The sequence below is a fragment of the Patella vulgata genome, chromosome 3 (assembly GCF_932274485.2).
Source record: "Patella vulgata chromosome 3, xgPatVulg1.2, whole genome shotgun sequence".
Lineage (NCBI taxonomy): Eukaryota > Metazoa > Mollusca > Gastropoda > Patellidae > Patella > Patella vulgata.
The window spans coordinates 85,402,466-85,474,554 of NC_065881.2; the positions used below are offsets into that span (position 1 = coordinate 85,402,466).

General features: G+C 36.8%; 3 protein-coding genes across 3 annotated transcripts; all 3 read right to left on the reverse strand.

The window, feature by feature from the left end:
- Positions 1 to 310: 310 nt before the first annotated feature.
- Positions 311 to 8,749, reverse strand: LOC126816465 (uncharacterized). Its single transcript, XM_056099564.1, has 2 exons — positions 4,572 to 8,749; positions 311 to 3,920 (listed from the first exon to the last, which is right to left on the reverse strand). The coding sequence occupies exon 1, from the start codon at positions 8,057 to 8,059 to the stop codon at positions 6,824 to 6,826; it is 1,236 nt and encodes a 411-aa protein (XP_055955539.1). The 5' UTR covers positions 8,060 to 8,749; the 3' UTR covers positions 311 to 3,920; positions 4,572 to 6,823.
- Positions 8,750 to 21,706: 12,957 nt separating this feature from the next.
- On the reverse strand, positions 21,707 to 55,085 carry LOC130012173 (deoxynucleoside triphosphate triphosphohydrolase SAMHD1-like; the record flags this gene model as incomplete). Its single annotated transcript, XM_056099565.1, has 14 exons — positions 21,707 to 21,859; positions 23,650 to 23,691; positions 23,944 to 24,078; positions 24,542 to 24,670; positions 26,533 to 26,613; positions 29,409 to 29,601; positions 30,379 to 30,441; positions 30,972 to 31,063; positions 36,331 to 36,498; positions 37,108 to 37,146; positions 43,202 to 43,342; positions 54,054 to 54,124; positions 54,399 to 54,514; positions 54,922 to 55,085. Coding segments are annotated over 14 exons (1,437 nt in total), but the record flags the coding sequence as incomplete, so codon positions are not given.
- Positions 55,086 to 59,999: 4,914 nt separating this feature from the next.
- LOC126815013 (uncharacterized) lies at positions 60,000 to 66,565 on the reverse strand (the record flags this gene model as incomplete). The annotated part of the gene is given in 8 exon segments (XM_056099461.1): positions 60,000 to 60,662; positions 60,664 to 60,907; positions 62,647 to 62,901; positions 62,904 to 63,297; positions 63,299 to 63,375; positions 65,536 to 65,800; positions 65,803 to 65,856; positions 65,858 to 66,565. Coding segments are annotated over 8 exon segments (2,376 nt in total), but the record flags the coding sequence as incomplete, so codon positions are not given.
- Positions 66,566 to 72,089: the final 5,524 nt, after the last annotated feature.

Here is a 72,089-nt window from a genome sequence, read left to right on the forward strand (position 1 = left end):
GACAATGGCCATCTCATCTTTTGTATAGATACGACCCAGATACCCTGTAATGGATTAATATCTCAGAGTTGATAATTGTATAAACTATTCGAGTTCTACTGTGACAAGACATTTGAATTCTCAGTGTTGGTGTCAGCCATATTGTCATGGCCGGTCTATGGCCACCGTGATTCACCACCTTTAAACTCTAATTAAGACCACATACAAGCTGTTGAAGTGTTTTATTGACAATGAGTTACATAAAATCGACAAAGATGACAATTAACCCTAATGGGGAGATGAGTGTAACAAAGCGTATAATTATCGACAATACTGTTGAACTGATTCCCGACGATGATAACCCCTCCACTGGTATTGCCTCAGTAGACATATTATATTTCCTACAAGCTAAGGATTTTGACATCAGCAATATAAAATGTCTCCAAAATGTAGGTAAGGGCAAGTTTTGCCTAACTCTTAAGGATATACTTGCCAAGGAGTTATTTCTTGAGAATCTCAAGACCTTCTCAGTGAAGAATTGCAATTATACAGTAGAGTCGGCTGGAAACATCACATGGGACTACCCTGTTGATTCAATTCCTGTTGTGGTCTTCGGCCTACCATTCGAAATGGACAATAATTATCTGGTTAACAAATTGACGAACTATTGTGAATTGGTTAAATGTGACAGATCCTGCTTCAAACCATTTCCAACGGTCGAAAGCGGTGTTAGAATTGTTTATGTAAAAAAAATGTTTAAACCTATTCCATCGCACATTTATATAAAAGGGATACATGTATCAATTAAATATGAGGGCCTAACTAGGGGCAAAATTTGTTACAACTGCGGCCTGCATGGGCATCTTGGCCGTGAATGTACAAAACCAGACAAAAGATATAGTCTGCCAACCAACCCCAATGCACCAAATCCTGATGATCAAATGGAATTTCCTGCCCTTCAACCCCAAACTAGTCCAAACAGTGCTATAGTATCTGCTGATATAGCCACTGAACCCACCCATAATATTGATAATATATTTATGAACCTAATCATGAGCAACTAAATATCAATAACCATGTCTTAGGTTATGACCCTAGTGAAGACAATAACCCTGGTGTCAATAATATTATCCCCTCAAAAAATAATACGACAAAAACAAATGTCTATAATTCTGGTCAAGTCAAACCCGCAAACCCAGGAAGTCTAAACCAGGACTTAGCTACTCTAGACTCCATAAAAACAACAGTAGTCAACAATGACATTCCTATCACTACCGATACAACAAATGTTATCCTCAGCCCTGATAGCCATTTTATCAATGATGTTAATAAGTCTATTATTGATACATCTAGTGGTCATGTTTCTTCCACCCCCATTAACACAGGATTGTCAGTGGGTCAAAGTTATTTAGAGGATAACAGTATCATTGACAACTCATCCCATGATATCCCTGAAACATCGCAGTCAAATCTTAACTATGACGCTGATGTCTCATTGTTAAATAACTCTACAGTCACTAAGTGTGACACAGTAAGTAAAAGGGAAAGAACCATTGATAGTTTATCCGAAACAGAAATAGATGATAAAAGGGCGCGAGCGGAATCCCCGCTTACCGAAACAGAAGTTTAGAGATCAAACAAATTAAGACGTTATAAGTTCTTGAAACCATATTAGTTAACAATGAAGCCTTCTATCCCTATTATTTACCTAATTATTATGTTAATTTACTCCATAAACGCTCTACAAGGAAATCTTCAAAGGATTAAACAAATTAGCAATATATTTAACAAACTAGATATTGTTTGTATACAAGAAATTCTAAAATCCAATGTCCATCAAATAAAAAATGTTGAAAACGAAACTGGCTATAACTTATACACTGCATATAATGAAACAAAGATTGGCATTGCCCTATTATTAAGCCCAAACATTATACATAAACTCTACAATACACCTGATGAATTAGCAGGTAGGCTCCAACATCTGGAGGTAAATGCAAATAATGAAACTATTCAAATATTCAATATATATGGTCCCTGCAAGAGAGAATTGAAAACTTATTACTACAAGAGACTTCTTGAATATGTCAAAACTATTCATAATCCACTACATTCTTATATTATTACTGGTGATTTTAACCTTATTGAAAACAGTAAAGATAACAAACATGGCAACATGAATAACCATCCAAAAGATGCTATAAGATATCTACTTGATATACAAAATCTACTTAATATAAGTGATGGTTACAGAATTATCTCCCCTGACACTCCCCTTTTTACCTATCACAACTCACAAGGACATGCTAGCAGATTAGACCGCATTTACATAAGTAATAAATATGCAACTTACATCAAATCAATTAAACATATACCACTTCATTTCACTGACCATAAAGCAGTGGAACTAAATATCAACCTTAACAATCTTAAATGGGGTAAAGGATATTGGAAACTTAACAATTCTATTCAAGATGATAAAAACTACCAAAATCAAATTAAAACATTCTGGTCAAGCTGGCAAAACAAAAAATACCAAATCATTGACAACATACAATGGTGGGAAAAAGGTAAAGCCGCTATTAGAAATATTACACAAAATTACTGTCAAGCCTTAGCAGTTGAGAACAAACATATCCTCAGTAACCTTTATCAACGACTGGAATCCCTAGAAAATGAAATATCTTGTAAGAATAACTCTATAAACGAGATTAAATCAAAAATTGAGCTTATAGAATATAATACCAAACAAGGCTACGTTATACGTTCAAAATTAGAAATACCCCAAATTGATGTATCTACTAATTCTAAAATATATAAATTAGCAGAAGTTAAAAAGGGTGCAAAAAAACAAATTAAACAACTGATCAATCAAAATAATACAATCTGTGACAATAAACAAGATATATCAGACACAATTCACCAATTCTACCAACAACTATATACTTCTCAAAATATTAATGATAACTTAATGAAGTCCTATATCGAAAACAGTGACATAAACACACTAACAAACACGGAAAGAGATTCAATATCACATTTTATATCTAGAGATGAAGTCCTTAAGGCGTTACAAAAATTTAGAACAAACCGTAGCCCGGGTATAGATGGTATTCCAGGAGATTTCTACATAAAATTCTTTGACATTATAGGAAACGATTTAACAGAAGTATTAAACAACATCTATCTACAGGGGGAATTATCTAACACAATGAGAACTGGTATCATAACAATTAACTACAAGAATAAAGGCGACCATCGATTACTCAAGAACTATAGACCGATAAGCCTGTTATGTGTGGACTATAAAATCATAACAAAAATTCTAAGCACAAGAATAAATTCTGTTATTAACAAATTAATCTCTAATACACAAACAGGAGCTGGACCAAAAAAAAGCATTTTTGATAACCTATATTCAATAGATACAATACTAAATTATATAAACACAAATGAGTCCAGTGCCCATATATTATCATTTGACCAAGAAAAAGCCTTCGATCGCATTGAACACAACTATATCATAAATCTACTTAAACATATTAATTTCCCAAATTACATCCTTAACTGGGTTACAATATTGTTTAAAAACTTGATTAGTAAAGTCCAAGTAAATGGATCCTTTTCCCAAAATATTAAAATTAACCGATCGATTCGTCAAGGATGTCCACTATCCATGATTCTATACTCATTGTGTATCAACCCCCTTGCTTCATACATAAACAAAAACATCCTCATAAAAGGCATCAGGATCCCTAACCACCCTTCAGAGATTAAGTTATTTCAGCATGCAGATGACTGTTCTGCTATAATATCTAGACTTTCTTCATACAGCACCCTCCTCGAACAATTCAAAACATTTGGCTCTATATCTGGCTCCAAACTAAACCATGATAAAACTGAAATCCTTTCTGTTGGAAAACCATCACACTACTCCTATCCTGTAAATATAAATATTAATATTAAAACAGACGCTATAAAATTACTAGGCATTTGGTTTGGCTCAAATAAAATGGAAAAGAACTGGCTACCCCTTGTTCAAATAATCAATTCAACCATCCAGATATGGGAAAAAGACTCTCTTTCATATAAAGAAAAAGTATGCATCTTAAACACCTATATACTCAGCAAACTATGGTTTGTTGCTAGGATAGTTCCTCCCTCAAACTCAATTATTAAAAACATAAATAAAATAATCTACAATTTCATCTGGGAAAATAAAAGTGAAACAATTAATCGAAACACCTTGAACCTAGAGCATAAAAATGGTGGCCTTAAAGTGCCAAACATTCGACTAAAAATCCAGGCAATGCAACAACAACTTATAGTAAAAGCAATCAAAGACAACAACAGTCCCTGGTTAGGCCTATACATATACTGGCTAGGATTTACTACAAGGGATACTCTGCCAAGATATGCATCAAATAATTATACCCACTCGGAAAAACTCCCCCAATCATATATAGATATAAAAGAAACTTACAATAGCCTCAAATCATCCATCAAATATACATACAATACAAAACTTAAAGACATATACTGGTCCCTAATTGACTTATTACAGACACAACCAAAAATAAATAAACAATTACCTCATGTTGACTTTTCAAAAGTCTGGACAAACCTCTATAAATGCTCCTCCTTATCTGAAAAAGAAAAGGATTTCATGTATACAATCATCAATAATGCAGTACTAACAAAAGATATTATGCTATACAGAAATATATATATACTATCAACTATAAATGCCACTATTGTAACCAAGCAACTGAATCTTACCATCATTTATTTCTGAATTGCCCCAAACTATTCGAGTTCTACTGTGACAAGACATTTGAATTCTCAGTGTTGGTGTCAGCCATATTGTCATGGCCGGTCTATGGCCACCGTGATTCACCACCTTTAAACTCTAATTAAGACCACGTACAAGCTGTTGAAGTGTTTTATTGACAATGAGTTACATAAAATCGACAAAGATGACAATTAACCCTAATGGGGAGATGAGTGTAATCTCAAGACCTTCTCAGTGAAGAATTGCAATTATACAGTAGAGTCGGCTGGAAACATCACATGGGACTACCCTGTTGATTCAATTCCTGTTGCGGTCTTCGGCCTACCATTCGAAATGGACAATAATTATCTGGTTAACAAATTGACGAACTATTGTGAATTGGTTAAATGTGACAGATCCTGCTTCAAACCATTTCCAACGGTCGAAAGCGGTGTTAGAATTGTTTATGTAAAAAAAATGTTTAAACCTATTCCATCGCACATTTATATAAAAGGGATACATGTATCCATTAAATATGAGGGCCAAACTAGGGGCAAAATTTGTTACAACTGCGGCCTGCATGGGCATCTTGGCCGTGATGGAACAAAACCAGACAAAAGATATAGTCTGCCAACCAACCCCAATGCACCAAATCCTGATGATCAAATGGAATTTCCTGCCCTTCAACCCCAAACTAGTCCAAACAGTGCTATAGTACATGTATCTGCTGATATAGCCACTGAACCCACCCATAATATTGATAATATATTTATGAACCTAATCATGAGCACCTAAATATCAATAACCATGTCTTAGGTTATGACCCTAGTGAAGACAATAACCCTGGTGTCAATAATATTATCCCCTCAAAAAATAATACGACAAAAACAAATGTCTATAATTCTGGTCAAGTCAAACCCACAAACCCAGGAAGTCTAAGCCAGGACTTAGCTACTCTAGACTCCATAAAAACAACAGTAGTCAACAATGACATTCCTATCACTACCGATACAACAAATGTTATCCTCAGCCCTGATAGCCATTTTATCAATGATGTTAATAAGTCTATTATTGATACATCTAGTGGTCATGTTTCTTCCACCCCCATTAACACAGGATCCTCAGTGGGTCAAAGTTATTTAGAGGATAACAGTATCATTGACAACTCATCCCATGATATCCCTGAAACATCGCAGTCAAATCTTAACTATGACGCTGATGTCTCATTGTTAAATAACTCTACAGTCACTAAGTGTGACACAGTAAGTAAAAGGGAAAGAAGCCTTGATAGTTTATCCGAAACAGAAATAGATGATAAAAGGGCGCGAGCGGAATCCCCGCTTACCGAAACAGATGTTTAGAGATCAAACAAATTAAGACGTTATAAGTTCTTGAAACCATATTAGTTAACAATGAAGCCTTCTATCCCTATTATTTACCTAATTATTATGTTAATTTACTCCATAAACGCTCTACAAGGAAATCTTCAAAAGATTAAACAAATTAGCAATATATTTAACAAACTAGATATTGTTTGTATACAAGAAATTCTAAAATCCAATGTCCATCAAATAAAAAATGTTGAAAACGAAACTGGCTATAACTTATACACTGCATATAATGAAACAAAGATTGGCATTGCCCTATTATTAAGCCCAAACATTATACATAAACTCTACAATACACCTGATGAATTAGCAGGTAGGCTCCAACATCTGGGGGTAAATGCAAATAATGAAACTATTCAAATATAGTCTTTTAACAGCATCTGATGTATCACTTAAAGTTAAAGCGGAAAACTTGCGACAGTTTAACAAACTATGTGATGTTGAAGGGCCACAGAATAAACATGGTGACTTCCTTGCTAAAGCAGTTGTCACTTGAATACTGGAATCATAAACCTTTCGTGCTGCAGGCTGTTTATTTTGACTATTATTCTGACTGTAAGAAGAAATTGGTCTACTCTGATATCCAAGTCCACTCACACGTGGGTCGTTTTCACTTCTAGATATAAAGCCCACAAAGCTTTCAAAGTCAGATAGATTAGGTGACCGACTCTGGGTTTCACGTAATTTACCAACTTGTGAAATTCACTTCTGTTGAAGAGCTGTTGGTAATTTTGAACAAAAAAGATCTAATAAAGTCAAAATCGTCCATACAATTCATATCACTATTATTTTCTTTAGAGTTAACACAGTGGTTAAGAAAAATAGAAAATTTTCTTAGTCCTGCTTTATCACCGGAACTAATTCGAGGCCACTGTTCAATTTGTTTCATAAATGCTGCTGCTATTATTGGGGGGTCACCGTAGTCGCGAATAAGCAAGGTCTTTGCACGTTCACAGGCCTTTTGTGGGGGATCGATTAAAGGACAATATTGAATTAAATCGTGCGCTTCCCCTCTCGTATATTTCAGCAGAAATTCAAGTCTTCTAGTTGGATCCTTCGTATTTCGTTCCACAACTAACTCAAAGTTTCTTTTAAAGGTTTGAAATAATAAAATGTCAGACCCATCGAAATATTTAATTTCATGATTGGGTAACACTTGATCACGTTGATTTTCTACAAGTCTATTGAAAACAGACATTACATCAGTATTGTTACACGTAAATGATTGTGTTTCTTTCACGTCAGGACCTGTCAATGTCACTGGAGGTACGAATGCTTTAGATGAATTAGTTTCTTTCGCGACAGGACTTGCTGATGTCACTGGAGGTTTAAATGTTACTTCCGGGTCTGATTCTTCTTCTAAAACCCGATTCATTTCACGCACTGCATGTAGTTTTGCACGTAACGACACTTCCTTCTGTTTTCTCTGCAGTTCTTCAGTGCGCCTTTGTAGTTTAAGTTTTTCTTCTTCAATTTCGTTGATTTCATGTAAGGCTTCTACATGTAGCTCAAGTTTTAATTCTATTTCTTTCTGCTTATTTTTAAGTCTTATACTTGAAGTCGTTGAACGGTTCGAAACATGAGACACACTATCCTCTGGGTTCACTGTCGGCTCATTGTTCACACTGTTTTCGGACGCCTCGGGTAAATTCTCATTCTCCTCTAAATTCACTATTGGTTCATTATTCACATTGTTCACATTATCTGTATTCACATTGTCGTTGACATTGTCATTAACCACATCTCCGGCCCCGTATGGGTTGCCATTTTCAAGTTCTGACATATTTGTATCATGTATTGTATTTGCTAATAACGTTAAATGTACATCACGTGTTATCTGGGTAATACATTTTGACCACTGTGTAAAGCTTGTCAACAAAAGGAACAAAACAAGAGTCAAAAAATGACTTACTATTTTCATAGCTTGAAATATTTTCACAGTGTCTATAAACTGTTCACATAGTTTCAGTGTCTCTAATTTTCAGTGTTCACTGTTCACTCATAATACGTTTTTCACTAGAGAATGTTGTGAGTGAGAGAAGATGCTGACCCTCTCCACGCGACGTGCCGTACGGGGTGGGCTGGCAAACTAAGTTGACAAGACAATGGTCAACACTTGAATCTAGGGACAACACTTGAAATGATAAGGCCTTGCAATGTTAATGAATATTTATGTAAATAAATATCATATACCGAAAAAAATAGTTACAGCACAAAACATTTATGTAAACAAGCTGACAGTTTTCCTTGTTGACACACAGAGTTCATGATTCACAGAGTTCATGGTTCACAGAGTTCACTGTTCACAAAGTTCATGGTTCACAGAGTTCATGGGTCACAGAGTTCACGGATGAGAGTTCACGGTTCACGGAGATCCGCCATGTTTAAGAACATGCGGTTTCACGATAAGAAAGTTCACCTTCCCGGAGGAATTACAAAATCAGTCACGGTTGTCACCCCATGATACGAACATATATAGTTTCTATGTTCATTCACACACAGTTCACCATTCTTTGGTCGTATATAACAATCGTCCTAAACATAGTTACCAAACTCCCACCGCGATGCGGTGAAAAACGGTATCAACACACGCCATCACTCACAACCTCATAACGAGGCCAGAGGAAGTTAAACAGTCAAGATCACAAAGTCTCTTTCACACAAACGAATAACAACACTACAGACACGATCAACCAGTCACTTAACACTAAAGGGCAAACGACTTAACACACACAACATATAAACAATATTTTGGACATTACAATCTTTCACCAAATATGTACTCTTACAAAATAGAATTTTTGATGATATATATTGCTGTTCGTATAATCTATTAGATCTATGTTATTATGGCTCAGTATTTATTATATATTTATAGCACTAGGCCTAGCTAGGCCTAGCACTCGACGATAACTCGTATCGTATTCGTAGCGACATAGACTGAGTACTTTTTCTTCAGAAATGCTGATTTTTTTTTTAATCCCTCAATAGTCCCTAAAATTAAAACACCCGGCATAGGACCTACTCTTGGTACCATATCCACCACTCGGATGTTTACATTTTCTTCTGTTCAACTGCGAAACGTCTTCTTTAGCCGCCATGTTGAGTGACATTACAAACAAACCCCAAGATACTTTTTATGCAAATTAAGCAGTCGCCACTCTGTGTATTTTTACTCTGTGCGGATAAGCAGTTTTGACGTTCACGTCCACACGACTAAATATTTTGAGCTGATATTTTGGGACAAGGTAAATACACCACTCTTCTATATTTTGCTGCTTAAATTTCATACGTACTCGAATTTTTATTTTTTGAGACTCTGTTCAAATCGGGATAGTCCCTTTAAACTTAATCCCCACACGTTCCTTATAAAGAGGGTTCGTGCATGAGTCATGTACGTCCCCCGGGAAATTGGCCAGGCGCTTCCTTTGTCTAATTGGGCAGTTGCACAGAAGCTACCTTGGATTTGAACACGATGGTCTATTATGGGCACCAAGGAGGAGAAGCGGCGGATGACGGGTGTCCACTTTTCTAAAGCGTGAAATTCAGTATTTGGATAAGTGTTTATTTAACCGTATGTTTATAAAAAAAATGAGCTAATTTGTACTCCAGAGACCTCCGATCTGATGTCTTATCATAACGTCAATTTAGCACCTCAAGATAAATGGTGGCGGTGTTTAACCATGGACCGTGTATAGATGGACAGACAACGCCCACGAAGTCTTTAGAATTCTGTGCCGCGGCAAAAGAGGGACCTGACAATCGTGACTAAAATAAAATTACCTCCCCTCGCGCAATTACCAGTATTATGTTTAATAAGCAAAGAAACAGAAACCAAGTCATAATATTTCTTATTAATCTTGCCACTCTTTTTTTTAAACCCATACATAGATAGACTACTAACTGATGATTGGGGTGTAAATGTATCAAAACATCGTCTTTGTTTACTTCGGACGCGCCCATGTGAATCCGATAAAAAACATGACGAGTTTTCGTTAAAAACAAACCTACTAAAACACTATTTTAATTTTTACTTCTGCATAATTAATCACCGTTCCGGACAGCATTATACCTGAACTTTATTTTCATAATTTTAAAATCTTTCATACATACGGGAATTTGGAGTATTAAGCAAAACCAAAATGCTTACAAAAACTACGAAAATATTGAAATCGATAATTTCAAAATTTTCAACTGCTGCATTTGGACATTTCAAAGTTTCAAACTGGACAAATTCGTCACTACCGGATAGGAATACTTATCGGGTTGAAAAACTACCGTGTAACTATAAGAATGCCGTAAATTCCAAGGAGGAGTTCGAGAAATTAATCTGTATAAAATCCCTCAATGTCAAAATTCACTTCGCTTGATTTGCCGTTGACATTGAGATCTCGCCGTGTCTCGCGCGAGCGGCAGAGAATCCAACCAACGGGACTCGTTGCCTGTCCATCTATACACGGTCCATGGTTTAACCGCTTCAATATATTAAAGGGCCAATCCCGATAATATTTTGGAGAATAAAACTGCTTAATTTTGTGTTAAAACTCCTTAATATCCCGTACCTAAGGGCCGACCAACTAATTCAATATTTGTGATATGTTTTCAAACAACTTACACCCGTCAGTCTTCATCTGGAAATGGAGACCGGTGTCTCAAGCTGTATTATTATAGGGTGACCCATGTACTCACAGAAATACAGTCCACCGCTGATAGTTCGAGACTACCACTGAAGCGTGCACATTCGCCGTGCAGAGACCAACTTTCTGACAGTATGATACTATAAATAGCCATGGCACGTGCAATCCTCTACAAATCTATCAACTATTACAGCCGTAAAAAATCTATTGTTGACGATTTTGAATAGCAGTAAAATTAAGCTTCTTGGTTATTACAGCAGATTTAGAAATTACGTTCGTTTCATTTTTTAAATCGCTTTATCATTAACTGTACCGTTAAGAGCGGCATCTTTTGGTTTAGTACAAATAATATCTCTGAATCACTCGGGTTAGACAGGAACATGATACTAGCAGTAGTTTCATTTTACTTTTACAAGCTTCTTAAAACGATTGTTGAGCTACCTAACGTGCTTATTTCTAAATTCAATTTCTTGTTCTAGCTTTCTGTTATGTTTCGTAAAAAAGTAGTCTTGATTATCCCGACCTGTCAATCAGACGTAGAATGGTCGATAGACTGGTTACGCGAGACTAATTTCAAAACAAGGGCACGTAACCTATCTTTTACTCAAAAGTGTCTGGATGTTATGGTCGACTCTTGGAACCAGTTTTCAGTCTATTATTTATACATGATTAATGGTCATAGCTTATTAAGTACAACATGATCGTTTATTTAGTGACTATAATTGTGTGAAACTGATTTGAGGCTTGGCATATATATAAATATTGTGGCGTGATTGTCGAGATATATGGAGATATTTATTTATGGTGGGTCACCCTAATTATTAAGCCATGTCTGGATAAAACCAGACTTTTATTTTATAAAAACAATGTGTAGGTGAAATTTACCTTTCGTTATCCAGTAAGGCACATGGGTCATTCACTGTATAGACCTCTAAAGGAACGGCGATAGATTATCAGGTCACCCAACGAAAAAATTGACCCGAAATCTTAAAAGTGTCCGGATAAGCATTTTTGACGTTAACGTCCAAACAACTCAATATTTTGAGCTGAAATTTCGAGGAAGGGTAAATACGCCATTCCTCTATATTTTGGCGCTTAAATTTCATACGAACTCGGACTTTTATTTTTGAGACTCTGTTCAAATCGGGATAGTTCTTTTAAACAAAACTGAACTTTAGTGTATACAGTATTACACGAGCTTGTGTAACATATCCAATTATAAGTTGCCCAAAATTGACTTATGAATACCAGTTGATTTGCAGTGGGGTAATACAGTTCAGAATCTATAATAATTAAAAAGACAGTATAATCAAATACTATAAAGTTGTATAAATAGAAGTAAAAATAACCCTATAGCCTATAGATCAAAAGCTTGTCAAAAAAACAATGTGATTTACAACTCGATAAAGAGGTAGATCTTCTGAGGGCAAATGGAAGCTTATTCCATACTTTTAAGGCCTGTACTATAAATGATCGTTCACCGTAAGTTTTCAGTCTAGCTGTGTTGCAGACACTTGATCAGTGATCATTCGATGACCTCAATGTACGGATAGGGATATAAGTATCTACAGGAGATGATGTATAACGGTGCCATATGATTTATACATTTAACAGTTAAAAAAATGAATTCTAAAAACAATAGGTAACCAGTGATGGTGTATTAAAGCATGTGTGATATAATCATGATATTTACCTCCGGTAAAGAGTCGCACAGCCGCGTTGTGAACCTTTTGTAATGTTTCCATTAGACGAGATGGTAAACTAATGGGTAATGAATTACAGTTGTCTAATCGTGATGTGACATACCCCTGAACAACAGTTTTACCAATTTTCCCAAATTGAAAATACCAGGATCTGCAGATATTGCTAAATTGTTTCTCCATGGATGGTGCACAGTCACACATAACACCAATGTTATAGGGTGAAGATGTGGGTATCATTTCATTCTCACCGACTAAGATTGAAACACTTTTATCACGTTTGGACACTAAACTTTCCAAAAAGAACATATTTCGTCTTTTCCTTGTTCAATTTGAGAAAATTGAGTTTCATCCATGTATGGATGTCACTAATACACCTTAGTGTATAAACGACAGATACAATTAAGTGTCACCCGTGTAAAGTTGGAACTGTAGACCATGTTTCTCAAATATTTTGGACAATGGGGCGGTGTAGATGGTAAATAAAATTGGGCCTAAAACTGAGACTTGGGGCACAAAGAAGTTCAAATCTTTTTGTCAGATTGTTTGTCATCATAATGACAGACAGCTAAACCCGTTAACCCAAATTCACATTGTGGTCAACAGTATCAAATACTGCTGGGAGTTCTAAAAGCAACAGTAACACACAGCTTTGATTACCAATGAACTAAAGAATGCCATCTTGTACTTTTATCAATGCAGTTTCTGTACTGTGATATTGGCGTTGCCGAGAAGGCTTAATTCAGATATATAACGAATCAATTCTTTTTCGATGCATCTCACTAGAACTTTAAAAACCAAACTTAGATTGAATACTGGTCTATAGTTCTTGACATGGTTTGGATCAAGCGAGGGTTTCTTACTGAGAGGGAAAACATTGGCATGTTTGTAAACATCCGGGAATTTTCCGGATCTAAACGAAGAGTTTATAATGTCACAAAGCATCGGGAGCTGATCATTCAAGGCACATGATTTTGTTGCCATCGATTTGATGACCCAAGAAATGTCGTCCTGGAACAATGATTCAAATCTGCCCAGACTACTCGAAGTGTTACTTTCATAGCCATGAACGGCATCATTATCAGTAAAATTATTCCTAATATTAAGAATGTTACTTTCAAAATATTCAGGGAATGGAGTTGGCAAGTTCAAAGTATTAAAATGTGATCAAGAAGAGAATTAACAACCTAACAACCCTGTAATGTTCTTTAGAATTATTGCTAGTTTCTATGGATACATACGAAGATTTTGAGAGTTTTCAATAAGGCGCGTAACACAAATTTATTAATCGGTGAATTGAAACTTGAAATTTTGGAACCAAATAAAAGAATTAAACTGACCAGGGCATCAGAGCAATAAAAGATATTTTAACTAAATTCTGGCAAACACTTTATGAGGGACGCTCCTTGAGAAAAGACGCCAAAATTCATTTCATTTTATAGAAACAGACTAAATCCCATATTATTGATAGCCAGTCTTCTTTTGATGAACTTGTGTGATGCAGAAGCCATGAACAGACAATTAATTTATAAGCGTTATTTCTTCTCAACGTTGCAAAATGAGAGAAGGATACCCTTCAAGCAGCTAAACAAAACTTCCATTCAGTTGACAAAGAAGAATTATTGGGTGTATTCGATGTAAAGTTTCCCCAAATTAAATAAATAATTATTCGAATATTATGATCATCTGATGTGTGTTATTGTGATAAATGCTAGATAACATAAATGTGTGAAGTATCAACAGCGGTTGGCAGGCAAGATACGCCCACATCTTGCAACCTCTCGAAATTGACACCAGGAAGTATAAAGTAAATTCGGCTGTGATCGTAAAAAGGTTGGACCATTCAGGAGGGCATCTTAAGCCATGGTATGACCACCTGTGAAGTTTTGCAGGCTCCGGCAGCAACGTCGTGAGCGCTTGCAAATCTTTGGCATGTCAAAAATTTGCCGAAAGACCTTCATAAGGCCATCGCGAGGGCTTCGCGTACTCTTGTTGCCCTCATAAGTCGATCGGGCAGGTTCTCATTTACTTCGTATTGTGTTCGTATGGAGAACAAGCGGTTGCCATTTAAGAAACGCCAACATTTTGCAAATAATGGACAGACAATAACCTGATCCGTTATGGTCGGAAATGTGCGAATATCGAAATATCGACAGGGACTGAGATTTTTGGGATATAAAGATATATTTTAAGTTCCATCAATTGCGTACAAGGAGCAGCCATTTTGTTTATATTCGAATGGGTTTTTTAATCGGGGCACACGCTAAAAAAGCAATCTTTCGTTCAACCAGGGACCATAATCCAGGAAGTTACGGTCCGATATGCACGAATATCGAATGGAACCGCGATCTTTGGGTTATAAACATATATTTCATGTTTTATCTAAATCGAATAAACATTGTGACCTTTAGAGTGTCTACAAGCTAAGAACATGATTTTTCGTACAATCAGGGGCCATAATCCAGGAAGTTACGATTCAATATGTGCCAATATCGAAAGTAACCGAGATCTTTGAGAGATAACCTATATTTCCACATTCGTCAAAATCGGATAATAATTGTGACGTGTAGAGTGTCTACAAACAAATTGTGGACGGACATCCAGGGGCGATGACAATATACGTCCACATGGAAATATTATCTTATTGTGTAAGAAGGTGGGCCATTGTAGGTCTTCAATTCCACTAGTCTTAGTACCATTCTCCTAATTAAAGATGAGATAATTCCCACACCGATACCAACATCTTCACACACTCCACAGTTTGTAATGATATGGATGGTGGGATTTGTGCAAAACAACAAAAATATATAATAATATTATGGTTTTGATTAATTGTTCTCCATGGTCAAAATATTAGCTATGTTATGAGTTTGTTTGCAACACGTGATAGAAAAGTTACCATTCCATATTTGGCATGAGTGACCAATCACATGATTAATTACATCATAATTAGCCAATAGAATAATTAATGGTGTGAATCTGAGAGTATATAATTAATAGAATATGCGCTCTGGGGTTGACACCAGGCAGATTGTAAGAGGAATATGCGCTCTGGGGTTGACACCAGGCAGATTCTAAGAGAGTGGAGACCACTGAGGTTCAGGGACACCATCAGATTTCAGAATGCCACGTTAAGTCGTGGGAGAACCATAATATAATATGATGTTTTTGGGATCCGCCAGTAAACATGTTCTACGGAATGGTGTGGTTGAGAGAGTATAATATATGCTTGTAACATATGTATCCGGCTTGTTCTAAAACTGTAGAAACCGTACTTTTGTTCATGTCATCTTGTTTGTTAATCATACGATATTGTAGGACAGATAACGTGGGATGTTAGAATGACATTTAAAAATACACAACGTAAGTCATAAGAGGTGCATTACAAATACAACCAGAAACAATATTAGACGAGTAAGTGTCATACGCCGGATGTGGCGATCGCTCTACATGTCTGACAGACGACCCATGGTGCTACAATTTTCACAACCATCACCACCCCTCGAATCCCCATCAACACACTCCAAAATCCACATCTGCACCACCATCAACACACACTAAACCACCCACATCGTCAACACCACTAACACACACTACACCACCCACATCGTCACCACTATTAACACACATTACACCACCACTACACCACCCACATCATCACCACCCACATCGTCACCACTACTAACACACATTACACTATCCACATCGTCACCACTACTAACACACATTACACCACCACTACACCACCCACATCATCACCACCCACATCGTCACCACTACTAACACACATTACACTATCCACATCATCACCACATCGTCACCACTACTAACACACATTACACCACCTACATCATCACCACCTCTACACCACCCACATCGTCACTACTACTAACACACATTACACCACCACTACACCACCAACATCGTCACCACTACTAACACACATTACACTATCCACATCATCACCACATCGTCACCACTACTAACACACATTACACCACCTACATCATCACCACCACTACACCACCCACATCGTCACCACTACTAACACACATTACACCACCACTACACCACCCACATTACACTATCCACATCATCACCACCACTAACACACACTACACCACCCACATTGTCACCACTACACCACCCACACACTACATCTCCCACATCGTCACCACTACACCACCCACATCGTCACCACTACTAACACACATTACACCACCACTACACCACCCACATCATCACCACCCACATCGTCACCACTACTAACACACATTACACTATCCACATCATCACCACCCACATCGTCACCACTACTAACACACATTACACCACCTACATCATCACCACCACTACACCACCCACATCGTCACCACTACTAACACACATTACACCACCACTACACCACCCACATCATCACCACCCACATCGTCACCACTACTAACACACATTACACTATCCACATCATCACCACATCGTCACCACTACTAACACACATTACACCACCTACATCATCACCACCACTACACCACCCACATCGTCACCACTACTAACACACATTACACCACCCACATTACACTATCCACATCATCACCACCACTAACATACACTACACCACCCACATCGTCACCACTACACCACCCACACACTACACCTCCCACATCGTCACCACTACACCACCCACACACTACACCACCCACATCGTCACCACTACTAACAAACACCATTCACATTTTCACATTTGGTCAGAACACGTTTTTATGTTTATATCTTAAGTAATTCACACCGATAACCCATATCTCAATTTAAAATACAGATGTGACGTCATCCTTTGATGTTGGCGTACCATTATTTGGGGTACCAACTTGCCAATCGTACATTATCTATATTAGATGAAATATTGGACTCTCGTGACGTATTTCATCGAAAAACACGTGCGGGATAGTGTCTGTATTTTAAGTGGTTTAATGGTCTCGAGCTAAAGACATTGCGTAATATATTGAAACAACACTCGACTAACGCCTCGTGCAGTATCAATATATTACTTAATGTCTCGCTCTCGACCATTAAACCATACATAATACACACACACTTTTAGGGAACTTTATTATTAGTTTCCCAACAAAATAAGCCCCCATTTTGATTTGGACCCCTAGCGGAAATAGTCGTCATTTTAGGAGGAATATCCAAGCTCATTGGATTCAACAGGTCAAATTCTCATAGAAACCAACTTCAAACCGATGTCAGAGAGAATCTGTCACAAATTTTACCCCACTAAATAACCAGAAAATGGCCTATGGCAGCAATCTTGAAGTTGTGACTGGATAATCAATATTGTCAAGTACCATTGTTACGATAATAAACAAAGTCTTGATTATCCATTTTAACGTTAATTGATCAAATAGCGAGTGTGCTCTAATCCATTCAATATCATGACCATCCGATAGAGATTTGAATATCGGCCTGTCAACTAAATAATAATGTTTATATATCGTAACATTTGAAGACAAACAAAAGAAAGAAAGAAAAGGGGAGTGAAGGTTAACTTTTATTATCATTATCCCAGAATTTTCACAAAAAATGATTGAATCATAAACCTTTTATCTTAAACTTCAAAACATGAATATTCACGAAGAAATAATTTCAATAAATATTTTTAAAAATCTGACTCATACAATACTTAAATAAATATTAAATGTCTATTAGTAGCAATCTATATTAATACTTGAATTAAATGGTTCTTATCTATTTCCGAAGCAGATAAATTATTCACTCTACTGACAATTTAGATCATTGATTATTGAGCACTCTCATACAGATTGCCCTCACTATTAAAGTGTGCCCCGTTGCCATTAAATGTGTGTCCCCTTGCCATTAATTGTGTGTCCTCTTGCCATTAATTGTTTGCCCACTTACCACTAAATGTGTGCCCCTTTGCCATTAAATGTGCCCTCTTGCCATTAATTGTGTGCCCCCTGACCATTAATTGTGTGCCCCCTTGCTATTAAATGTGTACTCCACCCTTTATTAGCATCTAGGGAAAACCCAGTAAAAAAAAATACATGAACAGAAACAATCAATAGATATTAAAACTGTAAAACAATTCAATTAAAAAACATTCACTTGGATGTTCAGTTAGATATTTAAAGCAAATACTGCATATCCTCTTTAAAGACAGTTGAAATAAAATTGAACCATATGTTAACACCCCGGTTTATCAAAATGTTCTCGCAGAACCCCCGGGCCCCCTCTTACAAATTATCCAGCATGCGCCACTACTCCTATAATAAAACTAAGACAAACGTACATGACATAAATGTGTCCCTCCCAGAACAGAACTAAGAACAAGCCTGATCATTAAGCACCTTTCACAGACTTCGTCCGGTACAAATGATCACACAACGTACATTTGCCGGACAAAAATTATCGCACACCGTTATATTATAATATACTCTTCGAAAACGTAGGGGACATTCAGAAACAATACAAAACTGCAGAAATGCACTGCTGTTTTTATTAGAGGTAACCAGTGTATGTTAATAACAGGCCACTTGCCTACACATGAACATAAACAGTTCATATAGGCATCTTATCTGACGGTCCCATTTCACTCGCAAAGAGATACACTGTCAAAAGTGAAAATGGACGTTTTTTATTTTTGTCTTAATAATGAGTAATTGCTCCACCAATCCTCAGACATTCAGCAATTCGTCGTGGTATGCTCCTAATCAACCGTCCAATCACGATTCTGGGCAATCTGACTCACTCCTCTTGCAGTGCCACGACCAAATCTTGCAGTGTTGTCGGTTGACGTTGACGTCGACGAACACATCTCCCGATCAAATTAAACTAAAGCAAAGATACGCTAAACAGAAAATCTTATGCAAGAACAGATAGGAAAGCAAACATAGATATGATAAACCAGCAAGCGGCAGTTTTCATCAACCCTTCCTTGACGTGTCAAATTTGACAATGAACCCCTCCCACGTGTATGGAGCTATTGCGTGTCACCCATGCAACTCCGTGATTCTGTTGGGGCGATAAGTTCTTCATCTGTGAACATACTCTCAAACCATTCAAGTGTTGATGACTATTTATCATATCACAACCTGCATAGGTATTTGCATTTCAATATCCCCTATTTTTGTTTGAGTACATATGTTGTGTGACAATTTGTGTCTTACCAAGTCTATGACGGGTGCCTTATGTCCAGGTTTGACACAGAACTGCAATGTCTTGACCCACGCTGAACCAATCTTCATTCCTTGCTTTATAAAAACTTCCTCAGCTTTAACCAATGAACACAAACACAATTAAAGTATAAGAAGGCTACTTTATTCATCATGAAATATATTTTAAAACAAACACAAATATATAAACAATTGAATTGTATGGGACAGAATATTAAAGATTTAGAGACAAAATATTATTAAATGATTTAGAGACAAAATATTATTAAATGATTTAGAGACAAAATATTATTAAATGATTTTGAGACAAAATATTATTAAAAGATTTTGAGACAGTAGACAAATATTATTAAAAGTTTTTGAGACAATATATTATTAAAAGATTTAGAGACAATATATTATCAAAAGATTATACAATCAAACCAAAACAAGCAACTAATATTTCTGTCATCTGGGAAAAATCAGGCATGTGCGACGCTGCCTTACATAAGCTGGTGATATGGGTGTCCATTGTTCGAGTCGAATCCATCATTATACCCTGATTCCTGACAGTTAGATGGAGTAACAAGCACATCACCAATCCTAACAGTACAATTTGATGGATGAATGCTGACGTTCTTAAACCTTTATGAGAAACATACTATTTCTGTCATTGATCTCAAACACACAGGTAAGTTTATAATAACCAAAGTTAAGTAGTTTGATCATAATCGAAGAAATCCGTTTAAAATTTACGATGGTTCAGACAGTAGTTGAAGTCCACTAAAGGGAATGGGAGCCTATTGATCTTATTTCCTGATGCGGACGACGAATTCTGGATTCGGTTAACCCCAACCAAAAATGTCCGACGTGCAAAATTTTTAAATAGCATCCCTGTCCGTACCTATCATCCCTTCTATAGATCATTAATGCTTGACAATTGTGTACTGTGCAGTCTTGTACAGTTATAGATTGACAACAGATGTGTCCCCTTACTATTAAATGTGTTCCTTGCCATTTATGTATACATTATGGAAGCGCTGGCAGTTCTCACTATAATAGTTAAAAACTAGATAATGTAAAGGCAATTTGCGGAAAATTTCAGTCAAATTGAGCCTCTCTGAACCGAGATTTTAGCGAATGAATTTTGGGCCTAGCCTCTATCATCATTACTAAAGTCTGTCAATATGTTTCACAGAGATCTTTTAATATCTCTGTAACAGATGACTGTTTCGACACGTGGCGTCACACATTGGTTCAATAGCGCGTGCATTGTTTACATAAGACGTTACTGATTCGGGCTAAATGGCGAATTTTAATTATTTTAATACCCATTTACACTAAAAAGGAAATGATTTTTACCTACAAATAATTCAAACGTCTTTATTTATTTTTCTAATAAATGAAAAAAATGTTTTAGAATTTAATTTAATTTAATGGGACTCATTAAGTCGCATCGATGTCATCCTTATCAGTGATTGTAGCGGCCTAGCGAAAATTCACTGCTCATCAGTGTGATAGTCTGTACGATAAAAACATAGTCTCGATTATCCAGGTTTTCATTTAATTATCAATGAGCGTTAGGCAGCAAATTCTAATCCAGAAAATATCGCAGGCTAGCGATGACATCGAAAGCTGATTATGGTCTGGATAAGTTAATTAATGTCTAATTAATAAATTAGATAAAATTTCAGGCCTAAAGGAAGACCTGCAATTGGCAGATTTAGCTCTTGCATAAAGTATGTGTGTATGTTTAATGAACTTTGAGGGTAAACTTACTTATTAAATGTGTATCTCCTAGCCATTTAATGAGTTCTCCACCGTTAATTAGAGAAAACCCAGTAAAAGTAAAAACATGAACAGAAACAATAAATAGATACTCAAACAGTAATACAATAAATATATATACTAAAACTGTGATACAATAAATAGATACTAAAACTGTGATACAATAAATAGATACTAAAACTGTGATACAATAAATAGATACTAAAACTGTGATATAATAAATAGATATCAATACTATGATACAATAAATATATATTAAAACTGTAATACAACAAATATAAACTAAAACTGTAAAACAATAAATAGATTTTAAACTCTCAAGCAAATAATTTAAAAGAAATAAATTAAAAAAACACACACACAAAAATGTCTCAAGTCCATTTCATCTTTTTCTTTAAATCTGTCATCTTTATTCTTTGCTGGTTTACTAGAAAGAAAAACAAGAAACCTGTCATCTATTATTGTAAAATACAGATATATGATGTATTATAGGTCAGTGAAGGTCCATTTTGGATATCCCTTTGCTAGAGGTGCAGGACACAGGGTCTAACATGGAGCAATGTCTAGTCATTTAGGGATAATTGACGTGCATATAAAAGAACCCTGGACAGTTGAAATTCAATGAAGTGTTGGAATGTGATGGGGAGTAGGCGAAAACTCTACTGCCAAGGCACAATTACCTTCATAGCACACTACATGGCAAATTCCTGTCTTCATCACCCCAACAAGTAAAACGTTAAACCCAATTTCATTGCCGTCGACCAGTCCGTCTGCACGTACAGAAGTACGTCCGTCGTCCACAATTCCTTGTGAACATTCTACATTTTTCATTTGATTGTTTTCAATATTGTTGCTTACACAAGTGAGATGAAGAATAATTTCAATAATTTCCGTTAATTTCTTCTGGAGTTATCGCTCTTGTTTCACTGTGTTGGACATTGTGAACACTCTAACGACAAAAGTTATTATCCGATCTGTATGAAATTTATATGCATCAATTATATTTCAGCAATTTCAGTTAATTAGTTCTAGAGTTATGGCCCTTGTTTCACTTTGTTGAACCTTATGGCGGCAAATAACGACAAGGGTTATCATCCGATCTGTATGTAATTTATCTACATTATTTAAGTAAGTAAAACGAAAATAAACTGTCGAATTTCAACAATTTCTGTAAATTATTTCCAGAGCTGAGGCCCTTGTTTCAGTTTGTAAAGCGTTGTGAACACTCAAACAACAAAAATTATAATCTGATCTGTACGAAATTGTCTTACCTACAAAAAAATAAATATGCGACAACCGTTGTCGACCACGCGGACGATTTGGCTGCTGTGGGTGTTCGTTTCGTTGCTTGGCAACCTATCTTTTCATTTAGGCGCATTCATATACAGGGGTCTTCATTAGACCAATTGGCACAGAAAAGGAGGTTCAACTCAATTTCATTTTTTCATTAAGGTGAATTTACATACATGGGTCTTGGTTCTTGTACCCTTTCCAGAACACTAGATTCCACTTCTTATTAACTTGTGTAGATAACACACAAGTAGCTAATAACTGTTGTTATTAGAAAATGTTGAGGACATTTGTTATTAGAAAATGTTGAGGACATTTGTTATTAGAAAATGTTGAGAAAATTTGTTATTACAAAATGTTGAGAAAATTTGTTATTACAAAATGTTGAGAAAATTTGTTATTACAAAATGTTGAGAAAATTTGTTATTACAAAATGTTGAGAAAATTTGTTATTACAAAATGTTGAGAAAATTTGTTATTACAAAATGTTGAGAAAATTTGTTATTACAAAATGTTGAGAAAATGTGCTATCAAAAAGTAAATTTTTATTCTAACATGATGATCAAATTTGTTATTAAAAAGTGAATTTCTAATTATATTATATAAGACAAAAACTGTTATTATACAATGTGAACATTGTTATTATACAATGTGAACATTGATATTATACAATGCGAACATTGATATTATACAATGCGAACATTGTTATTATACAATGCGAACATTGTTATTATACAATGTGAACATTGTTATTATACAATGTGAACATTGTTATTATACAATGTGAACATTGTTATTAAACAAGATAAAAAAAATTGTTATTATACAACGTGAACATTGTTATTATACATTGTTATTTGAACATTTGTTATTATAAGATGTGAAATAATCTAAAACATTTGAATGAAATGTATATGTATATAATACCCCATTGGTAGCTTTCTCGAATCTAAAACCCCCTCTGATAGTCTGAAAAATAAAACAAATTAAAATTTGTAAAAAAAAAACCTGGGATCTCCTATTTATTGGGTCAGCCCGTTACTCAATGAGCCACCGTGGTTTTCTCACATATACAAATAATTACAGAATAAAGGATCGTTTTTTTCATGTAAATTCTGTGAAACTGAGTTTATCAGAATCATGCAGATTTGACTTAAGGATTCCTCCATTCAGAGAATTTTACCCAGATAGCAACATCAATACAATACAATAAATAACTACCTCTGGCGTCACTTCGTTGTCATCACACCATTGTTTAAAAGCTGATTCGGCAGCCTCTATGGTTTCTTGATCCTTTGCCTTGCAGAAGATACGAATCATGTCTACTTGAAAATGCGCTGGAAGCATCTGGGGGCCCTGAAAAGAATATTGGAAATGAAATGAAATAAAATGAAATGAGGTTTCAAGATCTACTTTCTGCACCAAGTGGGATGATAACGACTGGAATACGCCATGCGGTGTGCTAGAAGGGAATTTGTGTTGGATAGCAGCTTTTCCAATTACCCCAGAATAGATGTGATGTATTAGAATAAAGGGGCGTTAACTCTGACACAAACTAAGGCATGAATTCAATACAGGGTTTCTATCTGACAAGAGGTAGGACTGGGTGCCTAACCCCATGGGTTTTTCTCCAACAAGTGGTTTCATATACTTCACCCCTGATGTAAAACTTTCTAGCCCAGTTGTAAACACTCCCAGCTCTGATGCAAAATAACATTTCAGCCCCTTATACCCAACTTACATATGCATACACAGAAGACTTCAATAAATCAAACCTATCTATAAATAAAATCAAAGATATGCGTATGTAAAATCCTACCTGGTCTTCACAGAGTTTTAAACATTTTTTAATGATATGGTCTTTAGGGTCATGATGTTTGGGTTTCTCGTAAAATCTGTAATATCTAACTGGATCTTCATCTTTCATACAATAGTCATAATGAACACGCTGAAATAATGAAGGATATATTGGAATTGTATCCGTATAATATATCTGCAGTTAAGACGTCCAATAGGAAGCCCCACGGGCTGTCACATTTTTATTCTTTGCATATTGTGGTCATTATGACCAAACATTTTGGTTAAAACGGCCAAATAAGATTCAAAACGGTTTATGTAATATTTATTATTCTTTATCAGCTTTGGGTTCGTACACCCTTCCATTAAACCCTAGTCCTACAAGAGGCGGAATGCCGTTGGAATGAACATTCTTTGTATATTCCTTGATATTGGATTCTAAAACTTCTGACTGCATTCTTGTGGTCGGCCCGCATGTTTTGCTGATGCTCACAATATTCGAGGTGCATTCGAAGTGGAGAAATATCGAATAGCATTCGAATTATATTCTAAATACACCCTGACTGCATTCTAAATATTCTTATAGTATTCCAACAACATTCAAATCATTTCTGATCGCATTGGAGGGAGAATCGAAACGGCAAGCTACTTCAAATCATGCCAGAATGTCCCGAATGCTTCTCAAATGAGCCGGAATGCACCTCGATTGCTATCGGAATCCATTCGTGTTACATTCGAAGTGCATTTGAAATATTCAAGTTGCATTCGAAATATTCTGACTGCATTCCAACAGCAGTCGAAATATTCTAACTGCATTCTAAACAACAGTCGAAATATTCCTACAGTGTTCCAGGTACATTCGAACTGCATTCGAGACTAAAAGGAGCTAAATCACCATCCTTTGCCAAATAGAAATAGACACAAATGGGTCGCAATGCATATAATAATGTAATATGAATGTACATATATAAAAACTTATTTACATTCAATCGTTTCTGTTATTAAAGGACAATATTGGTGTCAGTCATTATAAAATATGTGATAGAGCTCGTTAAATACATCCCAAATATAATTTTAACACAGATATCATTGCTACGATAGCTGAGTAACAAGCACGTGAAGAAACGGGAAGTGACGTCAAACATGACAAACACAAGTTGTCCTTCTATATAACAGACTGAAGTAACGAGCGGTAACAGACAAACGATCGAATTTCATTTCACTGATAATTCCACTGATGTTGAAAAGTTATTATATGGGACTGTGCCAATTTTAAAATGTTTATTTTGTCTTAAATATTGGATATCAGAAGCCCATCTTTTCACAATAAGATAATATCAATGTCGATTTAAATTGACTAAACAAGTCGTGATATTGAGTTAGTGACTTGCCTCCTTTAATAGACACGAAATGTGCAAGAATCATTTGAGGTATGTTTGAAGCGCATTCTAAGTATTCGAACGGCATTCTTACAAAGCTGTAAGAATTTTGGTCAATTTGAAATCTCCCCCCCCCTCCCCAAGGTGGCGCGAATTATTAGAATTCTTCATTCCGACTGCTTCTGCTCGATTCCTAATAGGTGTGACGGGGCCTTTACTATCGCCAACCATATTACTTTCTGTTTTTTAATTTGTTTTTATTAAATACAAATTCAATGTAATTTAAACCTTTATATAATTTATGTTTATAATTTATTTAAACAACGTATTTGTTTGTCTTAAAATCCCACAATTACGTAGGCTAAATATTTATTGAATAATCAGATAAATAAATTATAAAGCATTTATTGAATAAACAGTTTTTAAAAAAAATTGATCAAATATAAAGTCGAGTTTTCAGATCCTATAATTATAAATTGAATAATCAGATAAATAGAGTGGCACAATTTTCATCTGAAAACCGGACTCGGCTAATAAAGATAACTGGCTAGTACTTTGATATTAGCATGCAAGACATCTTCAAGAATAACTTTTCAACACATAAATAAATTGATAAAACTATAAATAAACTAACCGACAATGTGAGAAGTTCATGTTTTAGTTTACTTGTTTTATCCAACTTAGCGATTTCCGTTGGCACATCCTTCTCCCTTTCCTGTCAAATAAAAATGTTAGTTGTAATGCTCACACAAATATTAGAATATGTATTCGATGTGAATTAAACTAAGGCCAAATAAAAAAATAAATTCTGTTTCTTAGACAGTTCTGCCTCACTGAAAGTGAACTAAAGATAAGAATTTTCGTTCAGTCAGGGGACATAATCTATCATGCCAATATCGAATGAACCAAGATCTTTGGGATATAAACCTATAGTTCAAGTTCCAGCAAAAACTCTGACCTCTAGAGGGTTCATTAGCTAAAAACGTGATTTTTCGTAAAACAACGGGTCCGATATGTAGTGCCTTGAATTATGATGTTTATGAGAAGTTATTTATCCCATTAGCGATATTATGACAAAGTAAACGAGAGCATCGCTCCCGCTGCAATATGGTACTTATTAAAATGAAGAGAATGAAATGACTGCAATGACTGTAATATGACAAGGCCGGGCAAAGAAGGCTAGCCGTTGGGTTTGTTTCGCAAAATTTACAGACTAAATATTAACAGAGAAGTGGCTATGAATTCGCCCCAGGGTTCATATACTCTTAAAAAAAATAGGGGATATTCTGAAACAATATAAAACTGCGGAAATGCACTGCTCTTTTTATTAGAGGTAACCAGTGTATGTAAATAACAGGCCAATTGCCTACACATGAACATAAACAGTTTATTTTGGCGGCTTATCTGACGACCCGATTTCACTCGCAAAAAGATACACCGTCAAAAGTGAAAATGGACGTTTTTGATTTTGAGTAATTGCTCCACCAATCCTCAGACATTCCAATACCCCAATCACGAGTTGGGGCAATCTGACCCACTCCTCTTGCAGTGCTACGGCCAATTCTTGAAGTGTTGTCGGTTGACATTGACGTCGACGAACACGTCTCCCGATCAAATTAAACGTAACACACTAAAGCAAAGATACGCTAAACAGTAAATATTATGCAAGAACCGATAGGAAAGCAAGCATGGATAGATAAACCAGCACGCGGCAGTTTTCATCAACTTTTCGTCGAAGTGTCAAATTTGACAATGAACCACTCCCACGTGTATGGCGCTATTGCGTGTTGCGTGTCGCATGTGCAGCTCAGTGGTTCTGTTGGGGCGCTAAGTTCTTCATCTGTGAACATACTCTCAAAGCATGTCAAGTTTCAAGATGATCCATTCAGAATTCCAACCTGTAGACCCCCCCCCCCCCAATGTGTGTGGACATGGACCAATATGATGGTACAACCCTATGATGAATAATGCCGAAACGGGTCCAGATCTGTTAATAATTGCAACCTGAAGATTTACAGACACAATATTAACAAAACTTGGGTGTGACACTGCCCAAGGGGGTCGGGACATGCACCAAAATCAATAGTTGCCATCCTAAGGCTATCAGAATACATATGCCAAATTCCAAGAAGATTCATTAAGAATTGTGGACTGTTGGCGACATACAGACACACAAGAAAAATGGGTTTGAGCATTCACCAAATACAATAGGGATCGTCCTCAGGGTATAAGGAATGGGTATACCGAGTTTCAAGAGGATCTGTTAAGGAGTGTGGGCTCCAGTCGACACACCCACACACACACACCCACACCCACCCCCACACACACACACACACACGGGCGCAACTTGGGCCTAGCTGTGTCCCTTGGAATCGGGTATAAGGAATAAGTATGAACAGTTTTCAGTATGATTCATAAAGAAATGCAGTCTGTAGACGACACACTGACACGCAAAGAGAACATGGGCTTCATTCTGCTCCTGGGTTTTGGGCATGCACCAAAAACCGTAGGGATGACCCTTATGGCATAAGCAAGGGCTAAGTGAGAGGGACGTGCTTTGCGTCATAGTTTTGGGCCCTCTTGAGTTTTTGCGTCCCCTCTCAAGTGGCAAAAGAACACGCGATTTAAATGCGGTTTTCAACATTATAATCATAATGCTCAACCAGTGTCAAACATATACCGTTTATCAGATATGCTACAAATCTACACTAGCTTGTTCCAGACAGCCAAATATTACCCGGTGGCACTAGGAGAGACCACCCCTCTCTTTCCCGCATTCACATATAAATATTGGGGTTTTTTTTAGACCCGGACGACAGGATCTTGTTCCTCAAGCAAAATCATAGTCACCATGACCTTGGGTACAAGGAATAAGTATGCAAAGTTTCAAGGTGATCCGTTCACTCGTCACAAACGAGGTAATTTCGGGACTAACATATGGTTCAATTTTATTTCAATAATTCGCTTAGGGGTCTTTAGCAGTGGGAGGAAACCGGAGGAACCAAGGAAACCAACGAAGATGGACAAGCGACCCTACTCCTTGTCACGTACAAAAGGAGAATTGAAACCACGCCAGATGACGCAATGGCAGACTTTAAGATACAACGCGCGCTAAGCATTTGCCATCTACAACCCCCCCCCCCCCCGTTATACCACAAACAAACAAATACAAAAAATGGTCATCTTTAGGGTATAAGGATTGAGTATGCAAAGTTTCAAGACAATCCATTAAGAATTTCACCATGTGGGCGATCCACAGACACACACCATCACACATACACACACAGAGATAGGGTGGACGTATAAAATACAAAAACCTACCTCCTGCATCAGATTTGTGGGGAGGTCTGTCCAAGAACCAGAATATCTATTTTTTTAGGGCATAACAGAACTTGATTGGGTTTTTTTTGTTTCTTTTTTGTTGTTGTTTTTGTTTGAAATATTTACTATTATTAAATCAAGGAAAACTATAAAAGTAAACAAATATATCTGTTCGTGTAAACGTGTCACCTTATCTAGACGTTCGGAACGCTGCGCCGTGCCAACACATATGTATAACTGACGTTTCTGGATTCTATCAATCAGATCTCTGGCACCTTGTAACTCTGGTTCTGTCGACCACATTATTCGCTGAAAGATTGTATCATCCAGTTTCTTATACGCCACCATATCGTCTATACATTCACTTAAACGTCGTGGTGTACTGAAAAATATTTTTCACCATGAAAAACTTGCATATATTTTTTAATGACACTGAAGCCATAAACATCAGGAGCCTTTTTGTGTGTCTTACAAAAACGACGCTCGAAATTTAAATTCTAAAAATAAGCAAACATGAAAACAAGTCCAAGATGATATTTTAGTCAACAAGTGGTTGCAATGCAAGAGATGGACAGAGAACAGGGAAAATCAAAAGGGTTCATTCTCTCATTGTCCCAATGCTTCACATCAAATGTTTGGGGGCCGGTCAAGCAATGACCAAATGATGAGAAAAATATAACCCCAGGACTTTTACTGTCCATTGGGTGGGATGATGCAATTCCCAACCAGAATTCAGAGTTTCAGAAAATCACACAATTCTAATTCTCAAGCTCAAACTACAGTTCCTAAAAATTCGATCCGCCTAGCGCTACCTACCGTTATTTTGCGAGATCCGACTACGGTTATTTTGTGGTAAAGTCGGGAGCTGCCACCTGATTCAATGACAGACCTTATGGTTCCAAGCGAACACGTTGAACCACTTGATCCCCCCCCCCCTATGTAAATGACAAACCCATATCAACTCTCTAGGTCACTGGATTAGAACACATACCAGTAAAGCGGTTACAATCAGGGCATAAATCTTCTCAAATCCTCAAAGGCTAATATCCGCATTATATATTCATTTGCCTTTATCTAACTTTAACCTATTATAGCACGAATGGACAGCTCTTTATTTAAATCTTACATAATGCATCGTTGACAGCAATATTATACTTACTTATCTTCACCGAGAAATGTAAAAGTTTTACATTTATCAGCTATTTCCAATGCATCTACAATCCTAGTTTAAATAGAAAAAAAACATAAGAGATTATTATCACCATAACAACAGATTATTATCACCATAACAACAGATTATTATCATAACAACAGATTATTGTCACCATAACAACAGATTATTGTCACCAGAACAACATATTATTATCACCAGAACAACAGATTATTATCACCATAAAAACAGATTATTATCACCTTAACAACAGAGTGTTATCACCAGAACAACAGATTATTATCACCAGAACAACAGATTATTATCACCATAACAACAGATTATTATCATAACAACAGATTATTGTCACCATAACAACAGATTATTGTCACCAGAACAACATATTATTATCACCAGAACAACAGATTATTATCACCATAAAAACAGATTATTATCACCATAACAACAGAGTATTATCACCAGAACAACAGATTATTATCACCAGAACAACAGATTATTATTACCACAACAACAGATTATTATCACCATAACAAAAGATTATTATCAAAGTTTTGGTAAAAATTTGTATGATTTGTACTTACATACTCTCTATTGCCTGTGCAACAACATGCATACACGCTCGACTATGTAAATATTTACGGGTGTGAAATATTTCATACAGATTCTCAGCCTCCTGTCATAAAATTAAAAAAATAATAAATTCGGGATATAAACCAAATTTTTGTAAACCCTTCTAAAGATACTTTGATCCTTAAAGCAATTTCTACAAAATAATTAATCATTTTCCCAGTAAACAACAAATCTTAAAACCATTTCAAAATGTGGTTGCCATGCCATTTTTCAAGAGATGGACAGTGTATAATAAGGGGCCATGGGCCTGGATGTTACGGCCAGGCATGTGTCAATATCAAACGAAACCGAGATCGTTGGATATTAACACACATTTTAGGTTTCATCAAAATCGGATAAAAATTGTGACCTCTAGGGGTCCACAACCTTGGTATTACGTACTTTTATATTATTTGCGAACGGGGAGTGGCCATTTTGTAGGGCAGTTTTGGTCGTAACGGTGGTATATTTGAACGGTTTGCAAAATCGGATAAAAAAATGTGACCCATAAAGGTCCCACAAGCTAACAACGCGATTGTTCGTACAATCAGGGGCATAATCCATGAAGTGAAGGTCCGATATGAGTGAATATCGAAAGGAACTTAGATCTTTGGGATTTAATCATATATTTAATTTTCATCAAAATCCGAAAATAATTATGACCTGCAGAGTGTTCCCACGGACGGTGGGCGGGGAGGGGGGGGGGCGACGACAATATACGTCTACATGAAAATGTGAGCGTATACAAATCATTTTAATTTAATTTTTAGTTTTGTACAAATCCATTAAATTCACAAACGAATATCTCAATGGAATGAAAATTTTATTTTATCATTGATGAACACAGATGAATAAGATTCTTATTCTTTGATATTATATGAGCTTCAGCATGATCAGGAATTTCAATTTCATAAGCTTTAAAACTAATAAAACAATGAGTTTGGTTAATTACATAAATATTCTGGATAAGTCCAAAACTGGGCAAAAAATCTCCAGATTCAGCAAACAGAAATCACTGATGAGAAATATACATCCTCGGTATCCCCAGTGATCTCGTTTCGTTCTACTCCACTATACCCTGGGTTACCCAGTGTACTCATTCCGTTCTACTCCACTATACCCTGGGTTAATTCATAGGGTTTCCACGATTTCAAATTATCTGTCCTGGCCTTGATTGTAGCTATATTCTACGAACCAATTAAAAAACAGTTTACAAACCAGCCGTTTCGCCTTCGTTTTTATAAGGGCAGATAACCATATTCATGTCTATTTACTGAATGATTTATGTAAATAATGTTTATATTTATAATTTATTTATATTTAATTGTATTATCAAAATCTGTAGTATGTGTTGTTGATTTCAAATATGTATAACATCTTTATGTTTGACTTTTGTTATTATTATTACTATTCGTTCTTTGTCTGAAATATGTCATTCTATTATGTTTGACTTTTGTTACTATTATTACTATTCGTTGTTTGTCTGAAATGTTTTATTTTGTTATGTTTATAATTACTGAACTTATACTTGGCAATTTGACTCACAATAACTTGTCTACGATATCACGTGGCCGTATAACTCTGCTAACGAACGATCGATTCGCAATAAAACCCTTGAACCTATATAAACGTCCGGTCTTCATCAATATAATATTATATAATTTGTTGTTAATAAATATGCATTGAGCATAATATGGACTTCTTTCATTTAGGCTAACGCCTAACCTTGTGTATTCCTCATAGATTAACCCAGGGGTTAGTGGAGTAGAACGGAATGAAACCACTGTGGATACCGAGGATGAGAAGTATAATGTATGCAATGAATTATGACATGACCTGATTGATGAACAAATGTGATTTCAGTAACACCAATAGAGTAAAACCTTTAAGCTTTAAAATAAAAGTCTTTTGTCAAAGTCTTAGCAGACTTTACAGCCATGTCATTGGAACCGCCTACCCTGCCTTCATACATGTAATTATGTGTCCTCCCTTCCGAAAATATTTCATCGAATTTACCTCAAATACTCAAGGAAATTCCCCAATGAGAACACTGGTCCCTCTTTGTCTGATGTGTAACACTTGTTCCAATCAAATCCGGTGATAGTAAAATCCAATTGCGCTCAATGTACGTACCCCTCCCCCTTTGTTTGATGGCTCCCAGCCTTAGTGTGACAAGAAGCCAGTTAACGCTGCTGGTGATCGACTGATTATGACTGGTATCCACTTTTCTCTTATTTCGGCTTAAAAAAAAACATTTCAGTTTGCAACCATTTATATTCACAATTCCGCATTTTGTAGGTGGTGGATTGGACAGTTCTGGGCTACCTGGTTTTGTTGGGCCCAAACGCGGTGAAGTACAGTGCACTTACGTATTTTTGAAACAGGTTCCGAAGAGTGTTCTGTTATGCAAGATCATTTTCGACGTTCCAAAGTAAAAGTTCGGTGCTAAGACCCCCTAAAGATAAATTTTAAATGTTCTTATTATTAATTAGAACAGATTTCGCTTTAGTTTTTATATTTTACGTTGACATTTTATTGCTTCAAATCTTCCTATTGCAAAAACGGTAAATTTCACCTTTTGACCTCCAGGTGAATTTAGCAAGTTTACATTTTTATTGAAAGTGTGATTACTTTCGATCATTTTCACCTTCTTTTCATAATACAAAATGACTGCGCATTCACTTTCAGTGCAAATGAACTCATTTGACCTTTGACCCCGAATATCTCGAAAACGCCAAAACGGCGGACTGATTACCACTCGGCATCGTATTCTACGCAAAAGTTTACTTTAGAAAGGTTAGGTCTGAATTTGTGCCCATTTGTTGGACCCCCCCCCCCCCCCCCGCGCGCTGAGCCTCCGGTCTACAAAAGGTCAACCCAAAAATGCAGGACGGGGAAAAATTTGTCTATAACTCGCACTACATGTTGTCGCCTATAAATTATGCCCCCTTATCTCTATCGATTTGTCTACGATATCACCCCTGGTGGAAGTGGACGTTGAATATGGAACAATATAAATAGGCACCACCCTGTTATTGAAATGACAACATCAATAGTTGCCGTCCTTAGGGTATAAGGAATAAGTATATCAAGTTCCAAGATAATCCATTCAGTATTGTGGCCTTCGCCCCTGGGGGTCAGGGCATTCACTAAAATCAATAGTTGACGCCCTTGGGCTATAAGGAATACAGATGCCAAGTACCAAGTTGATCTATTCAGAATTGCGGCCTGTAAACGATAAACACAAAAATTGGGCGTTGCTCTGCCCCTGGGGGTAGGGACAAGCAGTTGTCATCCTTAGGGTTTAAGGAATAGGTATACAAGGTTTCAAAAGGATCTGTTAAGAATTGTGGCCTGTAGGCGAAACACAACCACACAAACATTGGGTGTGGCTCTGTCCCAGGGGGTCGGGCATGCACCAAAAATAATAGAGGTCAGCCTTAGGGTATAAGGAATAAGTATAAAAAAGTTTTCAAGACGACTGATTAAGCATTGCAAGCTGTAAGTGACATACTGACACACAAAAAGAAAATGTCCGTGCCTCAGTCTGCCCCTGGGGGTTGGGCATTGACCAAAAACTATAGGGATGTTCCTTAGGATAGAAGGAATAAGTATGCAAAGTTTCAAGGTAATATGATAAGAAATCTGGTCTGTAGATGACAAACAAATAAATACAAGAAATGGGTGTGGTTCTGCAACTGGGGGTCGGGCATGCACCATAAACAATAGGGATCATCCTTAGGGTATAAGGAATTCATACGAAATTTTTTCAAGACGACCGAGTAAGAATGTAAGAATTGTGGCCTGTAGGCGATACACAGACACACACAAAGATAGGGTGTCCTTAGGCTACAAAGAATAAGTATGCAAAGTTTCAAGATGATACATTAAGAAATGATACATAGTGATGATCCTTAGGGTATAAGAAATAAATATGCAAAGTTTGAAATGCGACCTGTAGACGACAAACAAACAAATACAAACCAGCGGCTGCCAGGCAGGATACGCCCACATTTTCAAGGGCCATAATTCAGGAAATTACAATTCGATATGCGCGAATATCGACAGGAACTGAGATCTTTGTGTCATAAACTTACATTTCAAGTTTCAACAAAATCGGATAAAAATTGTGACCTCTATAGGGTAAACAACCTTGATATACTATATTTTTACGCTATTTGAGAACGAACGGCGGCCATTTTGTCTGTCAATTTTGGGCCGATTTTCACGAAATTCGACCTCAGTCGTCCTTAGGGTGTAACGGTGATATAATAATACGGTTTTTAAATCGGATAAAAATTATGACCTCTATAGGGTCCACAAGCTAAAAACGCGATTTTTCGTACAATCAGGGGCCATAATTCAGGAAGTTACAGTCCGATATGCATGAATATCGAAAGGAACCGAGATCTTTGGGTTATAAACTTACATTTCAAGTTTCAACACAATCGGATAAAAATTGTGAACTCTATAGGGTCCACAACCTTGATATACCATATTTTTACGCTATTTGAGAACGAACGGCGGCCATTTTGTCTGTCAATTTTAACGAAATTCGAACTCAGTCGTCCTTAGGGTGTAACGGTGATATAATAATACTTTTTTTTTAATCGGATAAAAATTATGACCTTTTATAGGGTCCACAAGCTAAAAACACACACACGCACACACACATACACACACAGAGACTGGGGCGACGGCAATGTGAATGTGGACGTATAAAAATGGTGACTTCTAGAGGGTCCACAAGCTAAAACGCGATTTTTCGTACAATAAGGGGACATAATCCAGGAAGTTACAGTCCGATGTGCGCAAATATCGAAACTAACAGAGATCTCTGACATATAATCATATATTTCAAGTTTCGTCAAAGCCAATTATAGACGTATGGATCAACGACAGACGGTCACAGTGACGACATTATACGCCAACACTGAAATGTGGGCGTATAAAAATGCCACAGAGAATTCTTTAAAAAGTCAAAAAGTAAATAAAACGTGGTAATAACTCAAATTTTCAAATTTAATTGGAGTTCCACCATAGGCTAAAACAAAAATTCCTACAAATTATTTAAACAAAATCCATAGAGAACGTTGTCTGGTATCACGTACACAAGTTTTAAAAGTTCAAACACGACCAGAAAGAGCTCAGAATTTACTATCCAATAAATGTGATATTCGACGTGATTCTTTCTGATATGACCAATTTAAATATGATCTAGATCTTCGTTTTAACTCTACCTTACAGCCTTCAACAGAGATTGTGACTGAATGATGAACACGATAACATACCGTCCAAAAATATAAATGCGCGTATAAAAATTGGACTTACTTTATCACGGATGCAGATCCGTTGGTCACCATTTTCATCTTCGTTGACACGACAAAATTGCAGGAAACGATTGTGATCAAAATTGTTCTTGAAACCCAGCATATAAGAGTCACGAGCAAAATAATCAAATTTATCTACGTCCACTGAATTTCTTTTATTAGCTACAATCTACAACATAAAATCAAATTAGGTTGTCAGGCAACGAAACATATGTCCTGGGATCAATCCCTGCGCTGACTGAGAAAGTTCCTCAGGATTGTCCAGTGTGATTTCCCAGCGATGCAGGACCGTGCAAAGACAGTTCGTAGTCGTTCGAATGTGACTAACAACCGGGGTAAATTGTATAGTATATGCTCGGTAGGCGCAGACAAGTAGGACGTTTGGTTTAAAAACCTCATTTCATTCAGTGATTCTTTTATAGGTAATGGAAGACACTAAAAACTGATCAAGTAATTATTAGAAATAACTAAAATTTGATTTTCTTGTGTCAAATGGATTGTACTTTTAACCTCTATAGGTCCACAGTGCCTCGTTAACATAAACACTGTGTATCAATTTGACATCAATTGGATGATAACGTTAGAAAATGAGGATAACGGAAAGTCAGATCCACAGACAGGGGATGACAATATACCGCCACATTAAAAAAAATAATTAGAGTTTTTACAAGAAAATAAACTTACATCATACAAATATTTTATAAACTTACGTCATACAGGTATTTTATAGACACACGTATTTTATAGACTAAATATTTTTATATTTTTATAAACTTACTTCATACAGATATTTCTTGTTGGGTCGACCTTTATAAGTCTGGAATAAATAAAAACATTTATAGACGGGAACAGGGAAAATCAATAGGGTTCATCGTCTCATTGTCCCAGTGCTTCACAGCGAAAATGGAAAACAAATCAGTTAAAAAAAAAGACTTGGTGAAAGGAACATTTTTAAAAATATTGTCCTAATCTGTCATGGATATTGCATAGGTTAAGGTAACTAGCCTAAATTGAGGTCAATGAACAGCGAACAAAATATACACGGTTTAATATGATACATTTTAATATTCTCCAGTCCGCTGTGTATTAGCAAATTAACTGACAGTAAATACATGATATAACCCTCATCTTGTAAGATATAGTGTTTCAATAGTGTTCATTTTAAACACAAAAAATAAATTTGTTTGTTCTGTAACCCAAGCGTGCTTCCGAAATAATTCAATGTGAATTAACAATCCATGCTGTATTAGACAAGAAGTTGAGCTTTGATGTGCACTAAAATCGAACACATTCAAGATTTTTTAATCCTTAGCATATAGATTAAGTTTCATCTGAATCAGACAAAAATTACAGCCCCTGGAAGGTCTACAAACTTTATATAAGGGCATAACTCCAGAAAGGAAGGTCCGATGCGCACCAAAATTAAACTCTTCCAGAAATTTGGTGATATATATGAACTTTTTTTTAAATCAAATAAATTTTTTGACCTAATCTAGGAATTTACAGTCCGATATACACAAATATCGGAAAGCGCCACATATGTTAAGTTTCATCAAAATCGGAAAAGAATTATGATTTCTAGAGCGTCCAAAACGTGAATTTTCGTACAATCAGGAAGTTACGATCCGATATGCACCCATATCGACAGGAACCGAGGTCATTGGAATATAAACATACATTTTATGTTTCATCAAAATCGGATAAAAATTGTGACCTCTAAAGTGTCCACAAGCAGAAGACATCATGTTGTGTACAATCAGAGGCCATGATCTAGGAAGTTACAGTTTGATATGCGCGAAAGAAATCGAGATGGCTGGATATTAACATACATTTTAGGTTTCAACACAATCGGATAAAAATTGTAACCTCTAGAGGGTCCACAATCTTTGCATTTGCGTAACGGGGAGAGATCATTTTGTCAGTCTCCATCCGATTTTCACGAAATTCGGACCGAAACGTAATTATGCTGTAACGGTGATACATTTGAACAATTTTTAAAATCAAATAAAAATTGTAACCTCTAGAGCGTCCACAAGCTAAAACGTGATTTTTCGTACAATCAGGGACCATAACCCAGGCAGTTATCTAAATTTGCCGAGATCATTCGGATATATACATACATTTGAAGTTTATCAAAATCGGATAGCCGATATACATTGTGACCTCAAGGGGGTTCACCAGTTAAACACATGATATTTCGTACAATCAGGGGCAATAATCCATGAAGTTACCGTCCGATATCTTTGAAATATAAACTTATATGTCCAGTTTCGTCAAAATCGGATAAACAGTGTGACCTGTAGAAGTTTCACAAACAAAATGTGAACGAACGGACGGACAGGGGATACGACTATATACGTCCACATGGAAAGGGGGGTAACTCTGTAACAAAACGTCGCAGAAAGCTGAAAATCAATCGGTTCATCCTATCATTACCACAATTTTAAAAACATCCATTCAAAACTACAGCCCATATCCTTTTCACAAGGTTTTCTTAAAGGTTGGATAACTCTAAAACGTAAAGTAAAGGGACACTAAATATCGATACGGTTCGTCTTCCTATGACCCCAATGTTTGAAACCAAATTCGAAAAAAAACTATTAAAACATTGTAGCTTGTATTTCGCAAGGCTTTAGGCAAAGAGGGGAGTACTCCGGAATGGAAAGTTGTGGATAGCTGGACAGGGTTCATTCTCTCACGGCCCCATTGCTAACAACCAAATTTGGAAAGAATCCAACAAAAACTGTAGCCTTTATTGAGTTCACAAGCTTTTCGAAAAAAGGGAGAATACCTCTGGTACGAAAGGTTGCAGAACGCTGAGTATCGACAGGGTCCGTGATCTCATGACTACGACGCTGCTCACTAAATTTGAAAAAAAAAAACGTCGAAAACTACAGCCTCTATCCCGTTCACAAGGTTTTTGTCAAAAGTGGAATGGAATAAGTGGAAAGTCGAAGAACGCTGAAAATCCATAGTGTTCGTTCGCTTATGATCACAATGTTTGAAACCAAATTTAAAAAGTATTCATCGAAAACTATTGCCTCTATCGCAATCACAACGAAATGACACAAATCGGTGAAATTCGAAAAGATCCATCCGTTCATGATCACGATGCTTCAAACTAAATTTGAAAAGATTTCGCCGGATTTAATTCAACTAAACAGGCTTCTCTATGGAATGTTTTAAACTGAGCTGGTTTTTAGTTTCGAAACTTATATAGATCTGTGTATCGCCGGTATACAAAATGGATTTTTAACCCAAAACACATGAATAATTATTTATAAGCGTGTAGCAAATAATCAACTAGCAGAATTAGTTGTGGTTCCCCCACCTATTATTGTTTAATTATTATACTGGTATAGCAGACAATCAAAAAGCGGAGTCAGCTGTGGCCCCTAACCAAATATTGTGTAATTATTCTACGGGTATAGCAGATAATCAACAAGCAGGGTCAGTTGTGGTCCCTAATATATGTAATTAGTATACAGGTACATCAGATACCTGTACCACAGACTTTATGATCCTACCCCCCTGGCACAGACATCGAATCAGTATGACACCTCAATGACAGACCTTAAGATGCAGCGCGCACATGCTAACCACTCGGCCATCCACCCCACCCCCTCCCAACATTCATAAGCTGTGGTCCGCACCTTATATTGTTTTATTAAACTCGGTTATCACAGGACTGCTAGGGGTATGTTGATAAACAAAAGCCAAAGTCTGAACAATCACCCATCAGTGGGTTGGATGAGAGTGTCTACACTTGCCTATTCTTGTGGGTAATCAGCTTTAATTTAATGACAAATAAGCATAGGCACCTACAAAATTGGTGTTGGAGAAGAAGTTAACCAGCGGTTGCCATGCAAGATACGCCCACATTTTGCAAGAGATGGATAGAGAACATGCTAAGAAGAAAGTGATTTTTTCTACAATCAAGGGCCATAATCCAGAAAATCACAATTCGATATGCGCAAATATCAAAAGGAACTGAGATCTTTGTGTTATAAACTTCCATTTCAAGTTTCAACAAAATCGGATAAAAATTGTGACCTCTATAGGGTCCACAACCTTGATATACCATATTTTTACGCTATTTGAGAACGAAGGGCGACCATTTTGTCTGTAAGTTTTCACGAAATTGGAACTCAGCCGTCCTTAGGGTGTAACGGTGATATAATAATAAGTTTTTTTAAATCGGATAAAAATTATGACCTCTATAGGGTCCACAAGCTAAAAACGCGATTTTTCGTACAATCAGGGGCCATAATTCAGGAAGTTACAGTCCGATATGCATGAATATCGAACGGAACCGAGATCTTTGGGTTATAAACTTACATTTCAAGTTTCAACAAAATCGAATAACAATTGTGACCTCTATAGGGTCCACAGGCTAAAAACGTGATTTTTCGGACAAACAGGGGCCATAATCCATGAAGTTTCGATCCGATACATGCCAATATCGAAAGCAACCGAGATCTTATGGAGATAAACCTATATTTCAAGTTTCGTCAAAATCGGATAAGAATTGTGACCTGTAGAGTGTCCACAAACAAATTGTGGACGGACAGGGGCGACGACAATATACGTCCGCATGTATGAAGAATTTTAAAATTATGAAAATAAAGTTCAGGTACAATACTGTCCGGAATGATGATTAATTATGCAGAAGTAAAATTTAAAAGCGTGTTTTAGTAGGTTTGGTTTTTTTTCGCATTCACATGGGCGCGTCCGAAGTAAACAAAGACGATGTGTTGATACATTTACGCCCCAATCATCAGTTAGTAGTCTATCTCTGCATGGGTTGCAAAAAAAAAAAAGCAAGATTAATAAAAATAAAATATTATGAATTGATTTCTGTAATTACACCATGGGAGGTAATTTTATTTTAGTCACGATTGCCCGGTCTATTTTTTGCCGCGGCACAGAATTCTAAAGGCTTCGTGGACGTTGCCTGCTCATCTATACACGGTCCATGGTTTTACAATCTTCAGGACAAATTACAAACAATGAATATAAACAGATATGCCAATAAAAAGTTTCAATATATCCAAAACAAATCACATACTAGGCACACAAAGTAGCTAAATCCGACCGCTATAATGCTATGCAGGTATCGGCCATTAGACAGCCATTTCATGTATATCCTGGTTGGGCGCCAATCATGACGTATCTTTAATTAAAAGAAAAGTTATCGTGTCCCAAAGTATCAGCCAATCAAATTGCTTACCTCTGCTTAGCCTAAGCAGAACTGGCTCATCATTGAATTCAATCGAGAAATTCATCTAATAAACATCTACACCAAGTTCGAACATTCTAGTTCAATTAGAAGTTATTATGTCCTAAAAGATGTTACAGACTCGGGGACATATTCACGGACGCAAACAAATAAATACATTTTAAAGGAGCTAAATCGCAATTCTTTGGCACCTAGAAATGGACATATAATAATGTTTCTGTTTTACTGTAATCAGTTATTTTCGGCGAAATACGCAAAGAGTCTGAATTGAATGGCAGTCTTTGGCGTTTAGCTAATCTAGTCTACACCAGAAATATTCTACTACAACGTTCAACGAGTCGCTTTATACAATTGGCGCCCGAAAGCATTCTGGCGCACCATTCGTGTGCCAATTTTAAAATTTTCATTTTGTCTTAAATGTTGGATATATCAGAAGCCCAACTTTTCACGGTAAGATAACACCATCAACGTTGATTTAAATTGACCAATAAGTTGTATTTGCTATGTCGTGTGGATGCTACTGAGTTAAAGAATGGGCTCCTTTAATAGTCTCCTACTACGGATACTCGGGTTTCACAAAGCTAACTTAATTAAACACAATAAATATTCACCGGTTGACCATCCTAGAAAGTTAGAGACCAATACATTATATCATTAATTACAGAAAGACTGAGCTAGACACTTGTCATGCAGTTTGCTAAGGGACATTTTGCCAAGACTGCGACGCTACTGCCTACTCCTTTTTCGAATTTCAACTGTCAATAGTTCTATTCCGTCCCATTCAAAAACTAAACACTTTTTCTTGGCAGGCTCTCCGTCAACCATTGGCAATTCAGTGGAACTTTCTCGGCCAAACAGGGAGCAAGAAAGAGACTTCCTTGTTAGCGCCCCGGTGCCCCCCTGCTTCTTCCCATTAAATACAGAACTTGATGACTTCTGGTATGAAGCTGCCCCCACCCCTAACCTCACTACAATATCTTAAACAGAGTTCCGATTGAAATACAGTAATTGTTTTCCATAGAACTGTTGTGTTTTAATTTTAATGTGTTCAATTACTTAATACCGTTCAAATTGTTCACAACAAATAGTGGACAGCCAAAAAACTTAGTGACTGGAACAAACGACTAAACATTAATCTGTAATTTGTCTCGGACTATGAAATATTTACTATTATTAATTCCATGTAATCAAGTAACATGTACAGATAATATTCCAAAACATACAAACTAACAGTTGAAAGATTTATAGTTTCTAGTAATTAAAGCACACAAAAATTGACCAAAATGAATAGAATATTCAAATACCAACGTAGGATATTCAAATAACAATGTAGGAAATTCAAATATAGTAAAATCAACATAGTCACAATTAAACAAATAATCCATGGTTATAATAACAGATTACTTTATCTAAACCTTTCAACACAATGTTATTTATAATAAACTTATTTTATCTGATCCTTTTAAAGCTATGTTATAATAAAAAAACTTACTTTATCTAAACCTTTTAATACAATGTTATAATAATAAACTTACTTTATCTAAAGCTTTAAATACAATGTTATTATAATAAACTTATTTTATCTGAACGATCTTAATATAATGCTATAATAATATTATGACAATAAACTTACTTTATCCTCATTGGATGGTCCAGCAATTTGTTCTTTAATAAAATCTATATCCTCCGGCTTCAAATTATATTCTTTAAAATCATTTTCTAGGGTGTTTTCTTTTATCAAATGTTCAAACATTTTAATCGACGCCTTTTCATGCTATGTATAAAAAAGAAAATAATAATACTAACATACATAAACAAATACATAATTTATCGTTGGTTTGACACAAAATGACCCGCAAGAGATCCAAGATTTAACCAAATTTAAGCAAATCGGCAAGAATCCTGAATTCAAATGCAGAGTATAACTAACATCTGCTAGCTGCATGAACTCCCTAAAAATGGAAGTGGTAGCGGGTGTTCTAGAAAGTGCGTAACATTTTTGGTTACAACTAGCCAGCTATGGACCCGTTCTTCAAAAATTTAAGCTTTTGTACTGCTTCATATTATTTAATTAAAAAAACAAAAAATACTTATATTATTTTCATATTTTTAAGTTTTGAAATTTGAAACCATATAACTCATGGGTTTGTTGTTTATATCAAGACCATGAAGACCTAAAGATTATTTTTTAGTTTTGTTTAAAGAAAAAAAATGGGCTTTAACAACATACTAATGTTCAGCACAGGGTGGGTCTAAAGGTTAATATGTAATGGGAAATAGAATAGGCTATAAGGTCCTACTGTTCAGTACTGGTTTTGTCTAAAGATTAATATGTTTAGGGAAATGAAATAGCGTCTTAAGCGGGCTAATGAAGACGGGCATACGCCATGTAGTGTGCTGTGAGGGAAATTTTGCCCAGGCAACAGCATATACCGCTGTTTCTCACCGAATTGAATATTTTAAATTCAATTCCACGGCCAAAGCTACTTTTACAAGAGCGCCAACGCGAGCAGAGCACTTCATTTTGTCGTCTCATTGCCCTTGCCACGACAATTAGCTGCTGTTCCTTGCTACGTCCACCTGGACAGGAAGGTTCCTTGCAACGCCCAGCACCACTGACAGTAGAAACCCAGAGGATCGTTCTCGGCCAAAATCAATGAATCACCGTGGCTCCCAAATAAAGATTATTATTCGAAATAGAAATACTAATGGCTGAATTTCGAATAACAACCGTAGAGATAGGTTGCTATCTGATTGATACATCCACACAAACTATAACGATTATCACCAGGCATCAACCAGTGCTGACCGTGTACACGTCGTTATTGGGGGTTAATATTATCTCAAATTAAGCCGTAATGATTAAACATAAGGTTGGTACGGAGAATATTCATCTTAAAATATCAATAGTTGCTATGGGAAATACAATCTGGATATGTGTAAAACATTAATAGTTGCTATGGGCGATCAAATCTGTAGGTGTGTAAACATTAATAGTTGTTATGGGAGATATAACCTAGAGGTACTAGATGCTACGAAAGATCAAATCTGGAAGTACATCAATAGCTGCTATGGGAGATATAATCTGGAGCTGTTTAATCATCAATAGCTGTTATGGGAGATATAGTCCGGAGGTATGCAAACATCAATAGTTGCTATGGGAGATAAAGTCTAGGGGTGTTGTAAACATCAATAGTTGCTATGGGAGATAAAGTCTAGAGGTGTTGTAAACATCAATAATTGCTATGGGCGATAAAGTCTAGAGGTGGTGTAAACATCAATAGTTGCTATAGGGGATATAGTCTGGAGGTATGTAAACATCAATAGTTGGTATAAGAGATATAGTCTGGAGGTATGTAAACATCAATAGTGGCGAAGGGAGATATAGTCTGGAGGTATGTAAACATCAATAGTGGCGAACGGAGATACAGTCTGGAGGTATGTAAACATCAATAGTTGTTATAGGGGATATAGTCTGGAGGTATGTAAACATCAATAGTTGCTATAGGAGATATAGTCTAGAGGTGTATAAAGGCAAGGAAGGGGAATCTTTAACCTCAGAAGTGTGGCAAAGCTAGTTTCATTTTGTTAGTATTTGTTTTATTTATAGTCTGTAGACGCCTAAATAGTCGAGACTATAACAGCTATATTTAGATATAGGTCACTTTAGTTATAAACTATAACACATACTTATGGAAGAACAATTACTGATTTATGTGGGCGACGTTTCGAAGAGTATTCTCTCAACGTTGTCAAGCAAGTACAGTAACAAATGTGTAGAGCAATTGTATATAGACAAGCAATAACAACTATTCAGAAACCATGCATGACAACAACAAGATCAAAGGATTAAAAAACAACATAATTTTAATTGGACAACCAATCATGACAAATGAGAAACCATACATGATGTGATTGGTTAGGTGAGGGTACATCAAGGGAATAATAAAGGACTGATAATAGGGGTAAACATACCATTAAACCAAACAAAAGGGAAGCCATACATGTTACGAAAACATCAGAGGAGTAGTGAGCTACATAGGGATTAAATGGCTAAAAGCCATATTTAAGTGAATTACAAAATATTAGTATTAAAATGCACACAACATAGCACAAGTAATGATAGTCCAACATTCTTCCTTCCGACAGACTCACACATACATTTATTCCTAGGATAAGTACAAGAGACACTGTAGTTATATCTAGTGAGGGAAAGGATATTTGATAACTCTGTGAATAGTATGTTGACAGACTCTTTCTAAGTTTTATAATAATATTGCTATCTGCCATATATTATGTTTAATTTTATAATTTAATAGAAGCCCATGTCTTGTTATTTTGCATACTATTAGTGAGTTTATATCCCTATTGTATAATCTATTTTGTTGGAAATGTACCATAATACATTGTCTAATATTATTGAGTATTATTATTATCTCCCCTTTACTTAAATAGCTGAATTTGAATATATAGCATGCAATTATAATTTATGTGAATATCCTATAACTTATTAAACGTAACTAAATGATACTCTTGTATATCAACTTAATCATAAATCACATTATGTCCATCTGTTAAATAATGTTGCATTTATATTGTTGACAATGTGTACTTTGTTTACATAAGGACTGTATCCCGCACTAGTACCCTGGGTCGAAGCGAAGCTCTAGTAATTACACCTATAGTTCTTGAGGAATGCTCTTTGAGCACACAGCCTTTAGATGCTTGCATCTAATGAACAGACTTTAAACTGCTTGCAGTTTAAACACAGAGAGAGAGATGGGGTTTAACGTCCACTCGACACAAACTAGGTCATTTCGGGACTAACACATGGTTCAATTTTATTTCAATAATTCACTTGCGCGTAGGGGTCTTTAGCAGTGGGAGGAAACCGGAGGACCCGGAGAAAACCCACGAGGTTGGACAGGCGACCATTCTCCGTGTCACGTACAACTGGGGATTCGAAACCACACCAGTAGACTCAATGACAGACTTTATGATACAGCACGCACGTGCTAACCGTTTAAACACAGATACAGCCTTTAAATGCTTGCATCTATTGAACAGATACAGACTTTAAACGCTTGCGTTTAATGAAAAGAATACAGCCTTTAACTGCTTGCAGTTAATGAACAGTATAGCTTTTAGCTATTACACAGAACAGATCACAGAACGGCTTGAACTGGGACAGTTCGCCTCTTTATAAATTGTATAAAAGAGTTTTCCCAGTCCATTTAAACTTATCTGTATATATGTTATAATACATAATAAAACTTTATAGTTTTATACAGTTTTGTTCCGTTTGTTCGAAGAGAGAGAGCCGAACATAGCACAACTACTTTTTAGCTAGTCCGCCTTCTCCTCTGAAGAGGCTCTACTTTAAACGGCTTGTGATCGGCCAATAGATCACTGGTGGCAGAGAAATTACCGGGGTGTGGGTCCTGAGCAACCATTGCGGCAGATTCCCCACACTACCAAACCGCTACACCATTTCGTGGTACAACTGGGGATTCGAAACCACACCAGTAGACTCAATGACAGACTTTATGATACAGCACGCACGTGCTAACCGTTTAAACACAGATACAGCCTTTAAATGCTTGCATCTATTGAACAGATACAGACTTTAAACGCTTGCGTTTAATGAAAAGAATACAGCCTTTAACTGCTTGCAGTTAATGAACAGTATAGCTTTTAGCTATTACACAGAACAGATCACAGAACGGCTTGAACTGGGACAGTTCGCCTCTTTATAAATTGTATAAAAGAGTTTTCCCAGTCCATTTAAACTTATCTGTATATATGTTATAATACATAATAAAACTTTATAGTTTTATACAGTTTTGTTCCGTTTGTTCGAAGAGAGAGAGCCGAACATAGCACAACTACTTTTTAGCTAGTCCGCCTTCTCCTCTGAAGAGGCTCTACTTTAAACGGCTTGTGATCGGCCAATAGATCACTGGTGGCAGAGAAATTACCGGGGTGTGGGTCCTGAGCAACCATTGCGGCAGATTCCCCACACTACCAAACCGCTACACCATTTCGTGGCGAAAGACAGAAGAAGAAGATAGAAAAAGCGCGCCACATTTGGTGGCAGAGGTGGGATGCTATAAAAAGCTCTCCCTTTACAGATACCTCGCACAGATTTACAGAAATTTAGAGACGATGGCCGAATCCAATTCACATCGTTCTCGAACAGACAAAAGAGAAATAACTCCAGAAGAAATTGAAAGACGACAGATCCGGTTAACAGAGTTGTCGAGAGAACTAGAGGAGTTAACCTACAGCCTTAAAGACAACAGACCGCCACCAGTTTTAACAGACGAAAGGCAAAACATGGTCGAGGATACAAAGTTACACTTAGAGGGTCCTCCTCTAAGACGTCGACTCAGTTACAGTGAAAGTCCAATTCAAGAGTCAAGTTTCTCTGATTATCCAAGTAGATATTTACAGTCCAGAGCTCCAGTACAGACACAGTTTCAGCCAAAACAGCAAAGACAGATTTACCGAAAGCCAGTATTGCCAGCGGAAAAGTATGATGGAAGCACACCATTAATGGATTATAAAGCTCATTTTGAAACTTGTAATATCATTAATGGCTGGCTGGACTAGAGACGAAAGAGGGTTACATTTAGCTGGAAGTTTGATGGGTCCAGCTCAGCAAGTACTAAGTTCTCTTCCGACAGTAGACAGGTACAACTATACTAGTTTGATGGAAGCTTTGGAAAGAAGATTTCAACCTAGGAATCAGACAGAGATATATAGATGTGAACTAACGAATAGGCGTAGAAGGATTAATGAAAAGCTAACAGAGTTAGCCCAGTCGATAAAAAGACTCGTTATCCTCGCATACCCTACTGCTGAACCAGATCTACAGGATATTCTCGCAAGGGACGCATTTCTCGATTCTCTACAAGACTCTGGTATGGTATGGGAAATCCAACAAACAAGGCCAAAGGGTTTAGAAAATGCTGTTCAAGTGGCCATTGAATTCGAGTCATATCGATGTGCCATGGACAACAAGCGAAGCAGAGAAAAATATGCAAGATCAGTTCAGAAATTACCAAAATCTGATGATCTACAGGATTTAAAGGAACAGGTATTGAAACTGACTAAAACAGTAAATGAATTACTAAAACGACTGGATGCCAAAGGAAAACCTGCACCATCCAGTATCTGTCAGAAAAGCAAGAAAATGGGTCACCTTTCTGTTAAGTGTCCACCTAAAAGTAAAGGCAAACAGAAGGAACCACAGCAAGAACGAAAATCCAAAACGGATAGCGCTTTCGTCAGACACATTGGAAGATGTAAGCGTAATACAGCAAAGAGGAAAGGTACCAAGAAAGGAGCATACCCTAGCTCACCAGAGACGCCGGATCAGCTACATGCACATAAAGCAAAATTTCAGGAAGGTTACAAACACCAAACACAAGCCAATGATTTGAACTCTACTAAAAGAAGTTTCAACCAGGGTGATTGGGTGTTCGTGTTTACACCTGTAGCAACAACCAATATTCCTAGAAAAATTAAGTTTCGTTGGAAAGGTCCGTACCAAGTTATAGAGATGATGACAGATGTTACAGTAAAAGTTGATTTTGGCAAATCAACTCTTGTCATCCATACTAATCATTTGAAAAGTATGAGTGATACAGATGAAGCAAATACTACTACGGATGAATCAAAGTGTTACTCAGATCTTCTATAATCGGCACGATTTAAACGGAGGCGTGGGTAGTTGTGGCAAAGCTAGTTTCATTTTGTTAGTATTTGTTTTATTTATAGTCTGTAGACACCTAAATAGTCGAGGCTATAACAGCTATATTTAGATATAGGTCCCTGTAGTTATATCAAGTGAGGGAAAGGATATTTGATAACTCTGTGAATAGTATGTTGACAGACTCTTTCTAAGTTTTATAATAATATTGCTATCTGCCATATATTATGTTTAATTTTATAATTTAATAGAAGCCCATGTCTTGTTATTTTGGATACTATTAGTGAGTTTATATCCCTATTGTATAATCTATTTTGTTGGAAATGTACCATAATACATTGTCTAATATTATTGAGTATTATTATTATCTCCCCTTTACTTAAATAGCTGAATTTGAATATATAGCATGCAATTATAATTTATGTGAATATCCTATAACTTATTAAACGTAACTAAATGATACTTTTGTATATCAACTTAATCATAAATCACATTATGTCCATCTGTTAAATAATGTTGCATTTATATTGTTGACAATGTGTACTTTGTTTACATAAGGACTGTATAGTTTATAATTTTGCATGAATAGAGAATGAATTCGCACGTTCGATGCCATCCTGTCGAGACGGCCAGGCGAACGTGTTATCCCGCACTAGTACCCTGGGTCGAAGCGAAGCTCTAGTAATTACACCTATAGTTCTTGAGGAATGCTCTTTGAGCACACAGCCTTTAGATGCTTGCATCTAATGAACAGACTTTAAACTGCTTACAGTTTAAACACAGAGAGAGAGAGAGATGGGGTTTAACGTCCACTCGACACAAACTAGGTCATTTCGGGACTAACACATGGTTCAATTTTATTTCAATAATTCACTTGCGCGTAGGGGTCTTTAGCAGTGGGAGGAAACCGGAGGACCCGGAGAAAACCCACGAGGTTGGACAGGCGACCATACTCCTTGTCACGTACAACTGGGGATTCGAAACCACACCAGTAGACTCAATGACAGACTTTATGATACAGCACGCACGTGCTAACCGTTTAAACACAGATACAGCATTTAAATGCTTACATCTAATGAACAGATACAGACTTTAAACGCTTGCGTTTAATGAAAAGAATACAGCCTTTAACTGCTTGCAGTTAATGAACAGTATAGCTTTTAGCTATTACACAGAACAGATCACAGAACGGCTTGAACTGGGACAGTTCGCCTCTTTATAAATTGTATAAAAGAGTTTCCCCAGTCCATTTAAACTTATCTGTATATATGTTATAATACATAATAAAACTTTATAGTTTTATACAGTTTTGTTCCGTTTGTTCGAAGAGAGAGAGCCGAACATAGCACAACTACTTTTTAGCTAGTCCGCCTTCTCCTCTGAAGAAAAGCTCTACTTTAAACGGCTTGTGATCGGCCAATAGATCACTGGTGGCAGAGAAATTACCGGGGTGTGGGTCCTGAGCAACCATTGCGGCAGATTCCCCACACTACCAAACCGCTACACCATTTCGTGGCGAAAGACAGAAGAAGAAGATAGAAAAAGCGCGCCACAGAAGGTAACTTTTTCCATAGTTTTAAAGCAGCAGAAATAAAAGATCTTCCACCAAACGCGGATTTTGCATGATATGGCATTTGGTGACTTAAGTGTGCCTGCAGGAATATATGGAGTGATGAGCAGTTTGAGGTAAACAGGTAAGTCTTTAATGCAGTTGTAAAATAGTGGTGATATGTTCATTAAGTTTAGTTCTAGTTTTATCCGAGCGGCTTTGTTTTGAAATTTGTGTAGTCTATTTAGCTGAAGAGAAGGCAAATTAAGTAATAATCAATCAAGTCGAGAGGTTACAAGTGAGTTGACAAGCCTTTTAGAAGTATCAGTATCAATAAAGCTTCTTATGCGACCTATATTATATAGTTGAAAATTGACGGATTTACACGTATTCGATACATGTTCTTTCATGTCAAGATTTTTACCAAATTTAACACCGAGGTGCCGTACAATGTTACTTGGATGTATGATAGCACCACCCACTTTAACACAATTTCTAATAATTTTCGAGAGTCTATGATCGGTTCCTATTTTTAATAGTTCAGTTTTAGCATCGTTTAGTTTTAAAAAAATTGCTTTTCATCCTGATTTTTTACATCATCAATACACTTCTCCAAATTACTATTTGTTTACTTTCGTTATCGGATGTAACGTATAGTTGGGCGTCGTCTGCGTATATATGATAGTCTAAATTGTGATCTCTAAGAAGTTTACCAAGTATAATAATAACGGATGAGTACTGATTCTTGCGGAACTCCATATTTTTTGTTCACTGGTTTTGATGACTGCTTTTGTATGACAACGGACTGTTTTCGTGAAGTGAGGTACGATTCAAACCATTTCAGGGCAGAGCCAGCAATTCCCAAATAATCTTTTAAACGTAGAAGTGCCTGGTCAAAAGCGGCACTTGTCTAGACGAACAAGAAATACCACATATTAACTATCCAGACTAATTAAGATATCCTTGTTTCTGTACTATGGGGTTTTTTTTGTACACTGATTGAAAGGGTTCGTCTAAATGTTCAAATTTTAAGTGACCTTGAAATCCTACAGACACTGCCGTTCCCACAAGTTTAGATAAAAATGACAGATTAGATACAGGCCGATAATTTTTGAAAGTATTTCTGTCAAAAGTACTTTTTCTTTTTTTTTTGATGGAAGCGGTGATGGAAGCGAATCTAACTTGCATGTTGGTGATGATGATTTGGCTACAATGTTAAGCTGGTTAATTTCTTCTCTGATTTGAGAAGGTGGTGAACCAGGTGATCAAAATATAAACATCTTCCACAATGTTTTCTAAAACCTTAGTGTTCACCACATCGAGTAAATGACATTTACTATGCCTACTGCCGGTAGTAGAGAGAAAAAAAATAAAGGTCAAAAATGCCTAAAGAAAGTACTATTGTTTAAATGTCTAGATGTTTCGCCAGAGCTTGTCAAGACATACAATAACAATGACGGGACGTCATGGAAGAATAAACATACAATAATATAATAATAATGAAGTAGATAAATAAAATCTCCTACCAGTCTTTTTTTATATCAAAAAATATCAACACAAGTTGATAAAGTAACGAAAAAAAAAGGCTCTGAGTAGGAGGTTTTATTTATCACCCAATCCTTTGTAACATGCACAAATAGATAAATATAATTATTTGCTGTAGATTTCACTTTTACTGAACATTACGGCGCAGTGATACATCATTTTTGACAGCAATTTAACCATTGCAAAGTCCTTTATATTGACCCAGTGTTTCCATCAAGGTCAATTAAATCACAATAGTTCATTTTTAATAAAGAAAAGTTACTTTAATAAGAAATGAACTGTTCTTTGAAAATAAAAAAAGTAGTTCCTTTTCAACTGACCAATCAAATTCATGTAAAGCGATATCTCCTAAGGAGATATCTAGATTATGTAATATATCACACAAGCGATATCTACTGTAGAATGTATTATTGGGTGATAATATATAATATACATATTGCATCATATTGTAATTATTTTGAAATGTTTAATTTGGGTTTAAATTTGTCAATAAAATATTGTTCCTTCGATCTCATTTTCATGGGATCTGAATACGGCATCTTAAAGAAAGGGTATATTTTGAACTCGCCTTTACCGCAGATATCATTTAAAGGGATCTTCCTTAAATTTGGTTCCCTGATATGTTGTCTATGAACCGTTACTCTGTTTTGTAACTTGTTCGTGCAACCGATGTACATAGCCTGGCTAAATTACTAATCTCATCAAAATTCGAATCAACTAAAATCATACCCACAGTAATGAATCCAAATTTAAAACGTGTTCAATCATAATTGAAGGTTCATCCATAAATATCACGGACAATTTTACATTTCATGTAAAACAACCAATGACTTGTAAATCCGATTACATTATTATAATTTGTCCGAGCTGTAAGGGTAGATATATCGGAAAGACCATAAATATGCTTAGATTAAGAATGAACTTCCATCGACAACATATTCTTGATCCGCTATACAGGATGATATACCTTAGCCGACACCTCGATGTTTGTGGCAAATGCAATTTCAATGTCTTTCCGTTATATCAATTAAACAGCAAAACCAACGACTTATTAGAAGCAAAGGAATCATATTTTATTGAAAAATTCAAAGTGTTGATTTTTGTTATATTAACATAGTAGTTGTGTAAATTAAATAAGTTTTAATTATAAATGTTTAATTAATATATGCATATTATTTTTTCGTGCATATTATAGGCATTATAGTTCATTGTTGTAACCATGACGTTATTACGTGACATCAATTGTTGGAATTTGTAAAGTTTGTCTGAAGAAGCTTAATAAACCGGAAAGTACTCGCAAAAACCTAATTTCCTTTCCTAAAACATCTTTATTTCGAATATCTAACACCTAAGAGTAGCTTATATATATTCTAGAGGTATGTAAACATCAGTAGTTGCTAAGGGATATATAGTCTCGATCATAAGCGTACGGGGAAATTTTTGACTGGCGGGGCAGTGGTGGTTGGACACTTTTAAATTGGACACACTCAAGAAAACATATTTTTTTTACAAAGTAGAATTGTGTGCCCAAATTTGCCCTGCATTTGGTGCCCAAAATGGGGGGGGGCGGCCCCATCACCCCACCCCCAGCTCGTACGCCTATGGTCTCGATGTGTATAAACATCAACAGTTGCTATGGGCGATATAGTATGGAGGTGTGCAAAGTAGAATACTCACCGTAAAATTAGATTTGGGTGCAACTAACCGTATAAAAGTACCGTCGAATAAATGTGAGAATGGACCATGACCTGAAAACAAAAACTCAACATTAGATATAGATCAATTAACCTAACATAAGATATACTTTACATCAATCAATCTAACATTAGATATACATCACTCAACCCAACATTAGATACACATCACTCAACCTAACATTAGATACACATCACTCAACCCAACATTAGATATACATCACTCAACCCAACATTAGATATACATGGACATCACTCAACCCAACATTAGATATACATCACCCAACCCAATAAGGTCATTCCTAGACTAACATATATAAAATCTTACCTAGATCATGACACAGACCAGCTATTTTGACACATAAAACATCCTCATCAGTTACACCAAGCTCTGGTTGTTGTTTTTGAAGTCGTGAGACCATCTCACCAGCAAGATGACAAACACTAAAATAAAGAGCACATTATTACACTTGGGCTATAACTGTATGTGACAAGGGAGGTTGACACAGGTACCAGCGTATCGGATAAACATTTGTCCCGTTAGTCTGTAGTAACGCCGTACAGATTCGAACTCACTCTTATATCAAATGCCTATAATCAACCGTTCTTTTACATGCATGCCAAAGTGTACGCGGAACCTTGGTATTTCGTTTCATTTGAACAACTAAACAACTAAACGCCGTCCCTTATCCGAACCTCTGTCCTGCACCACTGACAAGGAGAAACCGCGCTGGAAAATTCTGGGGAACATGCTCGACTAATACAGGGATCGAATTCCGGACCTCATTAGGTCAGTCGGCGTTAAACCCTAATATTCTATAGAAAATATCACCAACATCTATCATACTTACCCTATAGAATGTTCAAATCTATTATGTGATGCACCAGGGTAGACATTATAAACAGGACCCATTTGTTTTAAAGAACGTAGACGTTGAAATTCTGGTGTATCAATAATTTTGATACAAAGGGGATGGATTTCAATATGGCCGTGAACAGGATCATTCAATACCTGTACAAAAGAAATAAAACAATTTAAATATCTTTCGGCGATCCCATGATGACATAAAACATTTTAAAATCCTTGGACTATTTCATTTATGATTATCTGGTGGGACAATAGACAAACCTACAAACAGAATATGAACATTTGTTAACCTCATTTTACCAAAAGATCTTCATTTTCAAAAGATGGTACACAAAATGCTGTTCATTTTTCGAGATCCTTCTCTACCAACAGAAACCAGTTTCTCTAGACTTTCTGTACCAGCGGATCATTTTCCCCTCTCAGTTTATTTACAACACCGAACGATTTTCAAACCCGACATACCAAGCCTTTCAGGCCATTTTCAGACACATAAGGCGAATGGTGGTGGTTAGGTCGGGGATGGTAAAGGCTATTTCATTGGCTAAAATTTGGTTACAATGTTAAAAAAAAAATGATTGAATTCTGGATTTTCAAATTCTATTACTGACTTATTGTAGCATTTAGTATGACCATTTAGCTATGTTCTAGCAGTAGATGATCCACGTTGGCTCATTAACCTGGTGTTGACCGAGAAAGTATCACTATCCCCAGTGATTTATCCACAAGCATGCAATTTTCGCCTTATGAGTTTTGGGGGCAAAACAGTGGACATGATCTTCACAGTCAATATCAAAGATATTTACAACCAACACTTCCCAATACTTATCATCCCCAATACTAATCATTTCCAACACTCATTAAGCCGATTATCTGGACTTGCACACCTTGGGATGTTATTTCCTTTGATCTCCCATGCACGTTATGAAACGTATCAACCTGTTGTGACGTCATCAGAGGGTGATATCTGATATCGACCCTAGAGACGATAGCAGATATCACCCTCTGATGACGCCACAACAGGTACACCGACTCTGAAAAGAAAAGGGTCATAAATTCTTTCTGTTAACATTTTATTCACTTAATTATTGTACTATGTTGTCAAACGATTCGGACGACGAACTTTGCCAGGCACATGTTACTTAGTGTCTTCATCTGACCATCGAAAACTTGTCTGAAACTAATATTCTGGATTGTGTAGTATATCCACATCAGTTTTTTTTTTTGTAATCCGTAAATGTGAAACTATGTTACAGTATTGGGTCTTTATATCAGGTTCAAATGACAAGACTAGTTTAGCATATTACAATACTTTTATTCTTCTTCTAACATATTATGTACAAAACTTAAGACTCCGTAATTAGCTTGTGTTGAGGGAGCCATGACCCTAGCTTGGCTAGGCACGTGTGCCAACTCTAAACTAACTTATTTTACATGGCCGTTGTCCGGTCTTAACTCCAGACCTGCGTGGTCTGAAGTTAATTTCTAGACGCCCTCGCCTAGCCTCCGACTGTGTCTTGGCCGGACCTGACTGTCGATTCGTTTGTTATCTGGGTTTATAAACCCTTCCAAACAAAGGATCTTATTAGGCATCTGGCTAATGTATCATATATCATACCAGGTTTAACATTCGATATATGCTTAACAGACAAAGACAGTTTAAATAAAACATGCCAACAACAGGTTAAGATTACATAAGGAATGCTACCAAGAACTCCAATGGTCGGACATCCTCGGTTACCCAGTGTACTCATTCCGTTCTACTCCACTATACCCTGGGTTAATTCATAGGGTTTCCACGATTTCAAATTATCTGCCCTGGCCTAGAATGTAGCTACGGTCTACGAAGCAATCAGAAAACAGTTTACAAACCAATCGTTTAGCATTCTCAATAAAACTAATGACCCTACATTATTATATGGACGTCTGGTCTTCATTAACATAATATATAATTGGTTGTTAATAATTACGCATTTAGAATAGGCCAACTCCTAAAATTGTCCGATGAGAGTTACTTCCCTTTGCCAACTTCCTTTTCAAATAACAATTCATAGGATTGGTCGATAAAAATAGCACAATCATCAAGGGCGGATAACTTGAAAACGTGTCTCCCCCATAGATTAACCCAGGGTATAGTGGAGTAGAATGGAATGGGTACACTGGGTAACCGAGGATGGGGGTCGGACAGGTTGATATGTTGATATTAAAATCACTTTCACGTGTCAAGGTGGCAGGAAGCGTCTATAACATCTGTGATTATGTAACATACCTTCCCTTTGTTTGAATAAAGTTATGAATTATATGAAATAACTTTTTAAGACCATTACAAAATTAAATATAAATGGAGTCGATAGTAACTACCCTAATTAAAATATAAACAAAAATACAAAAAATTACAATACACTGATAAAAAGTTATATGAACAAAAAAAAATGTAAATTGCAAAAGAATAAAACACTGGTTGAAAATTAATAAGACACTGGTTGAAAAGTTCATAAATACATAATAAAGTGTTCATATACGCGAGACATTGAAATCACATAATTATGTCGCAGATAATTTTACTGTTCACACACACGAGTTCTTGGAATCGCATATATAATGAAAAATATTCGAATTTGCACACGCGCGAATATCTGAAATCACATCTATATAAATTATTTTCATGGCAACACATGCGAGTATATAATATAAATCATTATAGTGGTCACACGCGCAATGTAGAAATTATATCCATTTTCTTCTTCCGTACATCTTCGTTTTTCGGAAGATACAAATTCTTTTTTTTCTTTTATTCCGTCGTCTTCTTCTTCGTATAAGTTTCCCGTAATGGCAAGGGGCAGTGTTTTTCCGGCAGTCTTATCTTTTCCATACCGCCTGGCCGGAACGGTGTGTTATGACATGTGCTATGCGGAGTATTATAACTGTCACCCGTGCCCAAGTTTTATCATCTGTTTATCATAGCATGGAGTGAACTTAATTAATAGTTAATCAAATAAGCAAGTGGAACAGACTTAAGAAGTTGAGGAATATAAATAAAATATCTCCCGAACTTTCGGGGCATCCCATTCATATATGGGGTACTACGTCAAAACACAAATAAAATCTCCCCCGTAAATATCGGGCCATCCTATTAATATTTGGGTATCACAAATAAAAATCTCTCCCGTAAATATCGGAGCATCCCATTAACATTTGGGGTAATATACACGTATAGACAAAACAAATAAAAACTTAGAGATAAACGCATTAATACTTTGTGAATGTTATTAGGTTAAATTCCAAATTACGATACTGTTAACCCAATTCTAGTTAAACAATCACAACACATTTTACTTCTCGATATAATTTTTAATCTTTTAAAAACAACATTGTTGTAAAACAAACAATATATATATATACAATTTTGTTTTAGTCATATTCCTACAAATAGTTAAGGACTTCTACTACTAGCTTGAAAGGCAATATATTAAATTTAGTAACTACACCATGATATTTAATAAAGCGTGATGATAAACTGCTGATTTCCCAGTTATATTATAATACATAGCACGAATGTCATTGTTAACCGTGGCCATGGTAGGATTAGAAAAATACTAACCTGTGAATACTAATAGCTGTGGCCTGTAGTCTTCTAATGGAATAGGACTTCAAACGTTGCTCTGGTCAGACGGCACCAATTTATATGTGACACTATTTCTTTCTATCAGGTTCAGATGACAAGACTAGTTTAACATCTTATAATACTTTTATTCTTCTAACATATTATGTACAAAACATAAGACTCCGTAATTAGCTTGTGTTGAGGGACTCATGGCCCTAGCGTGGCTAGGCATGTGTGCCAACTCCAAACTAACTTATTTTACATCGCCCTCGCCTAGCCTCCGACTGTTTCCTGGCCGGACCTGACTGTCGATTCGTTTGTTATGTGGGTTTATAAACCCTTCCAAACAAAGGATCTAATTAGGCATCCGGCTAATGTATCATATATCATATCAGGTTTAACATTCGATACATGCTTAACAGACAAAGACAGTTTAAATAAAACATACTAACAACAAGCTAAGATTACATAAGGAATGCTACCAAGAACTCCAGGGGTCGGACAGGTTGATATGTTGATATTAAAATCACTTTCACGTGTCAAGGTGGCAGGAAGCGTCTATAACATCTGTGATTATGTAACAACTATACCCATAACTAAATATGGAATTCGGTGGGTAATATTCATCATTTTATATTGCTTACTTCTAAGACGAATCTAGACATCCAAAAAAGAAGATCTTATATACTCGTATCTTCCAGCGCACACATGATTTTTCGCTCACTATCATGTTTATTATTCCGCCACACTGAGCACCTGTTAAAAAAGTTCACAGCCCACTGATTTCTGCGTAAGGTATTTATGGGCACGGCATTGTTGGCACTTTCACTGACGTCTTGTCACTCGAAATTGAAAAGGGTGTATCCCCTGTATCTTCCTCACAATCCGAGTACATTAAATCCTTGTTAAATATTTTCTGCATAAATTCTACACTTTGACTAGTTTTAAATAATTCTTTGTCAGAATCTACGTTTTCTTTTTCATCCATATTTTCTACAAACTGACTTGCGCGCATCAGTTCGTCACCCGAAGCGCTTGACAAAATTGCACAAAATGAATGCCATTTTGATTTTGTGTTTGGGAACACGTGGTAACTAAAATGTAATGCACGTGCTACTTACGACTTGTTTTCTTAACTTTGTCATATCAGTCTCAGGGCCGATATGGGCTAAACCATTGTTTTATAGGTGAAATCAGTTAGGATAGATTTAACATTGATGACGGTGTGTAAGACGAATAATACCCCAATACCCTCCAATCTTGGCTTGGGTTATTTCACATATCAACCCTCTGTAATATCTATCTCTTATCGCCTTTATACGAAGAAAAAACTAAAACAACATAAGGCTTTTATTAAATTACACATTAGCTTAGAAAAACTACTGAAGTCAGGGCTGACGGGACTAACATTAATCAAAGTTGTCAAAGGCATGCTTACTTAAGGTTACAATAATCGGTATCACGATTAAAAATGGCTTCTATAGTATGGGCATTGGGTACACCTTCGGCTAGTCTATGTGCTACTCTCATACTATTCCGGGGGGTTGGATGGCCGAATGGTTAGCACGCGCGCGCTTTATCATACGGTCTGTCATTGAGTCAACTGGCGGGGTTTCGATTCCCCGGTTGTACGTGACAAGGAGTAGGGTCGCCTGTCCAACCTCGTGAGTTTTCCCCGGGTCCTCCGGTTTCCTCCCACTGCTAAAGACCCCTACGCGCAAGCGAATTATTGAAATAAAAAAAATTAAACCATATGTTGGTCCCGAAATGACCTAGTTTGTGTCGAGTGGACGTTAAACCCCATTTCTCTCTCTCTCATACTATTCCTTACACCGGCTCGAGAATAATATTCAGCACTTCCTTCGGTAAATAAACCACAGTGGTCCATAATTTCCCTCAGGTCAACGTCTGGATTCGATAGAGCCAGGGTGAAGGCGCACCCACTTCTGAAACTATGTGGGGTTTCACTCTGATAGAGACCCAGAGTGGACAAATACAAACGAAGCCGCCCATAAACGACAGAATAGGTAACAGGATTATCAAGGGCGGTACCAGAATCCGACACAATCCGAAACAGATAACCATTCGATAAATTGACACCCATTAGCCTACAGCTACGCAATCGCATAGACAGGATAAATAAGCTTATCCTCACAACGCTTAATAACAAACTAGTTTTTCTTCGCCTTTAAACCGCGGAGTGTTTTCCCAAAAGTATGATTGAAAACGAAACCGGATGCATCGTCCAGGCTTCTAATGTCATGGCAAACAACCCTTGCACGATCACAAGCTCGATCACCGGCGAAAAATTGAAGTTTAAACCAAGCTTGGTCACGCAGCAGAACGAATCTTTCTTTAAGTGTTAAATCCGGTCGAGACAACTGGGCTTTTATACAACTCGCGATACGCCTAACTTTTGAAAGAAAAATAGGTTTGGGCTGCTTAGGAAGAACATGACTACGAGCCTGTTCTTCGCGTAATAATTTTAAATAACCTATTATTAAAGGTGAGCACACAGGGTGTTCGTGTTTATTCTCTTTAAGGACTTTATTGATTATCACTGTGCTCTTGATCCACAAGTTATCCACAGTTTATCTCTCCTTTATCATTACAACTTCCGGTACGATTTCTAAGAAAACTCCCTCGTGTCAAAATTATAAACAAACTAAACTGAACAGTAAAGGTGGACTTCCCTACATGAATTCACCGAGAAAAACAAACACGGACAATTATGATGTGAAGGACACGCAGTATGTATTTATGTCAGTGACAATACCTGCATAATTCATATCCATAATTACTGTATTTCTCTAAATTTGTGTACTGATTGTAGTGTAGAACTAATTTAAACAAAATTAAACTATATTACGTCTTGAAATCTCGCTTTTCTCTCACGAATACAGGGTTACCACGACAAGAGACCGAATCCCAATGTCTGCAATCAAGATTATGAATTTTTGTTTTACCAAAAGAATCCTTCCAAATAAGAAATTTTCTCACATCTTCTGGAGAGTAGGAAGCTAGAGTGGGCGATTCGTGGAGCTCGGAAAGGAAACGGCCAAATATTTGTAAAATACACTGTTGTCTTTTAAACGCAATTGCTTCTGTGGATCTATAACAGAACACAATTTTTATGGGAAACAATCACTGGTTTTATTCTAATAGCACGACGTTTCGACAAGTATCCTCTTATCGTTATTAAGCACAATGACATTTATAAACTTGGGTTTAATATATAAGAGTTCGTGATGAAGCCATTTACAAAAATTAAATAATAATAACAATAAGAAGTAAATGATTAAGCAAAAACAATACAATATAATAGACCCACGGTCCAACCAAAGGATAATATTGACTAACAATGAATGCCTTCAAAGGGAGCCATTGGGTGAAACCATATTACAGTTAAAGAGGTGATCAAGATGAGACCATTCACCAAGAAATGCAAACACAACATAACCTTACATCCATTGTCTAAATAAACATGAATAATATATGCTTACTAATTAAGCAATCCAGGAAATAAATGATGTTAAACAAATGAAAACCATAACAAAATATGAATAAACAATAAATAATGGGAATAAATAAGCAATATGATGTCATTAAACATGTATAGGTTGGCAGGCTGATTGTGAGAGACCAGTAGAGTGATATATTAATTAATGTAGACGGTTTGTAATACTTGAGGTAACGACGTAAAGTAAAGCCGCTGAATTAAGGAATTAGAACCCTTTAAGTAGTATTATTGATCCTGATAACGTGATCATATGCCCTTGAAATGTGAAGCCCTGCGTCCCTGTTCAGTTCTGGTGATTATCTTCTAATGTTAATTGCTTCTAGGATTTTCCTGGTTTTCTTGTTCTGTTGGTTGGATGTAAGAATCTGCACATCGTTCCATTCGACTCTATGCTGCGGGTGGTTTCGAAGATGCTCTGCTATGGCTGGGTTGTTGGTAGCAGCTTTGGATCTGTGTTCCGATATTCGTTTATCTAGGGGTCGTTTACTTTCGCCAATGTATGAGAAATCACAAGAGCAGTTGACTTGGTAGACGCTCTCGGAAATCTTCTCCAGGTTAACTGACAACTTCTAAAAGTAATACAAACTATTTAAAACACAGTCTGTAAGCAGACAATCGCCACATTAATCCACGGGTATCTCCACGAAATCCCTTCTTAGACAGGACCTCCAGGATACCACACTCTCGAACGGAGCCCAACAGTACACTCGAAAACAAGTGAGTATGCAATAATGGGGTCCAAACGGGAACTGGGTAGAAGATTGGAACCACAAACGTGCATGATTCGACCCTTTCATCCCTCAAAAGACACAAAACCGGAAAAATAAGTGAAAAGGGTGGGGGACATACGGGTTGATTTCTTCGCGAATTTGCTGAGCAAATACATTGACCCCAGAACTTTCGGGAGTGGGATCAGGCGTGAAGTGCCTCCTCGTCATAGAATTAGAATCCCACGCCAAGAGATCAGCAGAATGCGGGCCAAACGCTGATTCAATAAGGGCCCATGAATTCCCAGAGATAATTTCGTATCCAAATAATCTATTTACGGGAAAGGGATTTTCTTTTGACGATATATAATTTAATCTCAAATCAATATTCAGCCCCATGATCATTCGAAGCATTTCTTTCGTTAACTCATTCAAAGCCCTATGCCGAACACCTTGATTGTTCCAAGCATGAATATCTGACATATTATCCGTATAAACACCCACACGGCTATCCCTAAGTTCAGAAGTCAAGGGAGCAAAAAGATTCTAGGACCGCCGCAGCTTCCTTCAAGTGTATGGATCCTGCATCATCCGCCTGAAAATAGTCGCCTAATTCAAAAATATTGCATCCCAATAAATCATTCCTAAAAATAGCTACATGTCTGAAACTTGAGGCATCAGTTAACATAACCACTTGTAGAGTGGCCCACACACTCAATTAGCTGTACTATATAAACTGACTTGTTTTAACAGCATGTTGTCACGCGGATCAAAACTTCGTTTATGAGAAAAGTGCTCTCACGGGCTCGCTCGTGCACTGTAAGCAGCAAACAGTCGCCCAAAATAGACATTCACGTGACAATATTCATTCACTTATTTATCAATGAAGCCATGTAAAAAAATTATTCTTTACTCGTTGGAATTTAAAAATAAGTAGTTAAGAACTAGATTAAAATTTTGGCTAAAACTCGGCGATTTAATTTCTAAGTTAGTTGATTGTAACAAATGACGTATATATTGTAACGGTTCTCGGTTCAGAGTCAACTCATGTAGTTTCGCGCTTTTTCTATCTTTTAAATCCACTCTCGTGGCAACATACCGACACTGCAAGACTGCGAAAGTTACTTTTATTTAACCGTAAAACTCTGTTGTTAGTGGGCGCTTTAGTTACTTTAGAAGTTACATTGTGGCTAGCTCTAAATACGCAGAAAAAAATTGAGACTGGAAATTAATTGAACGAAATTCTTTTCCCTAGTCTCGATTAACCAGACGTGTATGATTAAAATAAAATTACGGTACTGGTCACAAGACTCGGATTCTAATCATTTTAGGGCGCTGCGAATTTGGCCTCCGTTTTTGTGTCAAATTTAATAGGAGGATGTGCCATTATGGCTATGCCATTCGTGTTTAGTATCCCTATGCATTCGCCATTTCTAACATGGTGGTTACAAAACGTTTCAGTTATTATAAATCCATCAACAACTCATTTTTCTAGAACTGAAATATAACCAAAAAGACGCGCATTGACTGTTTCATAATTATCAAAAATATGAAAACGCGATACGATGCGTAAATTGTGTGTCTTACTTTCGAGAACAATAGCTATAAAACAGAAATTTCCAGATTGATACATGATACGACACAACCAACCATAAGTGTTAATTCAAACACAAAGGATATATTTATACTTAAATTTCTCTAACATTTCACACAAAAAATCCCTATTGTAGAACTTCAACTCATTATGTAGTCATTGTCATGCCGGTTGTTTTTAATAACAGAATTTTCAAGTCATATAACAGATCAAAGAATTTTTTTCGAGACGCATTGTCACGTATCGACTTCTATTTTTGGATTATCTGGCGCCACAAATAGCCCAATCATATCAAAAAGCATGTAGTTCCACCTTGAAATGGGTTCAATGAATTTACGGTTTATTCTATAATTTATAACACAGTTTAGAGCACAATGTGTAGGAGTCGCATTTTTGACTTCTAAGTAGATTCTTATACGGAATTCCGGATGCAATGCTAGAAATTTGGACCACTGCTGCCGAACCGATTTGAAAATGCTTAAGGCTTTTTTTCTTTGCGCATGTCGTGTGCTCCTCTGTTTTTGATGTGTGTGATTTTTATATTTGTGATAATTATTTCAAACAAAATAGGATTATCATAAAGGATATTTAACATCTACAATATGAGTACGGTAAGCACTCTCTACATACTGCGTTTGTAAACCACGAAATTCACCCCTTATTAGAAAGTTTTAACTATAGTCTATTGCATGTAAACGTTAAAAAAATCAGCTCAAAATACAGACAACATCTCTCTCTCTCTCTCTCTCTCTCTCTATATATATATATATATATATATATATATATATATAACTAAGGGCTGCGCACGCGTACAAATGTTAAATTCAATCGTTAATTGTACGTACGTAAAAAAAAACGAAGAAAGCCGACTGCGGAAATTAAGAATTCGTTTTCCAGAGCAAAATTTGAAACTTTGATGTGACCAAGAAACATAACTCTTTTTAATGAAAAAATCTACCGCTGTAACGCTACTTGGGCGATCAACTTTTCCATGTAATTAGAAAGTCCCATTCAAATGGCCAAATCACACAAATATCCAACTTAGCAATAAATAGTTTAATTGTTAATGAATGATGATTTTAACGGTAAGTCTTATCATATTTGTTAAAATAAACCCCAAATATAGCTCGTTTATTGGATTTTTGTTATTTGCACGAACCACCCTACCACTTGACGATGGGACTCCGGGTGCCATTTGGAATGTCCCTCCCAATTATCCAAAAACCTCCAATGCTGCATCTCAGTCCGCAATTCGCTTCCAACAGTTACCATTGAACTATTCTTCTGGCAAAAAAATATCCCCAAGTTTATCTCTCTGCAACATAACTTACACCCGGGAATGGCCAAGGACAAGGAAATACATTTACCACTAAATCTTTGTAAAGTTTTTACCCCAACACGCTCGACGGACAAAATAAACTCCCTGGGCTCAATAAACGAATTTCATTTTTTTCCGGTGGCAAAATATAAGCTTCTGTCACCGAATCCACAAAAAAATCCTAAGAATTTAATACATTTAACCGGTGTGAAAACGCACTTCCCAATTTACAATGTATAACGCAACCTTGTGATTAACTCAATCATTGAGTAAGCTACCACCCTTACCTGCGCTTCTTGGCTACCCAATACCCCCCCCCCCCCTAACCGGTCATCAATATATTGAGTTGTTCTAACCCCGAAACTACGAAGATAAGAGGTAACGACCATACCCACGGATTGATATATAATCGCGGAGGCTTTCCAGCCGAAAGGCAAAGTAGTGTACGACATAATCCACTCTCCGAATTGTATCCCAAAATACGTCTGAGATGACTCAGACAACCGGACATGATCATAACCCGATTTTGCATCAAAAGATACCATAAAAGCTTCCCTATGGATTAAACGATGCACATCTCTTAGAGTGTCTAAATCCTTGATCCACTGATTCAAAAACCGTTCGCCGTGGCAAAGACGAAGCTTCGAAGTTTCTACCGTCAAAGGCATAATAATTTTGGGAAGGGGACATGAACCTACTCTACCCCAGACACGGATACACCCGCTACGAATTCTTTCCTTTAATTCTTCACGAATAAAAATGCTGAAGTCTTTACAAACGGAAGAATTCTCAAACATGCGACTCGGTGGGGTGTCAGAATCATAGGGTCTGCCCTTAAAATTACCCTTAAAATGTCTAAAGAAATCACAAATATTCACTCCGTCCGCCAGCCAAGACCCTGCGTTACTCGCGGTTTCAGGGGGAACTTTGTCTAACAAAGGCAGGTTCCCAGCTCCTCCCAAAAACGAAAGACACAAAGTTGACAAGTTGATTTTCCCCTGATGTCTGGATGCCTGCCTGGCAAGTTCCTCCAAAATATCCCGATCTTTATGTCCGTAATATCTCACAAGACTTACGAGCTCATCACGGGTCAGTAGAATTAAAGATTCAAAGGGATCATTTTGGGTGGCTAAGAAACTTACTTTACCCTTACGGCTATTGATACTCTTAACTTGCGACTTTTCCACCTTATCACACCTCCTCTTGGGCTCGACATGCTCTTCCTGGTCCTCCAAGGTCTGTTTACCATAACCACGAGTACTAGCCTGGAAGAAGAAAAAAAAACTAACAAGGAGGCACATAACAAAGAGGCACGAGATCCCGTAACAGTTGAAAACCCACCCGAGGTTCGCTCAAAATCTGTCCTTTTGGTTGACCGGCTTCGTTGGCGTATAGAATGGCGTGATGCAGAGCCAGTCTAGCTGAAGCCTCATCTATACTAATATTTGTTACTGTCGTTTGTCTGTCTGTTTGTCTGTCTGTCTGTCTGTCTGTCTGTTCGGGGTTGGCGGCTACAAGGTCTGCCCCGAGTCTGAAATTTGGGGTATAGGGGTAGCTCGGACCGGGGAGTAACATAGGCCAGGTGGCGTTAGTCTACCACTTCCGAAGCCGGGTATCCTGCTAGTCTAATCTATTCTTGGCGCATATCAGGACCCAATTATAACATATAACTCCGTCCGCGACATCTTTACAAACCGGTAAAACTTCAGAATTTGCACATTTCAAAGGAACAGAAAAATAACAGAATAAATCGATTATTATTTGGTCGCGCAGTTACCTAAAGCCGTCCACCAGGGTCCGCCACACTGTGCTCGGTCTGCAACTCTGTATAGTTGACCTACTCACAAAGATCATGCAAAGTCAACGAAAGAGTGAATAAACGCTCAACTCACGCATGCGGATAAAACCACTGAGACTTTTTATAGGATATTCCGGTGTGGTCCCAGCTTGCCAATGCCAGTGGCGCAAGGAACAACGTATAATCTTTCAGATGGGACGAAACAAAACCAAGGTCCTGTGCACACAGTGACTTGCACACAAAGGAACCCATGGCAGATGGAACTGAATTCGATATAAGAAAGAGTAAGCCGTTGTCCTGGCACAATTTCACTCATAGTACAGTGTATGGCGTATGCCCGGCTTCATAATCTCGCAATAGACATATCTAAAAACTAAACACTAAGAGGGGAGGGGGAAGTGTGCAACAAAAATATTTGTCTAGATGTTCTGGTCGATCTCAGAACGTAGCCTATACAATCTGAATAGTTTAGAGCCCACCTAAAACAACACAGTTGCACATGCGCATGTTTTCCGGTAGGACTATTGACGATGTTAGACAGATTAACAAGTTACAACAACGTTAAATTTTAATAAACATGTCAAAGAAAAGAGTTAGAAGATAAGTAAATAAGTACCTTTCCTGGAGTTATTTTATCAGCCATACTGTGAGAAACTAAGAATATAAAAAAAGATATGATGTCAGGCGACGAAACATACGCCCACAGCAGTTAAGCCATTCAAGCAGTTCACAAGGGTTGTCGCATATTTATTTACAAGACACGCAACAAATTAAAGTGGTATTATGGAAGATTAGATAAAGAGCTGGCAGTTCACACTACAATAATTAAAAACTAGATAAAGTATAAACAATTTGCTGAAAATTCCACACAAATTGATCCTCTCTGAACCGTCATATTGGATTTTGAATTTTAGGCCTAGCCTCGATCATCATTACTAAAGTCAGTGCGATAAAAAACATAGTCTCGAATATCCAGTTTTAAATCATCAAAGAGCATTGCGCAGCAAATCGGATTCAAATCCAGTAAATATCGGTTTTTCTTTTACTCGGGTTATTTGCTTCAGTCTTTCTTTCCCCAGTATAACCCCAGTCTCGTGATTTATCCTACACGTAACCTGCGAGGTGTTTCGGCAGAGGTCATAGATCGATATTCTTATGTCATTGATTATAGAGCTCATTGTGCTACCTGGGAGGTTTGTATAACCGTATGCCATGCACCTTAACTATTTCTACAAAAATCCAATTATAGTTTTTAGTTACTCACTGTAAGAGAGCCATTGAATCGTGATATATTGTATGTGTTGATGTGCTTACAATTTGTCAAGTGTGAGCGGGATATCTCTTCACACTTATTTCCCTATACAAGAAATAAAACGTGCGAAGCCTCGCCCCCGTGTTGGTCTAACGACACCGTCATCATAATATACATGTATGCACCTAAATGAGCAGAATAATTGTTTCAGATTTTACAAAATTCTCCGGTAATCCCCCTAAACCTCAGGCCAAACGTGACGTTGCCTCAACCTTTATGAACTCTCTGCTCAGATTCCTGAATAGGACACCGTTTGGGGGGTGGGGCAACTTCAAGGTTGTCCTAACATGATATCCAGATTTATTCAGATGAATTTACTCACCCCGAGTTATGATTTTCCTTGTTTCACTTGACTAAATTAACATTTTTAGGAATGTAGGCTTTTATAGATCGAACAAAAATTGGAGATAAGGCTTGAACCGCCCCATCTAAATTATTTCTTAAAGCATAGTGAAGCTTGAAATATGTCAGTTTTCACACTTTAGAATGCTTTTGTAAACAAATTTGTACTGTAGTGTCGGTGACGTATTCCCAATAATAGTTTTAAAAAACCAGCGGCTGCCAGGCAGGATACGCCCACATTTTGCAAGAGATGGATCGAGAACCAGCTAAAAACAAACGCAATTTTTTGTACAATCAGGGGCAATAATCGAGAAAGTTATGGTCTTAAAGGCGCAAATATCAAAAGAGACTGAGATTTTTGGGATATAAAGATAAGTTTTAAGTTTCATCAAAATCAGATAAAAATTGTGATCTCTACAGGGTCCACAACCTTCATATTGCATACTTTTACACAATTTGCGTACAACGAGCGGTCATTTTGTCAGGCAGTTTCATTTCGAATTCAAACTTCATTATGGTGGAATGTGACCACTAGAAAATCCACAAGCTAAAAATACGATTTTTCGACCAATCAGGGGCCATAATCCAGGAAGTTACCTTCGGTTATGTGTGATTATGAAAAGGAACCAAGATCTTTATGATAAAAACATATATTTAAATTTTCATCCAAATCGCATATAAACTGTGGACTCTAGAGTCTCCACAACCTTGATATACCATATTTGTACACTGTTTGCGTACAAGGTACGGCCATTATATCCGTCAGTTTTTGTCAAATTTTCACGGAATTCGAATTCAACCATCATTAGTGTATAACTGTGATATATTCACACGTTTTTTTTTTAAATTGGATAAAAATTGTATCCTCTATAGGGACCACAAGCTCAAAACGCGATTTTTCGTACAATCAAGGGCCATATTCAGGAAGTTACGATCGGATATGCGCGAATATCGACAAGAACCAAGATCTATGGGTTATAGTTATGCGTTTCAAATTTCATCAAAATTGTGACCTCTAGGAGATCATTTGACCAATTTGCCAGTAGATATACAGCCACTGGTCAACAAATGTTTTTCAACGGGTGTGGGGGGTGAATGGCCGAATGTTTTGTAGGCGTGTGCACGTTGCCTCATAAGGACTGGCGTGGTTGTACGTAACAAGGGGTAGGGTCGACTGTGCAACCTCGTGGGTTTCTCCGGGTCTTTAATGGCCTAGTTTGGGTCGAGTGGAAATTAAACTCTCTCTCTCTCTCTCTCTCTCTCTCTCAGTGGTTAACAAAAGGTACAAACTCGAAGTAACATAGAAGTAAACATGCCACTGTCGGCCCAACATTTCAACCTAACCAACCTCTTAACTCGCCTCAAAATCATGAATATTCACCAACATCGGGTAGAAAATATACATTCACACCTTTTCTTCAATTCTACATCAAAAAGTCAACAAAATTCATGCCATGCACAAGTAGGCAAAATGAAGAGAAACTCTAAACTAAAAACTAAATTCGTACTAACCTACGAAAGAACCAATGGTGACCTGTATCCATATGTACTAATGAAATAAAACCTAATGCCTGCTTCATACAAGGTTTTGTATTTAAAATGATATCAAATGTTTTTAACAAAGTCTATATAATTATATATCATCAATAGACACAAAATACATAACCAGGTCACACAGGTACAAGTATAAGGACACACCAATTAGACATTCTGCTCTTCGGGATCAACGTTTAAAGGGGCAGTAGGTGAGATTAGATCAAGAGCTGACAGTTATCGCTATAATAGTTAAACAATAGATAATGAAAAGGGAATAAGCTGAAATTTCAGTCACATTACGTCACTCTGAGCCAAGATATCGGCGATACAATTACAGTCTATCCTCGATTGTAATTACTACCGGTGTTACGATAATAAACAAAGTCCCGATTATCAATTTTTACGGTAACCATATCCACCAGAAAATGTATTTGAATCCACTAAACATCGCAGGCGTCCGATGGCATAGAGAGTTGATTATGGTCTTGTTAATGTCTAATTAAGAAATGAAATGGGGTTTAACGCCCTACTGTTCTGCTCCTAGTCCTATACTGGGCTAATGAAGACGGGCATACGTGTGCTATGGGAGAAATTTTGCCCGGGCAGCGGCATTATGGCTTACTCTTATATCGAATTCCAACTGCCAAGGATTCTTTTAAGTGCACACCAATGTATACACGGGACTTCGGGTATTCGTCCCATCCGAACGACTGGACAGTTGACAAGCTGTTTAATCTGCCTCTTTCTGCATGATTAGGTTATAATATAAATATGAAATCAGAGTCAGCTTACAAATACCAATTGCAGTGACCACCCTAGACATTCATCAAGTCGCCAATATCAATGATTCTTTTTATTGGCAATCAAATTGATGGTACTGGCGAAAGTTTTGGCGAATGAATTTTAGAGATTGTAATTTCGCAAATCTGCTACTTTTAAACATGAAATCGTCTCGTTCAACACTTCTTTTGATTGGCTCGATGTAGTGTCTAATTATGCAAATTAGTCAATGATTACGCATAGAAATGTGGATACGCATTAAAGCCCGGCCCATACCGCCACGACTTGCCCAGACTCTACCCAACGCAACGTCTTGTCTCAGATAATCAGTGCAGTGTGGACAGTCCCACGACCACGATTCAATCGATTTCCGTCGCGTCGTGGCCCGTCGGCCCGATTGAACATGTTCAATCGTAGTCGGATGCAGTTGGTTGCAGTCGTAACTTATCGTGTTTGAGTGGACACTCACACTACGCGATCAATTGTCTTACTGATGTTTAGCCAATCAGAGTAGCATTTAGTCATGTGACTGTGCAGATCATGTGCTCCTTGTTTAACTGAGGGAAAATTCAAGATGGCAGATTTTTGGACAGAAGAGAGAGAGGATGGGTTGTTTTACATGTGGGAGGTACGCCCATGTCTC

What these genes read in the sequence shown, in the direction of transcription:
- LOC126816465 (XM_056099564.1), bottom strand. Translation starts at nt 8,059, where the DNA reads ATGAAAATAGTAAGTCATTTTTTGACTCTTGTTTTGTTCCTTTTGTTG.